Below are 72,089 nucleotides of genomic sequence, written 5' to 3'. Positions count from 1 at the left end.
GTAAACTTATCAAAGACAAAATACATGCCGATTTCACTAAGATCTGATTACGATCCTTTAGATTTAGATTTAAAATTACATAGTTGTGGTGCCGAGATTGAATGTGACAAGTGTGAAAGTATTGAATGTGTGAATGAGTTTAAGTATTTAGGGGTGATGTTTGATAGCCGGCTGAAATGGACTAGTCACATAAATCAAATTAGATGTAAACTACGTAAATTCATTTTTGTTTTTTCTAATATATCCAAAGTTTTACCTCTTGATCTTCTAAAAAACATTTACCATGCATACATACAGTCTATTCTACAATTTGGGAATCTAGCGTGGGGTGGTGGCTATAAAAGTATTCTGGCCCCTATCGAAATTATTCAAAAAGCCATTATAAAAATTGCTCTACGAAAACCTCGCCGCTACCCCTCAGAATATGTCTTTGACGAGTTCAAAGTTTTTAATCTTGCACAGCTTTATGTAAGATCATTAATCATATACATTTTCAAAAACAAAAATTCTCTTTTTAAACAAACTTCTCACAACTATCCTACAAGATTTGCTTTGAACACCGGGATAGAGTTACCTAAGATCACTAAAAGTATTAATAAAACGTCCCCCCAATACATTGCAACAGTCATTTTTTCAAAATTACCCACTCAGCTAAAAAATCCGGAGCCGTGCAGTCTGCTAAAATATAAAAAACTCGTAAATAAATGGTTGGTGGAAATCGGACGCGGGCATATCGACAGCTTGTTTGTATCCATGTATTCCTTTTAAAGCCGTCACAGTCAAATATATCGATGAATGACCGTCTGGCTGTGGTGTTTGTGTGTGGATGTGCATGCGTGTGACTGTGAGTGTGAGTGAGAGGGAGCGAGTGAATGGACATGCAGGGACAGAGCAGAGACGGCCTAACTAATGGAACTGTGGGGCCAGCAGCCGCCTGATGTCCTGGAGCAACTGAGCTGAAGTGTGTTGTCTGTTGGGTGTGTGTTGCTGTCTGTCTGTGTGTGTACGTCTGCGTATGTGTGTGTGTGTGTGTGGTTTCCGAGTCTCAGTTGATACGTACGCGGTTGTTACGTATGTGTAGTTTTGTTTTCGTCTTTACTTCCTCTTGTGGTTCCAATAGTTTTTAAAATTTCATTTGTGTTAGCTCAATGTGCAATCTTTCTCCTTATTCCAAAAGTTTGTAAAATAATAATTTTAGTTATTAATTCATTTTTCTATTTAATTGTACCATTGTATGTTTGACTACTGGTAAAGCTCATTCCCCACACACAGGCTGTGCCTATGTGGGGAATAATCCATCTGTACAACGCTATGTAACAATTGTGTTTGTGTTTTTTGATGGAATAAAGTATTTTTCATTTTCATTTCATTTCATAGATAGATTGGCATTAATTTGGCTAGTTACGTATACAGACAAATTAATATTTACGTAACAGACAATTAACAGTATTTATTTTGCTTTTTGGAAATGCCACATTGCTATTTTATTTGCATCATTTGTTGCAAAAGAAGCCACATGACCATATAAACGAGTAAGCCCCTAACATTACGTAGAGAGATTAATTGACAACTTTATGTAGCCTATGTATAAGGCTGAGACAACTAAATGACATCCCCCATGTCAATGAATTTTAGCTTTAACAGTAACCCCACAACAAATTTCTCAAAACTATGATAGAGGGTTATTCATTGGCACAGAAGTACATATGTACGATATGAAATGACGCGACAAGACGAAGGAAAAATCAAAAACGGATATACATCCCTTTGAAGTTAGAACGTGTCTTCTCAACAAACAGATATTTTTTCTTATATAAAATCATAGATTAATCTGCTTTACACTGGTAAAATAGCGGACATATAGAAATCACTACTAAAAAATTATACAAATTTAGCATTTTTTTTAAACCAGAGCAGGTAAAGTGTTAAACTGCAAAAGATCCACCAATACGATTTCAATAAACCCTGCTTTAGTAGTGTGCTGGTCCTAGTATATCGAGCTCTAAACATTTGCGTTACCAACGGAAGCGCAAACAATGGCATTGTTTCCTATTGTACAAAAAAAGCTTCGAGCGCCCGGTTGGCGGTTTTTTGCTGTGTCTACTCACTACTGCTTGATTTCATCACAGAGGCGCAGTGTGCGTGTTGTTAAGCGTCACAAAAATGCAAATACCCCATTTATATTATTGAGCGAAGCACTTATAATTTTGTGCTTATTTTTGAGCCTATATGTATTTTAATTTATAAAGGCATTATGCACATCCACAGGAAACTATCTTTCTAACAGTATGCGTAGATTTTCCCTGCGATGCACATAAGCTGAGAAAACAGGGTTTAAAGCATACTAGCTGTTACCCACGGGTTTCACCCCGTTTTAATTCATAAGTATTAATAAAATTATTGATTGGTTAAGTTAAACTTGAATAAACAAAACAGAATAGCCTACAAACAAATAATTACACCTGATTTTAATAAGGAAATACATTGAAAGAATAACATACAAATAAGGACAGCTGAGGTTTTTTAGCGAATTTCCCATATAGGGAATAAGCTATTACCGTAGGTCTCATGGTAAGACCAAGACCCGGGACCGATTTACTTTTTCGTTTTGAGGTCCCCAGAGGCCAAAAACACCATCCGTTCAAATTCATATATATATATATATATGTGTGTGTCCGTTAGCGCGATAACTCGAGCAAAATTGATCCGATTTTGATTAAATTTGGTACAAACGTGTAAACCTACGTTTATTCGAACGAGTTCGCGAACCAGATAATCGGACCATGGGATCAGGGGTTTATGGGGGGTTTTATGGGGTAAAAATGGGTTTTTCTCATTTTTGACCCTAAAAACTTAAAATTTCTAAATTTCTCTCTAGACCATTTTGAAGAGCTTAAAAAAACAAATAATTTAGTATATTGGAGTGTTTTTGAATGTTCATTGACTACGGAGAAAATTAAAAAAATTGTAAATTTAAAATTCCCATGTTATTCTTATGGAGAATAAATAAACTGTTCTAGTTTGCTTGTTTATGGATATATTTTAATCAAATTTGGCAATTTGGTTTATTTCATACTAAGCTATCAATATTTCAATTGAAAAAACACACCTCAACATCTTCCCCGTAGCAGCAAACCTAACTACTCACTAAAATTAATGTTATTTAAATAGGAAATAAATCTGAAAATTTATAGGGAATATTTTAGTAGAAATCAATCCGGGTAAATGGAAATTCGCTTAGTATGCAGGTTTGCTGCGACGGGGGTATTTTAACATTATGTATAAGGAAAGTTCCCTTTGGAAAGCAATTACGACCTTAAAGGGTGATTTATGAAATAATGGATAGTTTTGCGCAAGGTTTTTCTCGCCATGACGAACATTTTAAGTTTATGGTTTATGGGGGTGTGACTTGTAGTTTTCTCAAAAGTTCATGGGTACTTTTGGCTTTATATATAGATTTCTGCTTGCCTATTAATATATATTCACTTAGATCAAGCTCAAGCATCTGCAGTTGTTCGCATTTCACGGATTGTGGCCCATTCTGTAAGTAACAGCTGTGTTTACGTCGTATACATAAAGTTGGGCATACATTGGTTCAATGTTAGAGGGTATTAACGGTTCAATCAGATAGTAGTATGTTTTCTGTGCCGATGGTAAAAGGAGTCCGAGTACTTAAAACTAGGTGGCGTTCGCAGAGGCATCCACAAAATTGAGCGGAGTCATCAAGGGTTCATATTATATTGTTTTTGTCATACTGCAGTAAAAACAGTAGTTTTTAATGCATGCGTTGCGGGTCTAAAGTAGCATTTTTAATATTTAGGGAGTAAAGATAGTTTTTAGCCTCTATGGAGTAAAAATCAGCTGTTGTCAACTCAGTTGTAAATTTCGATTGTAAACGATTGCATGTATAGAAAATATGTATCGATTCGTGCTTCGTAATCATTTTAACATACAGTCTACAGTCTCTTCCCGTAGCATTTTAGCATTGCAGATACATTAATCCATTCCCAAACTCAACACTGCTCACCTTTACTACTTCCAAGTTCCTTCAGCACACCCGACGTCTTGGACCTGTTTTCCTCTCTTCCCATAGCATTTTAGGTTTGCGGATACATTAATGTAATTGCCAAAGACAGTTCCCACACTCTGCACTGCTAGCCTTACTAATTCCTTCACTATTTACTACGTCATAGACCTGTTTCCTTCCTTTCTCATAGCATTTTAGTATTACTTCCTACGTCGTGGACCTGTATTCATCACTTTCCATTGCATTTTAGTATTTTAGAAACGTTAATCTAATTGCCACAAACATTCCCACACTCCGTACTGCTAGCCTTTACTACTTTTTTCACCATTCCCTATGTCGTGGGCATGCTTCCATCCCTTCTCATAGCACTTCAGCATTGCAGATACATTAAAACAGCTACAAACGGTTTCCAGTTCTCACACGCCACACTGCTCACCTTACTACTTCTTTCACCTCTTCCTACGTCGCGGATCTGTTTCCCTCTCTTCCCATAGCATTTTAAGATTGTAGATACCTAAATCTAATCGTCATAAATAGATCCCACACTCCAAACAACTCGCCTTTACTACTTCCTTCACCACTTCCTACATCGCGGACCTGTTTCCCTCCCTTTCCTAACCATTTTAGGATTTCAGATACCTTAATCTAATCGCCATAAACAGTTCCCACACTCCGGACAGCTCGCCTAAACTACTTCCTTCACCACTTCCTACGTCGCAGACCTGTTTCCCTCCCTTCCCATAGCATCATAGGATTGCAAATACCTTAATATAATCGTCATAAACAGTTTCCACACTCCAGACTGCTCGCCTTTACTACTTCCTTCAAAACTTCCTATATCGCGGACCTGTTTTCCTCCCTTCTTATAGAATTTTAGGAATGCAGATACCTTAATCTAATCGTCATAAACAGTTTTTACACTCTAGACTGCTCGCCTTTACTACTTCCTTCACCACTCCTACGTCGCGGACCTGTTTCCCTCCCTTTCCTTAGCATTTTAGGATTTCAGATACCTTAATCTAATCGTCATAAACAGTTCCCACACTCAGGACAGCTCGCCTAAACTTCTCCCTTCGCCACTTCCTACGTCGCAGACCTGTTTCCCTCCCTTCCCATAGCATCATAGGATTGCAAATACCTTAATCTAATGGTCACAAACAGATCCCACACCCCAAACAGCTCGCCTTTACTACTTCCTTCACCACTTCCACGTCTCGGACCTTTTTCCTTCCCTTCCAATAGCATTTTAGGATTGCAGATACCTTAATCTAATCGTCATAAACAGTTCCCACAATCCGGATAGCTCGCCTTGACTACTTCCTTCATTACTTCCTACGTCGCGGACCTATTTTCCTCCCTTAATAGAATTTTAGGAATGCACATACCTTAATCTAATCGTCACAAACAGTCTCCACACTCCAGACTGCTCGCCTTTGCTACTTCCTTTACCACTCCTACGTCGCGGACCTGTTTTCCTCCCTTCCCATATAATTTTAGGAATGCAGATACCTTAATCTAATCGTCATAAACAGTTTCCACACTCCAGACTGCTCGCCTTTTCTACTTCCTTCACCACTTCATACGTCGCGGACCTGTTTTCCTCTCTTCCCATAGAATTTTAGGAATGCAGATACCTTAATCTAATCGTCATAAACAGTTTCCACACTCCAGACTGCTCGCCTTTCCTACTTCCTTTACCACTTCCTACGTCGCGGACCTGTTTTCCTCCCTTCTCATAGAATTTTAGGAATGCAGATACCTTAATCTAATCGTCATAAACAGTTTCCATACTCCATACTGCTCACCTTTACTACTTCCTTAACCACTTCATACGTCACGGACCCCAAGCTAGTGTCGTCATTTGATTGTATTAATGATCTATACCGTTTCTGTTCTAATATCTGTGGAATTATGCTATCAGCTATTTCTTTATCTACTGCATTCAAAAGTCAACAGCTGATCATATGTCTTTGTTTATGTGTCAAATACTGCTTCCATAAGGATTACATTGAAACTTTGAGACCCAGTGGGGCGGATTCCTGAGAGACTTTTTTAACGCCATATAGATGTTGGCACTCACCGATATGGTCTTTATCACCATGCAAAATTTGAAAACGATTGATTCAGCCGTTTAGGAGGAGTTTGCGTATTACGAAATGCATAAGAGTCGACGTATAAGAGCTTCGCTCGCTCCGCTCAATTATATAGACTAACTGAATGATGTCGATTCATTTTGACACATCGTTTTTAAAAATCCATCCATTATTAACGGAGGAGTAGTGTTTCGTAGAAATCACCTTCACGTATTATATATAAGGAGTACCATAAGATATTTTTATTAACATTTGATATTATTACACACCAAGTTTAACATGGAGGATTCGAAATGTTTAATGTCAAACTTTGTCTCAACTAATTTGAGAGAACGGCTTGATAAATAAAGGCATCCTTATATATAATACGTGAAGGCGATTTCTTGAAAACACTACTCCTCCGTTAATAATGGACGGATTTTTACAAACGACGTGTCAAAATAAAGTATTTTTTGTGTAGACGCCCCCTTTCACCAATTCATGTAATAAAAATCCTCGGGCTTTGCCCCACAGGCCATCAAAGTTGGATTTTCTCCCATAAGATTAACATGGGGGAATTTAAATATTTAATTGGAAACTTTGTCCCCACTAATTTTAGAGAACGGCTGGGCGTAGAAACTTGGTAGAGGTGTCCAAAGAAAGGTCTTGGTCTGTAGATGAGATATCAAAAGAAAAACTAAGCAAAATCCCTTAGGGCTCTGCCCCAGAAGCCTTTAAAGATCCCTCCACAGAGTTGTTTACATTTTGGCCATGTGAATAATACTTTTTAATAAAACAGCTGTTCATTTTTAAATTGTATTTCAAACCACACATATTTGTTGGGTTACTGAATTGTACCAAATAAGTATTTGCAATGTTATTTTCTGATTTTAAAATTAAATTTCCTCTTTATCATGTCATGTTTTGCAATATAACGTTCTATTACGAAATCAGTGGAAAATCCTTTGATAACAGAAATTCTTAAATTATTTCTTATTGAACTATCTTATATCTATTGCACGGGTTGGTGTCTGCCTTTTTCACCACTTCTGCCTAAATTTTATCATATTATTCTACACATATCAAATATTCATGTAGAAATATCTGCTCTTATCGTGTCTAATAAAATCCAAACATAGAAACATTGCCTAAAATGGTACCCATCTTGACAAATTATTTGCACCTGCCTATATTACGGACTTTGGCGCACTGGGTTGGTAACATTATTGAAAATAACACGACATTTTGGCTGTAAAATATGGTACAAAGAGAAAATACTATTTTAGCAGCTACTGTCATGACAGAAAGGTCATATTCCTTTTAAACTAGACCTCATAATCCTTTATAAGATACGTTGATTTACAATATGTAAACGTCAATATATACGCAACAGCCAATTTACAGTATTTTTTCTTTTTGGAAATGTCCCATTGCTATGTCATTTGCATTATTTGTTGCCAATGAAGCCGCAAGACCATATAAACTAGGAGGTCCCTAACAGTTTAAGAATAAAAGCCAACTTCACTTCAAGTATTCCACTACACCTATCATTCCGTAGAGAGATTATATTGACAACTTTATGTTATTGATAAGGCTGAGACAACTAACTGACATCCCCCATGTCAAGGAATTCCAGCTTTAACAGTAACCCCACAATAAATTTCTCATAACTATGCTAGAGGGTTTATTCATGGCACAGAAGTACGATATGAACGGACGCGACGTGACGAAGGAAAAATCAAACTTACGCTGTAACGGATATACCTCCCTTCGAAGTTAGAACATTTCTTCCCAAAAAATATTTTCTTTTCAAATAAAATCATATTACACTGATGAAATCACAGAAGTGTTTAACTACAAAAGACCCACCAATACGATTTTAATACTATTTGAAGGTTCTTCCAAAGGAAGAGATATCATATAACATATTAATAATAACTCCGATGAGTCAAATGACGTACGGTATGGGAAATATTTTGATCATTGAATGATCAACCAAATTTGGCAACTAACGCAATTAAAATCATTATTGTTTTCACACTTACTACCCTTTAAACAATGCTAAATGCTCAAAATATGTATATTTCACCCAATTTATCGCAGTTAGATGAATTAACGTAAGCCTTGAAAGTAACCGTCGATTTCGACGGGTTTCCCCTAGTGTTTATTTATTATTTGTTTTATTAATTAGTTTGAAATAAATAGAAGTAGGGACACTTCTTTTTTTAGCAGTACCAAAGCTCTGCCAAAACAATTTCATATAAAAACCGATTTTCATAGTTTGGTTTACTGATATCAATATTTAAATGAAGTATGATAGCATTACTAAGTGACAAATTATCAGTTCACTGAGAGATTATGTGAACACGAGACATCTTCTATATGAATAAAATTAGAGTTTTGTCTGTACATTATTTCTTAGTACGATCGGACTTGCCTGAAATATTTTGTTCAAATGTTACGGGCTAGAACTAGCGTAAGATGTGTTGGTGGGATAGAAAAAAGGTAGAAAAATTACAGGGTCGCGTGACTTTCTCTCAGTAACACTCTTAAATTGTATTTTACCTTTTATTATGGTTTAAAACGCAATACCATAGATCCAAAATGTTATAACACACATATTTTTACTTTGTTCAGTTGAATTAGTGATTAGGGTAGAGGCAGCGTAAAGAAAATGAGCAAAATACAGGGCAGATAGTGGCGTACACAGGGTAGTATTTAAAGGCTAAAAATAGATCGTTAAGGAGTTTTCTTATCGAATAAATTCCTACTGTGTGTATTGATGTCATTAGCATTGTTTTTCAAACGTGCTATTATCTCACGTCAAAAATGTGCTAGTATACACACTAGTATATAGTACTAGTATAGTCACTAGTAGTATAGTTAACGACTAGTGTACATGTTGCTCTAAATCGAGCAATTGCAAAGAAGTAAAGTAGTTATTTAAAAACAGTTATTAACTTATTTAAAAACAAATAAAAGTAATAATTTCCGATGAGTTTAAAAGACTAAACTCATAGATGGAACGTACCTAACATTTCCATATAATGGTCTAAACATTTCTTGTAAATATTTTACCATTTTTCAAAAGCTGATCTGGTTTTTAGTGTATTCTACAAATATTTCCCACTTATAGCCACATTAGGTAGTCCATGTTGATCTTCGTCAATGATAACGTAGTCAGCATGGTACTACCCATTGTCACCAGTACGTTTACAAATTTCAGTAATTTTTTATAGAGATACAATTTTGTTTACAATAGGTACTTAAGAACTGCCTGATTTTCTGCATAACCTCTCTGTCACAATTTTATTTGCCTCAATTGGCATTAATTTGGCTAGTTACTGTTATAACGTAAATTATATTTACCTGAAAATATGCAGAATTGTAAGGCCTAATGTTGTTCAGATGGGTTTTTGTTTCCCTTGAATGTGAATAATGCGAATCCTGCAATGCAAGTTTTATTAAGGTTTCTTGGATGTAGTCATATTATTTTAAAATCACTTGACTTTTATGAAAACATATATAATGTCCTTGCCGTACCGGATTAATTCGGCCTTAGAGGGGTTTCCTTTGCAAATCATCATAAAGTTAAGTCCGTGTTTCCTACAAAATAGTAGCACTTCCGATAACATCCTTGTTCATTGTTTGTGGGAATCTTCATATTGTAGGCGTTCTTCTTTTATATAGGATGATAACGATAATATTTTTAAAAAGTCTCGATTTCTGCTACTTGGTGGCGTTCTATGACTTTCCTATGTTTCCTTGGAAAGCAATTACGACCTTTAAGGGCAGTTTATGAAATAATGGATAGTTTTGCGCTAGTTTTCTCGTCATGACGAACATTTTAAGTATATGGTTTATGGGGGTGTGACTTGTAGCATTGACTATATATAGTCAATGCTTGTAGTTTTCACAAAAGTTCATGTGTACTTTGGGCTTTATATTGATCAACTAGTGGCTTGTAGGGACATAAGTCCCTAAAAAGCTCAAATGTAAAACAAACTATTGTAATATTTAAACAAACTCAGAATAAAATTATCTATGTGTCAGAATCGATACAGTGCTACAATACTACATGTACTCATATTAGTACCCTGGCCCAGTTATTATTTCTAATATTATAGCTCTACTCCTTTCGTAAAGGCACAACTGAATTAGTGTAAAGGCTGCCCTAGTTTCGTTTCTGATCAACATAAAATATAAACTACTCTCTGTGTCAGCTTATGTGGTGGTATTCCTCCTAAAGCTGTGATTGATTTTATACACTCTTTAAAATAGGCCAATTTAAACGTTCAGTGGGTTCATAGTTTGTTAAGACCATAGTAAAGTATTTATTTGCTAATCCGTTATAATTTTTAACATAGCGCTGTCTGCTGTTATGACGCAATGTACAGACAGCCGACAGCTAAGCCATGTCAGCTATAGTCATGTTAATAGTAGATTATTTTTCATTCAATGGATGTAAATTTTGTTTGAAAACATTTTACAGGTTATATTATTTATTTAGCCTACAGTTAAAAAAGCTAATCATCGACTGATTACTAACTCTTTTGCCACTGGTTAGGGTTCCATTATCATGTTAATGAAACCAATCAAGAAAACAAATTCATCAGCATTGATATAGGTACATATTTTTGGTTAGTGAAACATAAAGAATAGGAAACTACCTCTAGGGTTTACTGTTATAGATTCTCTCTTTACTATCTACATAGATTGTATATATATACAATGCATGTTGGGCTATATTATTTTAACCTTTTTTTCCTTGGAGCAACAGACAGTAGATACCTGGTTAAAATCTACTCCAAACAATTTTATTTTTCCGCCCATTGGAATTTATTATAGTAATTAATAAAAGGAATATATGTATTGCCTGTACAAACCTATTTCAAATTTTATTCCCAGGTTATTCTCTAGAGTAACTGTTAAGGTTGTTCCACTCGATACAAAGTATAGATTAAACACTACAATTACGTGTCAAATTAAATGTTATGAAATTTAAAACAAAAGTTTTAAATAAATTTTCAACATATGTTTTGAAATAAAAACAAAACAAAAGTTTTCTAACTAATCTTGCATCGTTGATTATTTAGTCAACGGGGCTATTTCATGTTAAACATTCCTTCAGCACAACAATAACCTACAAATGTGAAGAAATGTAATCAAAGTAAAATAATTTTGTAAACTTCGTGAACATATGTTTAAAAATACCCCCGCCGCAGCAAACCTGCAGACTAAGCGAATTTCCATTTGACTGATTGTATTTACACTGAAATGTCTACTTAAAAATATAACATTTATTCTTGATTTAAATAGAATTAGTTTAACAAGTAATTAGGTTTGCTGCATCAGGGAGGGTAAAACGGTTTTTTTTTTGTAAAATGTGAATAGTTAGTAAGAAATAAAAACATTTTCCAAATTTGATCAAAATATGTTCACAAACAAGCAAACTACAACAGTTTACTTATTATCCATAAGAATAACATGGGAATTTTAAATTTACAATTTTTTTGAATTTTCTCCGTAACCATTAGGCGCATAATAACGCTTCAATATACTAAATTATTTGTTTTTTTAAGCTCTACAAAATGGTTTGGAAAGAAATTGCTAAATTTTATGTTTTTTAGGTCAAAAATGGGAAAAACCTATTTTTACCCCATAAAACCCCCCGTAAACCCCCGTTCCCATGGTCCGATCATGCTGGATCGCGAACTCGTTCGAATAAACGTACGTTTACACGTTTGTACCAAATTTCATCAAAATCGGATCATTTTTGCTCGAGTTATCGTGCTGACGGACACATATATATATATATAAATATATATATATATATATATATATATGAATTTGAACGGATGGTGTTTTTGGCCTCTAGGGACCTCAAAACGAAAAAAAAAATCGGTCCCGCGTCCAGGTCTTACCATGAGTACTACGGTAATAGCTTATTCCCTATATGGGAAATTCGCTAAAACCAAAGCTTAATTAAATGTTTCAGCCATTCTACTTCCATTTACTTTGATTTTAACCATCTCCCACGATTCTACTAAATTTCATGCGCTTGGCTAATTTACATACAATACACAAATTGAAATGAAGTTCGAATCATGTAAAAACAGTTCTTTTAGTTCGTCATTTGCTTGTGGTTGTGGCATGTCCATTGTGGCAACATGCGTTGAAATGTCCATTTGTGGCCTCCTCTGCAAAATGAAATGCGCCACAATGCATGCAAGTGCTTTAAGAGGACCTATATTGTGAGAAACAACAATCAACTAATTTTCCAGCGTTTTTCTAAAACGGCTTCTGGATTTCTTTCACAATTAGGCCCTACATGACGTTCTCTTTTGCATTTCTTAAGTCTGTTGAATTCCTGGACACTCTTCCACGTCTTGCAGGTCTTCCCCTACCCTGTCTAGTTACTTCACTCATTATAAAAACGGAAAACAAAAAAATTAAACACAATCCTTTTTGAAACATTATTTACCAACATTGTCTTTCGGAATAAATTGCAAATAAATAAGTAACAGCTGATAGAATGCAGACGTTTTTCAGTCCCCATGCATTTCTTATGGTGGATATTTTACGTTATATCTCGTTTTCTGGTAGCTTTATGGGAATTCTGCTATTTTTCCCGAGTCCCTGGGGTCAATACCTTTAATTTAAGACCCCTCCCACTTTTCTGCGACTTACCAGACGTCCACAATTTTCTGGTAAAAATTAGGTCTTACAGAATTATATATATAGATAGATATTTAATTTCCACAAAATCAGTTAATGTAACCAATGCGTTTCGTTGAATTGAAAAACAAAGAACACAATTAAATTAAACAGCTGATGTAAACAATATTATGTTCTTCGTAAGGATAACATGGGAACTTAAAATGCCACTGTGGCAGAGGCCAAGGGACTTTTTCAAAAATTGTAGGCCAGTTTGCAAATCTACGCAACACGTTCTTTCCAATGAGACGTCAGTGGATAAAATCGGTTAAGAAATGGTGGAGGATTCAACCGACAAACTTCGTGTTCGCGTATTAATTATATAGATTTCATATGTGCATGAAATGTTGGTGTGAAACCAACTTGTATAACTTTAAGCTAAATGGTTTAAGTTACCTGGCTTCGTCAAGTGATCCTTCATCAGTATTACACTACTATAGTTTCGGACTTGAAAATAAGTCCATCTTCAGAAAACGTCAATAGGTCATCTAACCAAATTGGTTAGATGACCTATTGACGTTTTTGTTAACCTGAAGATGGTCCTCCAGAGGCTACCTCACCATGTATACCTTTGAAGTAGAGGCTATATTTATTCCCAAAAGGTATCAAACGCCAGCTCCTGATCAAATCTTTTCTATCACTTTAAAGTTTGTTTCGTGTTTTTAGTCTTCACGTACAGAGACTTAAATCTTTGTATTAAATTGTTAGCAATCATAAATCGTGGACAGAATCTTCCACAAAAGATAAATACAATATAGTTTAACACCCTAGACCTCCTTAAAAAAATATGTTTTGTTAAGGCTTCGTCATAATGTTAAAAATACTCAATACAACAAATTCATTAATTTTACATATGTAAACGTTGATAGTTGTGTGCGTATACATCTAGTCCTCTATATTTTCTATATACACAAATGCTTCTGTATACACTTTTTTTGCAACTCACAGTAACTGAGAAATATTCTAAACTGGTGAACTGTTTTTATAAATTTTTGCCATTATTTCTCAACCCGTGCTTAAAAAATTAGTGACTCGTGGATAAATCCAGATACAGAATTTAATCTAAATCGGACCACAGGTTTTGTCTGTAGCTCTGTATCTGGATCATACAAGTGTGTATTATATAACCTGATATTAGTCAAAATATGTTTTATTCTATAACGTTTAATTTAATTAAACATAAAAGTCATGCTCCCTCCATTTTTAAAGTATTCAGTCCAAAAATGTAATAAATTTACTTGTGCATACATATTTATTTCGTTTTAATAAATAATTGAGGTGATGCAATACACTTATGTAGGCAGTCGCAGCAGTCGAATCCGGGCATAGTGCCTAAAGTTTCACGAACGCAAACCGCGCAACGAGTAGCTAAATGAGCCGTAGAGTAAGTGAGCCATCTAATATTTTGAAGAGGGTTCACTTACTCTACGGATCATAGTGCCAATGAACTGTAGAGTAAGTGAGCCATCTAATATTTATCTGCAGGCTCGTATAGTATACGAGCCTATTCCTATAATTTATATTATTCATTATTTTGGCTCGTATACTATACGAGCCGATTCCTGAATTATCAAATAATTCGTAAGCTTGGCTCATAGTCACTATGATCTGTAGAGTAAGCGAACCTTCCTACTGTATTTTTAAATATAATACACGAGGCTCATAGGCACAATGATTCGTAGAGTAAGTGAACCCTCTTCATTTATTTTTTATTTTCGATAGGCTCGTATAGTATACGAGCCTGTAGTGCAAGTGAACCTTCAATATTATTTAAAAAGCTCGTATAGTCTATGATCTGTAGAGTAAGTGAGCTGTCCCCGCTCACTATACTAGCATATAGTCTAGCATCTAGCATCTCACTCAGACTCATGACTCAGACTAGACCTGACTCAGGTCAGGCAGGCCGGCAGGGTCCTGACACCGACGGGCGACGAGAACCTTTTCTGCGAAGGAGTGAGGGATTGTGGGGTATTTTTCTAGTAATCGTGGAGGGGAGATTAAATTTTTGAAATACAGTAACGTCGATTTAATTTCTAATCACCCCCTGCCATAACTTAACTTAACCAACCAAACTTGCTGATTATATAAGAAAGATATAGGATAAGATAAAAATTGAATAAATGTTTCATAATCGAAAAAAGTAGTTCTGTTCATAAAATAAAATTATGAATGCCTCAACCCTCAAATTCGAAAAAAAGATGTACAGTTAAGAAGTATTTACATTGTAAGCAAAATCTTTGACAAAAAGTTAGTGTCGCCGGTGGTATAAGATCTGGAAACCCCATATGGAAATGAATGAGCCGAGTACATGTCCATGGACACTTCACTTCGTATCATTGTGGTAATGGTGTTCCCCCACGTGTTCCCTCAAGAGAAGAGAGTGACGCCCATCATCGAAGTATATTAACACAACTACTTCAATACGATGGTGACGCGACACCCCCACTTCTTTGCAAAAGGTTCTCATCCGTTTCTCACTAGGAGCGCGAGACGCTATTTAGGTACTGGCGCACACCACTGGGAGAGCCATGTAGTTACGTTCATAGAAAAAGAATCGCTGCGTAACTACACAGCGCTCCCATCTGTGTGCGCCAGAACCAATGGTAACCGCATCACGGCTGACAGACTATATATAACAATTTTTTGTCTGTTGATATATAAGTTACATAAAATTAAAATATAGTAAAATACAATGCCGCAAACCCGAACTCAAATGGAAGACCGGTACTCGGGTAAATGAGCCGGCTGGAGTAGTATGGCTAGCGAACTTTGAGATAAATGTGTCCATAGATACTGTTCACATGCATGGTGGAAGGAAAAAACATACAACCGGCAATGTCGTCCGCCTAATGAGGTGTTTTAACTTTCGGTTATTGGTACGGTAGTGCGCAAAGTTGTGATTATGTCGAAAGTTGTAGATATTGAAATGCTTATCTATTTATTATCATTACATTACATCAATGATCTGGTGATTTGTCTTAAAACTAAAATCTATTGAAACAAACAAACAAACAAAAACCAAAATATTGAATAGCCTACTAAAATAATCATACATTTTTTTCTTATGACGCTAGGCACGAGCCCGGGGTTGTTTTTCACATATTACTTGAGGCTAGACCTAGGGGTTGCGGCATTATCACTTAGATAAAATCCATTGATGATTTGGCGGGATTTTAACCCGGGACCTCTTGGACCGAAGTCCCGTGCTCTAGCAACTAGACCAGCTCGCTCCCCCTAGAAATATATTAGGAAATCTTCCAGTCAATAAAATGCCTTCTTCAGAAACAGTAACTTAAGTGTTTTTTTTTTCGATATACAATCAATTTATTTTATCGTCGAAGGCAGCTTATAATAAATTTTGAGTCCCATATATTGTGGGGATAAATAATTCCCCCTATCTGAGTCTGTTCCAGCTCGTGTACCGTCAATGTTGAACGTGATATAGGCCTATAAAATTAAAAGCATTTATTTATTTTTTCATTAGGTAAATGGAAAGTTTACACTATAAACTGTAGGTCCCTTAGTTGCCATTAGCTGTATGGCCTATTAATTAACAGATGTGTCTAAGGAATAAGTCGGCCTTTGTCACTAACAAGACTACAAGATCGCACCACTCATTCTACACTCATCTCCATTCATACTTGGCTTAAAATACCTACGTTTTATGGTTGCCATTTCATTGAAAAGTCGTATGAAATAATGGATATTTTTGTGCAAGGTTTCTCGTCATGACGAACATTTTAGGTACTGTATATGGTTTATGGGGTGTGACTTGTTGTTTTCTCAAAAGTTCATGGGTACTTTGGGATTTATAGGTGGATGTGCTAGTATAGACAATTCGTTGCCTAGCATAATATTATGTTACTACGTAATTTGTTTACCTTCTCATTGTTATCTTGCCAGTACTTTCATTGCAACCTTGTAACCAATAAACCCGTAAGGTAAGGCCGATGTTAAAATTTACGTACAAAACAGCCCTTTCGTCTGATTTGAACCATTTTAGATCTATATCCTTTCATAGTTAGTTGATTACTATGACTGTACTAAATTTCACGCTTCAGAATTTAGGAGGAGTATTTATAAAACAAAAGCAGGAGTGTAGTATAGGAGCTCCGCTCAGCTAATACTTGAATGGAACGATAAAAAAAATCGTCCTTAAACCAGGTGTTACGATTATTAGTATGAAATTCGGGCCAGTGACGTCATTCGTTTATGTTTATCCATGTTACATAGTCATATATGCCACGATAACTACATTACTCTTTGGCTTGATTCTTTTCTTTGTACGCAATTCCTGAGGTGACTACGTCATATTCAAATGAGCAACTATGAACATCTGTTTACTAAACATATGTTTTACCAAACAATAGAATCTAGCCAAGATGGCCTCTGTCAAATTTCAAGGATAGTATGTGTCTGACGGGTTCTCTTTATTAATTAGAAGTTGATTAGTTATCATGATACCAGTCCCTTTTCACATTTTGAGAGGAAACCCGATATATCAAAAAACAAACCTCTTTTTCAAAGTAAATTTGGAATTTTGCTCGTTTTAAAGTAACAATATAAGTTATTTCACGTGGATTGAGTTTTCTAACAGTAAGTATTTGTTTTGCTAGTGCTAAGTTATGTTAATTGTTTTAGTCCATCTTCAGTATAACATCAAATTATTTTTACAAATTTGGATTTTTATTATAGTAATAGTGTCAGGTACAAATCTAACTATCAACATCAAGAATTTTCTCTAAGTGAGTTATCATCAGCTGATTACAGACAATGGCCTCCAGTGATAATGTTTTTATGTCTATCTGTAATCTAGCCTACATTAAGTTTAGACTGATAAGTAATTTCTAGCATAAATTTCTAAATATATTGCTGTAAAGATATTATAAAATGACCTATAACCAAGCCTATGTTGTTTGGAATAAATCAAAACAAAGTAAGCTCTTAATGCAAAATGAACTAAGTTAAACAGGGTTAAAGGGCCAACATTTCCTCTCTTTTATGCTAGGTAGCTTGATACATTTTTATTTCTTTCTTCCCATTATTTTGGCATTAAATTGAGCATCGAGGTTTGAGCTATCCTAACTTATTTGGATAACCAATTTGTTTGATGATTTAATTCTTTTGTTTAAATAACAGGGCTGGTTAAAGAGGTTACAAAGTTCTCTAAGCCCATTACCAAAGGCTAAGTTAGGTATTTGTAAAATCCACTCAGCATTTAACCAGCTTAAAAATATGTTAATTTTGAAATGGATTAAACTTTTGGCCAGTTATTATAAGTTATTGAGCCACATTTAGGGTAATCCAACCCTCTGGAGTGTTACAGGCATAGGGCCTAGCCTATTATGAATTTAAAACCTCTTATTTGTTACAATTTATTATATTAAGTAAAATTAGGCTACTTAAGTTATTCAATGGTTAAACTGCCTTCCCTGCACACTAATTAAACTAAGTAGTATATGGGTGCAGCAAGATCGTCTTAGTTCAGTATTCATTGGCCTCTTCAATTATTGAGAGTTGAATAACTCATAAATTATGTATTTGAATGATTAAATGTGGTTAATTTAAAAATTACAAAGGTAATGTTTGACTCAGGATAACATAAACGGTTCAGGTTAATGCTTTTGATACCTAGAACAAATTAAATCTGGGTTATTTTGGCTCTGTAAGAAGCATCATAAGGCCTATCGAGCAGCCCGCTGTCAAATGGTAAAAACTAAGACCTTACTTACTGTTCTTAAACTTACTTCTGTTCTTCTCCGGACATAAAGATTGGGGGAGGTGTCATCTTTTCACCATACATTATATTATTATGCTTGTATTTATGAAATAGTGTTTTGGAGTGTTTTATAAGGGTGTTAATTGTACAAAAACAGTCTTTATGAGACATAAACGATAACCTAAACATTATCTTACCTAATCCAACCTACAGTACCTTCAAAGGACTTAACTTAATACAGTCACTAGTTTGCATAAAGCCTGATCGACCACCCTGACATGCTATTTCTGACATCAAAGGAGTTCTAGAAGTTTTGTTCGGTTAGGTTGTGTTAGAACAGCAGCATTATACTACATATAATCGCATTTTTGCAAATTTCCTATGAGGATTAACTTGTTATATTGGAATTCCACGTGTACGGTAAATGCTTTTTGCCTTATGCCTTAGTCAAAGATAAGGCCTATCAAAATTAAAAATTCCATTGGAGGCTTCAATACTATATAATTACACACTTTTTTCATTTTCTTGTTTTTCTGGTGTATGAGCATAGGCGTGCGCAGGGTCTTGGAATTGTGGGTGCCAGACCTTCCAGGGGGTTAGGGTGGCATGGAATACCCCCCAAGCCAACGGGGGGCCCGGGGAAATGGTTTGAAAATACTGTCTCTGAAAACACCGTTTTTAAGCATGGATAACCTAAGGGTGAGTGAGCGTAGCGAACGAGCTCCAACCTAAAGGTGAGTGAGCGTAGCGAACAAACTTCAACCAGGACGTGATTGAGCCATGCGAACGAGATCATCTTGAAAATTAAGAAGTTAAACGGGGCAAAGCCCGCGGGTTACAGCTAGTACTATACAAAGTTGGATTGTTAATTTATGATTATAATACCGTAGGCACACTTATTTATTCTAATAGATATAACGGTTTAAGAGCACCTTAATGATATGTGAAATTTTTGCCAGTTTGACGTACATTAAGTAATGTGTACAGTCAGTAATTTTCTTATAAAAAAAAAATCTCGACCTATTTGTGGGTGCCACATTGTGTACGGTACGCCTATGTGTATGAGTTTCTGATTTTACCGTCTTCAGTTGTATGTGTGTTCATCCAGGAATTTGTTTAAGCTGTAGTAGGGGTAGGAGATAGTTTTCAGTTGAGTAGAGAGATAGTTGTCTTGCGCCTTGAATATTTTTAAGCTGGTTTGGTAATAGCTTAAAATTATACAAGTATAATTTTTTCCCTCTATACATTGGGGTTCTTGCAGTTCTTTCTAGGCTACGCTGTGGTAAATTTAGGTATTTTTTCCTTCTGGTATTGTAATTTTATGGGTTTCATTTCATTAGATAGGATCCAATTTGATTGCTTGGGCTACTACTTCAACTAGGTATTAATAAATGTTGATGTGAGATTTTTTTAAAGAATGGTTTACAGTTTTCTTGATAGTGAAAATTATTTAGGGTTCTTATTGCTTCTTTCTGAAGTACAGTACAAAAACTGTTTGAAAAAGATCTGTAGGCCTACTTGCTGCGCCCCAGGCGACAATTCCAAAATGGAGGTGCGATTCTGTAAGTTAAGTGCATGGTAGGCAGTTTTTGTTGTAGCAAAGTCTGTCAGACTTGTTATTCTTCTCATAGCACAAATTGATGTGGATAACTTTTGTTTAAGGAAATCAATATGGTGTTCCCATTTTAAATTATTTGGATTCCTAGAAATTTAGTATGATGCAATTTGTTTGGGTTTGATATTTCTTTTGGATTTTTGATGGAGTTTGACTTGCAGGAAAATTCTATTGTGACAGTTTTTGTGTTTTTGATTTTGATTTCTATTGTTTTGCTAAATTCTTCTATGTTTTAGAATATTTTCCATTCCTCCATTGTTTATAAAGAGGTGATTTTGAGGGATTAGTACTGTGGTGTCATCAGCAAACTTATTCAGTCCTTTCCTGAGAAGGTTTTCTGGAAAATTGTTCATCTAGCTAACATGAAAAAATGGAGGGATCTGAGGATGCTTCCTTGTGTGATTCCTTGGGTCATATCTAGAAATTTTGATTTGGGTTTAGTTCATTATTGGTTTTATGTAGTCTATTTCTTTTTGTTGTTTTCTATTTCTGAAGTAACTTTTGATCCATTTTTGTGCATTTTTGAGTGCATTTAGTTTGCTATGAGGGTTTTAAAATTTAGACTGTCAAACACATTTTCTATGTACAGGTAGATTCCTATGACATTGTTATTTTATTCCCAGTTTTTTTGTTATAAAATCAACAAAAACTGCTGTAGTAGTAAAGTAATAGATTTTTGAGGTAAAAATCCATTTATTTTTCAGTTTAGTAGGTTATTTTCATTTAAATGGTTCATTATCTGGTTAAAAATGATTTTTCTATGTATTTTGAGAAAGTAGGCAGTATAGAAATTGGCCTGTAGTTTGTTTTTGACATTTTTTCTTCTTTCTCATGGTTGGATATACTGTTAATATTTTAATTTTATCAGGTACATGTGGATTTAGAATCAAACTGTTTATGATGTCTAAAAGGGAGTCAATTAGTTCTTCTGTACAATATTTTACAACAGAGTTTGATACTTCATCAAATCCGCAGACATTTTTAGGATCAAAAGTTTTAATATGTTGTTTAATTCAGTTTTGTTAGTTACCGTTTTTTGAATTTTGATACGATTTCTGGTTAGAAAGAGAGTTTGCTTAGTCCAGTGGTTTGCTGCGGCCGGGTAACTTACCTCTCCTTACTATGTCGGCATCCACCAGAAACCAACCGGTTTGAAAACATTTGGATTTTAACTTTAACCCATTGGGGAAGGAATTAATGCGCTGCCTGCTGCACTCTCGGTCGGCACTTAATTTTGCCGAATTTGTAGACTTTTACTCTAATAGTTATAAAAAGAAAATCTTAGGTACAGGTAATAAATTGATAATTCTTTCAACATAATTTTATCACGATAAAATTGTCAAAAAAGTGGTAATTGGACAATCAAAGTGTAAAATTTATAAAAAATAAAAAAAACTTAAAAACAAGTAAACTTTATTTACAATTTCCAAGATTGATCCAGACACAAAATTGCACTTTTATCATAAATTTAAATTGATTCCCTACGTAGAAAAATCACCAGTTGTTTACTTTTATAAATAATAAAACTATTTTCTGTAGATCTACAGTATTGGAAATGTACAACAAATTGTGATTGTATTTGTTGAAACTGTCTGAGACATGAACCTTGCTACAAATTGTTTTCAAGATATGATGCTGTATTTTATTGCTGTATACCTCTTGTCCTTGGTCTACTATTTTACAACACCTTTGCCTTGATGACTCATACCAGCTGTTGTTACTTCCCTCATTCATTGGTACCAATATTTTTTATTTCTAAAAATTGTCATTTTTATTTTCAGTTGTAAGGTCACTTTTATATGCAGTTTAAAATTTAAATTATGCTAGGGTGAGAAATTTAACAACTAACTGTTGAAAATAGAACAATATTAAAAAATATTGCAAGATAAAATCCACAAATGTGCACATTTTAGCTAACCTACAGCCTTTGTCTACACAGGAATTTACGGAAATGTTTAAACTAAAAGATTACAACAATAAGAACTCTAGTTTTTTATTGAAACCTTTCAATGTTTTCAACAGTTTATAATTACAACAGAAATGTTGCTTTCCAAAAAAAGTCAAAAACAAAAACTCCTGAAGACTTAAAAAAAATAACAAGCGATACAACTCTAAAAAACCCTAAATCACTTTTTAAAAAGTTAACAAGTTTCTTGTGATAATATTTCCAACATAAAGAACATGGATCTCAGTAAAACTAAAACTTTAAGTCAATAAAAAGCATTTTAATAATATTTGACAATTGCATTTGTTATAGAACTGTGGGCTCTGCTGTTTGTTGTGCGGTCAACTGGTGATTGTTGAACCAGGAATATGCCTTCGACATGGGATCCAAACCTCCATCTGGTAGGCCTAAACTTCATTTTAATTGAACAAATAGTATGCATGTTTAAATGATTAATACTTTTTATCAATGTCACTCGTAAATCTGTGTGAAGCTTATGATGAAGTCTAGAATAGTTTTTAAATGTTACAAAACTTGAAGGATTTTGACAATTCCATAATCTTTATTGATTATATTACTAGTAACTTGCGCCATCTTTGTATTATCTTCATTGATTATATTACTAGTAACTTGCGTCACTTTGTGACTTAAAAATCCGTGATATTGGTATATAGTTGATAAAATTGGAAACGATTATTTCTTATCATTCCCTATTATTTGCATTGCGAGTCCTATTATTTTCATTATGTGCGCAATCTCTTTGAGGTATCTTAGAAAAATTACAAATACTAATAAAACATATTATGAAAACACAAAATCCCATCACAACACAATATCTAACGTAAGTCATTTTCTTCTTTACATTTACTAATAACATTACTACATTTTACTTGAATTCAATGAAACATTACCAACTACAGATAACCCCATTTTCGTATTGATGTAAACGAAATTGTATCATGGCCATATTTTTTGATGTAAACAAATGTAAACTTGAAAAAGTTCTGATGATTGACGACAGAATTCAGCACAATGAAATTTTAAAAGCCTATAGGACAATGGGCTTTCATGGGATATTACCCAAACCCGCAAAAGACACATCTAGAGGATAAGAGCTTTAAATTGATACCCAATATGCCTATAAAAAATATTTAGGGTTTGATTTGCTGCACACAAAAGTCCAACAAATTCCTTTAATAATAAGAAATTCTCGCTAAAACATATGTTAAGTATTGAATTGGTCATGAAATTGTACACATAAGATCCACAAACCCCAAAAACCTAATTCAAACTTTGGATAGAAAATAATGATTTCATTGATTTATTTTATGTTTAAAAATTACTTTTTATCAAGTTGCAATTTTGTATGAGCAAGATATAATTATTTCCAAGCGACAATGTTAAAAAATATATTTCAATTGGCAGAAAACTACTTCTTTGTTGGCCCAGTCAGAACCACAATGGGCTATGAAATTAAGGCAGTGATGTCGTTTGTTTGCATCATGGTGTTTTGTGCTGTACCAGTTGCTTTGTTTAGCACATTCCACACACAGGCCTGGGACTAGGGGTCTCAATCCCGGGATCCCGGTAGATTTTTGATAACTAGAAATCCCAGGATTGACGTATTTTATTCCCGGTTTTAATGGGATTGCAGAACCTATGTTTATATTATTTTTTTGTGAATTTGAGGAGTTTTACTTACGGAAAATAATTTAAAAAATACGTCCAATAACACTTGAAACACAGTATACTGTTTATTTTTAGGACGATAAATATATATATGAAATATGGTATAAACTGTGATCTATTTTGATTGGACACTTTTAATTACAGTAGAACCTTTTTAATCCGAACCCCTCATTGCTGTAGTCTATACACAGTACAGCAGTTCTTTATTCTATACTGTATTTAATGTACAGTACTGTTTATTCACCATGTTTACTACTGTATTAAATAAACACTGTATTTTAATTTATAAAACATTTTTTTCATTTTTCCCAAAATAATTTTGATCAATTTTAGCCATGTTTTAGCTATTGTTACGTAAAAACAACAATATGTTCTGTAATCCGAACTATTCAATAGTCCGAACTACCCCTGGTCCCAATTAGTTCGGATTAAAGAGGTTATACTGTATCATCAAACTCAATAGGCGAACGTAATGTAAACATATAATGTTTCATGTTTTTGGACGAATTGTATTTACTTTCTGTAAATGTTATTACATTAGTTAGAAGTTAATTACACTACGCCTAGTGGTTGTTTTGAGTTTTACTTTTGTCATTTAACGCAAACAACGCAATTGATGTGGCAAACATAACATGGCAACGGGTAATTAAAATATTATTTTTTTAATAACATTAAAGGCCTAAAAATTAACAACAAACGCACCATTATTATTTCATTATTAAGATGCATGACTTATTTATGGTCCAGGCCTATAACTTTATCTTTGTATTTAGTTTTTAGTGTGTTATTAAATTTTTTTTACAATGCAGTATCTTAAATTATTTTATTTCTGTCAGTGAACATAACATTAAATATTATGCTGCAACTCATGATTCTTCTCATGTTATCTTTTTATCTTTATATTTTGGTTTATTTAGTTTCCATATTAGCGTGACATGTACTACATGCGAGTCGTAATTTTTTTAATGGGTTTATTTAATTTAAGAGTGACATATAAACATTCATACATTGTAAATAAGAAAGACAGGTGATGAAAGTTCCGTGTGGTGATATTTCTTTACTTAAAAAACAGAGAAATTGCACAGTGTAACACAGTTAAGGCCAGTTTAAAACGTTAGAGAACTCAACAAGGGGACTTCACGCTCATTTAAAATGGCTAATTGGTTAAAATCATAAAATAATATAATCCCAGGATTGATGAGTCCCGAAACACCGGGATTGGATTGAACCCGGGATTTAGACCCCTGTGGATAAAGAAACTCAAGGTTAAAAGAGAGTGCCAACCTCTTTAAAAATTAATTAAAATAATTCTAAAATACACATAGAGTAGTGAAATGCATGTAACATCATCATGTGGGAAACGCCAGTTTTCTCCAACCCTTTTATAAAGTAAATCACTGGTTTTATTTATAAAAATAAATTCAACTTTGACAAGTCATTCGTGTAATTTTTTAAATTATGTTTCCAAAATGTATAAAAACTTTTAGAAAGGGTTTTGGTTTATCACAGTTTGATAGTATTTGATTGTTCAAGTATTGAATTTATTTTATCAGAATTCTGTTGGGTCTTATTGTTTTTATACAACACAGCAAAATATGTACATATGAATCACCACCTTGTAGCGTAGCTTGCTCAGTGCGTAGATGACCAACGCACTTGGTCCAAGTAGTAGGTCACTGTTTTGGCAATAGGCCTCACAGTTTCTCAGCCTTGATAAACAAATTGAATTGCGTATCTGGATATTTCAAAGTCAATGAATATCATTTTGTGACCATAAATGTAGATCTGTATATTAGGGGCAGTATGTAAGGTCAGGTGAATAAATTTACGTTCCATATTTTTAATAGTAGCCTATCTTTGTTTTCTAGAAGTTGTAATGATTCAAACTTCTACAGTTTGAAAACTATTTTTATCTATTTGGTCATTGGATATACTGTAGTAGCCATGTGTGAAATAAAAACAAAACTTACGTCTATAAGTGAAGGGTTTACATTTCTGAAAGGTTTCATACGTCTCCATTACATTATAAAATCTTCAAAATGTATTACAGTAGATAGAATAGCAAATAATAAGAGCAAAAAAGGTTTATCAATGTTTTAATAATATTGAAATAATAATAATATTTAATAGCATTTCCGTTTTAATATAAATACAAAAAAACAGTACCAAGGAAGTATTATGAGTGAAAGTGCTGACATGATTTGGAGCCATAGGTCAAGCGATTTAAAAAAATCCAAAGTGTTTGTGAAAAATTAGTTAAATTAAAATACAAGCTCTTCTTTCGGCCTCTAAACATAGAGTGTATTAACGACTCGCGCAAGTGTGTGTGTTGAACAGCTGTTGTCGAGGTGAATGACACAATTACAAATACGAATAAAGCAACTTTACCGGTGTCATACAACTAATCAAGAAAATGTTAGTACGAAATTAAACTAAAATGTAGAACAAAACATATGATTTAATTATTTATTTATTTATCTGAACAAACGTTTTAAGAACAACTATTGAACTTTATTTTTCTTGTTAGCATCAAATAATAATATTGTAGGTTTGATATTTAGTTATGGTTGGATGTATGGTTATGATAGTTATACCACTTTGAAATTCTTGTGGTTTGAATATACAATCCAACATGTTTTATTGTATTTTATCGCTGAATCAGATTTTAGAGGAGTTCTTATTGAGTAATTTTTTGTGTGCATTTGAAAAAAAATAATTTTATTTTGTATCTTATACATTTTTTTTAAATATGCTAATCAGTTGTTCTTATGATTTCTAATCTAGAAAAATTAGTATATTATTAGAGTTTCGCGGACTGTATCTGTTGAGCCATATTATATAGCAAAAAGTGTTGTGTTATGATAGAATTAAACTAGGTTCAATTACTTTTTTGTTTACCTTTAAACCAGGATTTTACCTTTCATTACCTTCATGGAAGCTAATTAATTTACTGAATTAGTTACTTCCCAGTGTAGTAAATGCTACATTCCATTAATTCTTTATTAAGTTTTCTCTAAGATATACCTATGTGTTCCCTAGATACAATTATAATAATTTAAATTTCTAAAAAGTATTCCATATTGGTATTTGTACAAGATTTTATTTCTTTTTAATCTGCTATCCTCACTATGTCATTTTATAAAACTTTGACACATCGGACTAAGTACGGTTGAAATTTTTCAGACCAGTCTCCAGGGGTGGGCCCCCAGTTGCGATCGCACGGCCCGGTGGTTCAGCAGTGCTCGGTTTGCAGGCATTCCCTCGAAGCATGTCTATGTGCCACTCCATCCACGTCCGCAGGCCCACCTGCGCGACGCACGAGACCAAGAAAGCGACCGCCGCAGTCAGAGCGGGAGGAGGCTCCCCCCACGGCGCGCAGACAGCTGTTCTCAGAGAGTAGAGCACGCCACTCCTGCCCTCACTGCCCCAAGAGCTTCGGCAGTCCCGGCAAGCTGAGTCAACACCTTTACTCTCACACAGGAGAACGACCGTTTGTGTGTCAGCATTGCAGCAAGGCCTTCTCATCTCGCTTCAAACTGGTCCGCCACGCTCTCATACACTCGGACACTCGACAGTATCGGTGTAATACCTGCGGACGGACTTTTCACCGAAAAGATCACTTGAAAAATCATTCTAAGGTTCACAGTCCTCTGAAACAGCGGTTCAAATGCGATCGAGAAGGTTGTGGAAAAGAGTACAGTTCTCCGATTAGTTTTCGAAAGCACGTAGCCGTCCACGCGGCGGAAGACGGTAATCTCGAGTGTACGATTTGTAATAAAGTATGTGCGACAAAAGAAGAAATAGTTTTGCATTTAAAAATCCACGCCGGTTCTCGGACCGTTAAAACACAAGCGGATCGAAAATACAGATGTGAGTATTGCGAGAGAAGCTTCTTCACCGGAAAGGATGTGAGGCGCCATCTGGTCGTTCATACCGGTAGGAGGGATTTTTTATGCCAGTTTTGTCCTCAACGTTTCGGAAGAAAAGACCATCTCGTCAGACATATAAAAAAGAGCCACAACCATGGAGGGAAGAAAGGAAAGAAAAAGGCAGATCAGAAAACAAAGTCCGTCACCGCTATATTGGAAGAAGCTTCTACTAGCAGACTAGAAGACGAGGAACTCCCACTGCTAGACGTTAAAAGTGAAAGTAGATCTTCTCTCGGAATGTTCGACGACGAGGAAGATGACGAAACAAATTTACCTGCCAGTAGTGAAATATTTAAAGCGGACTCTGAAACGTTGAGACAGATCGGTCAACCAGAAGAATTACTGTCGGAAACAAGCGGAAGCATGATGTCCGATACAATTTACCAAAGCCCACCTCCCCCATACCCTCATCACATGTCCAGCCTCGATCCAGGTATGAGTTATGAAGAGATTCCGAGGGGCTCGTCGTCAGAAGTGATTGATATTAAAGCCGAGGAGTTTATCACTCTTCTGCCTCATCAGTTCCCTCCCAACCTCCTGCTGACCACTGCGGACGAGTCAGACCCCCTCCCCTTGTCAATCATGTCTGGCAGTCACTTCATGGAGGTGGAGGAAGAACAGTCGTTGAGCAGACAGATCCTGCAGATGTCTGGTCCTAGTCAGGGCTCCTCCTCTGATGCTGACTTGGTCATACCAGGCTTCTTGTCTCCCAGAGATACTCCTAGTAGCTCTACTCCGCTGCCGGGCTTCAACCAAGCTTTCCAACAAAATCCGTAACATTTACATTGGTTTGATACTTATACCTATGACTATGATACAACTAGACATCCCATTCCCGGTTAAGTTACTGTCAGCATTAGAATGAATATGGACTTAACTTAATTAAGCCATCAACAAAGAAGGAGTCAAACTGATTGAATCACTTATTGTAACCCATAGTATATTTTGTGTAATTTCAACTGTCTCAGTAACAAAACTAAGGGATAAAATAAAGTTTTAGACTGTAGCGCACTGCATGACTGGCTTATCCAACCAAGTTCTTTATGAATAAAATTTGGCCACAGCTGGTTCATATAGATGGGATGTCTAATTCAGTATTTTAAGTCAACGCCTAACTACTTTTCAGTTGAGGCTGTATTCGATGAATTATTTTCTAACTCTTGAGTTCTTCATAAATTCTGTTTGTGTACGTTAGGACATTTTTTCTAAGCCCTTCTGGGCCTAGACAATAAAATCAGTACACACTTCTTCTTTTCAGTCTTCAACTACAAACTAGACGACTTGTTATTTTATGAGTTTTAAAATCTCAACCCGGTCCAATATTTTAGCTGTGATAAGTGATTAAACCACCCCATGAAAATACTACCTCCATTTCTACAACTTTACAAGTGACAATTTTATATCAATAACCTGCCAACCTGAGATCTTATACCACATAAACTATGAAACATTAAGGGTGTGCCTTACAATATATTCCCACATAGGCCTACTAGAGAATTTTAAAGCGCTGGAAATTGTTTAACTAAGGTGATTTATATTACCTGTTGAAATAAAATTGACATATTACATCACTTAAGAATTCTACATACATAGCTACTTTCAAAAATGATTAGTGTGAACAAATGTTGCAACCAGTTTTTGATAATATAAATCTAAAGTCTTTAATCTTTTAGAAATTTAAGAGTGGTTGTAGTTTTTACATAATGTAATTATTGTAAAACATTTTGTTTTCAAATACTTACTAACTTTGTGCAAGAATTTTCATTTTTTAAATTCATTTAGTAAAACTAAAGTATAAAGATATAAAAACTGTTGTTGTGTATAATTTGTGTTATGTTTTGTGTTAAGTTACCAGAAAAGTGTTATCATCATGACTTGTTAATTTTTATAGAGAAGTAGAGGTATTTGGAGCCTGATAAATACAGAACTTCATTTAAAGTAAAAAATTATCATTACATAGCTACCAATTGGTGAAGTTTAATGATAGTTTACCAAGATTTGTGTTATATCCCTCCATAGATTGATTTTAACATATAGTTTGTCTTGATTCTCGATTTAAAAAAATCCACAAATAGAATCATGAACTCTCATTTATTTCTTTTATCTGTCTTACACCAAAGTGGTAGTTTGATTGCTATATGTTATATTGAATTACACTGTGTTCTATTTGTTAGTATTATTTTACTAATTTAAATGTATTAAGTTACATTTGTTTGTAAATTAATCTTAAGTATGCAATATTATGTTTCAAACTGTTAAATTACTCCATAACTGTAATTCTAATTGAAACTCTGGATCTGGTTAACTTACCTCTAAAGTTTCTGGTTGGATGGACGTCAGTTACCGACACATTCCCGGCTTAGCCGCCATGACACCTTCTGCAGATCCGCAAATTTAGATTCCATTGTAGCGTAGGACTTTCCATTAGGTTATTTAGTTGTAAACGTATTTTACAGTACATCTACCTCATATATTTAAGACTTAAGTCGGATGCAAGGTTTTTGTTTCGAGCGTGTTATTTATTTTGGATAAGGTTGATGTTCCTACGACGTCGGCCAAGGGCCTTTGTTACTATCGGAGGAGGAGAAACGACGATCGAATCCGTACCAAATCAGTTCTCGGTTCTCTTCTCGCCTCGACTCTTGTTTGTAGCAGGAAATCAAAATTGTGCCGCTGTTGATGAAGTCGTACACGCAATCTTGTGTAGTCTTTCCTTACCGTTAATTCCATGTATTGTTATTTGTAACTGTTTGTTACCTTTACGTTTTCAAAGGTTTAACCAAGCTTTATCATGTTGTATTTATAATTAATTACTAATATTCGCTTTTATATAAATGTTATATGTATTTTTAAAATGTTACCTTTTCTATGAAATATTCGTTCTAAACTACTTAAGACAGATTTACTAGAATGTTTACAATGTTTCAATAGTATTACATTATTCACCAAGTGCCTCGTTGACGGTGCTTCTGCTCTGCCCTCATCAACAGCCTCGTTATCTTTAACGATATAAGATGGTGTATATTTATATGTTGTACGCCTAAATCATTATTTAGGTTTAATATTAGTCAGTAAGATCACGGTTTGTGGTGTTTTTGTTGGTCATTTTGTAATTTTAGTTATACTGTTTTGTGCGCATTATATTTAAGAGTTTGGTTGACCTTTTTTTGGAGGAGCAAATTAAGGATCATGATCAGATTTGTAAAAACGAGTCTCTTTAAATCCAGTTTTATATTAATTCCTTTTTAAGGATCCTGAATTGATACAGCTCTTAACCCTTATATATTTACAATTTTTATTTGATCCAGGATATTGCATTGAGTCAGCTTTAGGTGAATATTTTAGCAATCAATAAGCGATGCAATATTTTCAGAATATAATTCCAACGGTTCTCATAAATATGTTTGACAACAGATGCACCACGGCCGATTCAGATCTGTGATACAATAGGTTAAGAACAGTTAATAATTGAGTTTTTATATCTTTACAGAAAAATTGCAGATATTTTTTATGTTATTTGTTCAAAGAACCCTACCAATAGAAGAAAACATTTTGTATATAATACTAGAACGACTTAGTTACCACCTTGTAAGTTTTAACTCGTGATTATTTTGTTACAAGGGCAATGTGGATTCCACTTCAAGCCTCTAGCTACTCTTCACATAATAATATGTTACAAAAGCAACTGGTTACATTTTTTACACTTTCTTATTATCAATAAAAATATTGAAAGTAGAGACATCAATTAAATCTTTTATCATCTAATTAATGCTAGTTTTTTTTTTTTGCAAAACTAATCAATAAAAGTAAGTTTTTATTTCCGAAACCAATATAAAAAAAGCAATTCCAATTAAGTTCATAAAAATTGCAAAAGTGTTGTCAGAAGTTGGAATCCACATTACCCTTATTCGAGCAGTGCCTTACATGAAGTCTGTTTCACCATTCTGTACCTGATGACTTGTTAAATACATATTGTAAAATACAAAATATATAAATACTTAAGTGTAGCCATAAGGTAGATTAGTTAAGGTAGTGTTAAGAGGCTGAAAAGCTTTCAGGTCGTCCCACACATAACCACTGTTTCCTCTGTAAGAGAGTGTCCATTTATCCAACTGCACTATTAACTCGTTTATTATTATTTGTAAAATTTATTGGTCTTTGAATAGACAAACCTCTATAGGTTTATGGTGAATCACTGAATAACTATGGTTAAGATAGTTACCAGCCATTAACTATTTTAAGTTCAATATCCATTTTTCCCTTTTTGAATGAGTTTTGTGAAATGCTGCATTATCCTAGGTGAAAAAGTTTAATTATAATTTCAGGTTTTCTCGATAATCATTAGTTTGGGTTCTGATGTTCCTTAAATAGCCAAAGGATATTTATATTATTCATTTATTTAAATGTACACTTAAAAAATTGGAGTTGTTCTATTTTGTCATATAAAAAAGCAGATACCTTTGTTTTCTTTGTTGTAGTGTGAAATTAAGTTACTTAGGGGGCTTACACACGATGATTTTTGAAGGTGTAGAATTGACAAATAATACCAGCAGCCATCAACTTATTTTGTCCAATGCCTAAGGATAGAATTTCTTGTATCAGTACTCCTATGATAATATTTCTGTAATGGATTGTATGTAAGGCCTATAAATGAAGTTGCCTAAGACGGGAGTATGATGTCACCAGCAGAACCCTGAACAGAGCTGCTTTTATTGTAAACATCTGCCACCTGTCAGAATTTTGTTTGTTTTTGCGTAAGTTTGTGGGATGGAGTAATTAGCTTTTCTCGAGTGTAATTTTAATTTTAGGTCAACCAGAGTGATTTAAATGCCTGGTGAGCGGTTTGCTGTAATCTCTTAAAAATGTATATAACCAGAAAATACTTGTAAAGCAGGAGATATAAACTAACACGACACCATTATATCTAATATATAAAATTCTCGTGTCACAGTGTTTGTCTGCAAACTCCTCCGGAACGACTTCACCGATCGTTATGAAATTTGGTGTGTAAATTCTGTAGGTATGCGAATCGGACGTAAACTATTTCCCGTTTCGAAATTCTTAAAAGGGCTCCGCCCCAGTGGTTCTGGAGTTTCCCATGTTAACCTTTTGAGAAATGGAATTAATGAATCTTAACAGCTGTTTCAATTAAACAAGTTGGTTCTGTTCTATGATGTTCAATAGCATTAAAGTTACAAGGATTACCAACAGGGTGCAGCACTATTATTTCTTTTACATTTATGACAACAGCTAATTTGCAACCAAAAGGTGAGTGAGCGTAGCGAACGAACTTCAACGTGGAGGCGAGTTAGCGTAGCGAACGAGCTAACCTGAAGGCAAGTGAGCGCAGCGAACGAGCTCCAACCTAAAGGTGAGTGAGCGTAGCGAACGAGCACCAACCCAAAGGTGAGTGAGCGTAGCGAACGAACTTCAACCTGGAGGCGAGTTAGCGTAGCGAACGAGCTAACCTGAAGGCAAGTGAGCGCAGCGAACGAGCTCCAACCTAAAGGTGAGTGAGCGTAGCGAACGAACTTCAACCAGGACGTGATTGAGCGATGCGAACGAGATCATCTTGAAAATTAAACGTAACGGTACTTTCTTTCCATCGGTCTGTCTTAGGGGAAACCTATAACTTAGGCGATACGAAGTTCGCCGGGTCAGCTAGTTTCTTTATAAAATTACAAATAAATAAATTTTTTTATTGTCTGTAGCCGGATATAACCTCTTGAACTACCTCATGAACAGTCTAAAATACTTTTTATCATAGATTCTTTAAGAACAAAGAACTATGCATAGCTGCTGCACACGGGCTTATAAAACATTTAATCCTTGTACTGTACTTACATAATTTGTTGAATGAATACATAATACACTCTAGTTGAATAAAAGAAAAGTAAATTACTTCATCACTCAGAACTTACACAAAAGCGCACATCTGACTGGTTGCATCTGTATGCTTGAAAGCAGCACCGTCTGGGTCGGCGGATGATGTTATACTCAAGTCTTAGGCAACCATTTGTAGTAGCCATGGATTGTGTGTAGGTGTTCAAATTGAAAACAAATTTTAATAATATTTAGTGCCCATTGACCATATATTTGTGTTCACTTTCTCATCTACAAACGTCCAATCACTAAAGCACTCTGCGTTATGGAGATGTATTTAGGTTGGTGCGCAACACTGGTTGCAAGTAAAACTTGTTCACTACCAGCCAACAGCTAAATGGTTGGACATTCCGTGTATGAGCCAACACCTTTGTACAGTTTTAAAATGCATCAGAGTGTTATTCGTTGATTTCAATGAATGAAGTAAAGGTTACACTGTATTTACAATATAATAATTTGGTAATTGCTACTACAGTGTGTCGTAATTTCCAAGAAAACTCTGAGCTGCATAGAAGTATTCTTTTACTCAAGATGAAACTGATTTGTACCTTGTAAAACTGAGGGAAACAGTGGTCTGGACTGGGCAGAAGATTCAGTATAAACTAAAAGTTGTGTCACGGAATTAATTTAGTCGTAATCAGCTATCAATATCCAAAAATTAACAATTCACTGTACACATTTACCCACCCACAACTGTAACACTAAACGATTGTCATCAATGCAGACAATTATGGCCAAATAAAACATTTGAGACTAATTAAATTAAACACTGTATCTTTATTATCCTTTGTTGTTTTGCAATTTTGTACAGTCTATATGAGAAAAAAGTATTTAATTTATTGCAAATTTTATAATTTACCTTTATTGGTAATATTAAGTAAAATACCAGAGGGTTTGGATCGGTCCCTTGAAAAAAAGTAAAAAATGCCACTGGTGTATATAAAACCAGAATAATCTTGTCACCTAAATCTGAGCACAGTTATTTCACATGTGCATGTAGGCCTTCATATTATTTTTGAGTAAATACAACAATAAAAAGTTAAACAAAGATATTTATCTTAATGATCACAATTATTAGTTGAAATATTTGGTATTTAAATTAAAAAATCTATTTGTTTGAAAATATATAGGCCTATATTCATTATAAAAACAAAAAGATAGTAATATATTTTTGATAGATTACCCTGAGATTTTGTTGTAATCCACAAAAGTCAAATCTTGGGACCAGACAACATTGATTAAACATACCAAACGTCTTTGGTAAGTTGCTGCACTATCAACTTACTTGCTTAGGATTTGGCACTGGTGAACTAAAAGCCCAAATGCACTAAACGCCACGAACGATACGAGCGGCCTCTAGCATCGGGTCTAATTACATGTAAATTTGTTGAGGCTAGCCACGATACATCTTCATGAGCGGCAGTAAGCAACGTCGCTCATGGATCCAGGTCCAAACCGATTTTTGCGAAAACGCCGCTCGCCTCTTAGGTGAGTCATGTATCAGTTCAGCCAATAAAGTCAGAGGAGCAGTAGCAAACGTATGAGCCTCCAGCAAAACTCAAGAAAACAGAGGTTAAGGTGAGTGATTCTGAAATTAGATGGTAGTTTTCCCCAAACACTCCTCTCCTCGGTTGTTCGGATGTAATCCCATCGGCTCCGACGCCTCTGGCTTCTAAAAACTAAGTGTTTCTCTAAAAGAGAATTGTCAGATAACAACAATAGTTGTAATACATCTTGTGGGTCATCACAGTTTGCCATCTTTGACTAAACTGATTACGACAGAAGAAATTTGATGAGTGTTACAAAAGTTACGCTTGTATCGTAGCCACCACCGCCACTTACGCGTCGCTTGCAGGTTGCCACTCGTATAGTACCCAAGGCCCTACAGTAGTTCTAAACTTGACTGTCTTCAGCACATGCCTTATATATAACTTTCAGCTGTTTTTATTGAATATAGATAACAGCTGGTCGATGTTGTCACTAGTAAATAATAATACACGGACAAACAAAATGTGACTTGAAGGTTATGCATGCAGCACTCTCCACAATTATTTTTCATCGTGAACATAAAAGTTTTCCTGTACTCTTAGTTCATAGGCTCATTTGTGTTTGGGAATACAACATTTAATCAGATTATTATTTTTTACTTCCAGGGATTGTTCTTTCTTATTGAATTGAGATTAAAACTGAGGATTAAGAAAAAACAAGCTGTCTTCATTGTATGTATAGTTTTAATTTTAAATTTCAGTGACTACTTGAACATAAAATCTACTACAACGAAAACTGGGCATCTCTAGGGTAAAATGTAAAACTATCCTGTATAAACTAAATTAAATTTGTACTCCGTATGAATACGATACTGATGAAAATAATTATTTTGTTGATAATCTAGCCTAGATTACGAGGTAGACAATTTACCAATTGTAATACACTTAAAATAACTAGTTGAATCATAGACTGAATAACTATAATGTAACCTAATGAATAAGTACTTTAAGTAGTAAATATCTAATATATAAAGTTTACCATGTTTGTTCAAAGAATAACCTCATACAGAAGTTAATATTTGGTTCTGCTATACAAAGAAACGTGCTTAATTGAAATGCAAATAAAGTATACTCCCTCTTATCCGGACACCTTTTAACCGGACATCGGTTTAACCGGACTACACTTAACGGAAACTACATCTCTTAAACCGGACAATTTTTATCAGCACATCGTTTTAACCGGACTAGATCGGCAGGAAGTGGGCGATACTGCAACCATTGTTCTCTTGGGAAAGATTTGAGACCAGTGATCACGTGTCTAAATACAATGCTCTCCTAAATTTAAGTCAAATACTGTATACAGTATGCATTTAAACGGGTGATGTCGGTTTAACCAGAAAACCCGTTATCTAGACGGGCCTCGGTCCCGAGGAGTCCGGATAAGAGGGAGTTTACTGTAGTAAACAAACACTTTTTAAAAAATAGCTTGGTTCACTTTTACAGTTTTAAATATATAAAAAATTGTCATATCTATGTTTATTTGAAAGACCATCAAAAATGAAAGTCAGAAATAATTAAAACAAAAACTAGAAAAATTGATCATGAATAATCCCTGAATGTATTTTGTGTAGCACCAAAAATTTAACATAAAATAACTAATTTTCGTTATAGTGGTTGTCAATTTTCTATCAGAACTACTGTATCCAAAAATTCTACACCTACAACATATTACCTTTATTTAATAAAGTATTGAACATTATAGAATTTTAAAAGTTGTACTTTATTCTGACCGTTCAATCATTGAGGTGAAGGAATTATAGTAACGTGTATTAACAAATCTAAAAAAAAAACACACTAAATGTCCTTATTTTTAGTCATTTAACTCTCTGAATCTTAAATTGTTCAATGCCTGAGAAAAGTGTAGAATCAGCCGTAAAAGTGAATGTATAAAAACCCTTTACTGGGATAGATGAGCTATAAAATATCAGAGAGTTTCCAAACTTACTCCTAGGGACTAGATGTGATTAGATTGTTCCTAGCTAGAAAAACAAACTACGCAAAAATACTATAAAAATGTCAGGTCCATAAATATTTATTGGTCTTTGTAATGTATAAAGGATTTTTTTTGATTTTTCAATATTTTACATAATCTACACTTTGATTTTCCAACTATAACTATACTAGGTTTTCATCTAATTTTGACGGATAAAAAGTCGATAAAAACCTGAAGGCAATACATCAGACTTTGAACGCTTTGGTCAGCCGGAGTAATGAGCAATTTGTGAAATCACAACTAATTAAAATTACTAAAATCCTATAATAGACCTACTGAAAATCGCTAGAAAATTCCAAAAGTTATCTATTGATAGTGACTACCACTGGACCCTATGACAGATCTGCTGCAGTTCGGTGGCAGTGATGTAGCCGTACTTCTGGTCGTAGCTGGTGTACTGTGAGCTGGCCGGCTCCTTGTGAGAGACCCGTCTCATGTAGCCGCTAAATCCCGGAGTTGGTTTTGGTTTCTGCGAGATCCTCATACCCTTGTTTATTATAACCTGTAAGTTCAACAATTAGTTGTAATTTTATTCACCAAAGTTAGTAGTAATTTTGGTACCAAAACCAATGTGATTGCCATTAGAGTCGAAGATTGATGAATGTATTGGTTTTTTATGCTTAATAAATTTCCTAAATGCCAGGGGCCCATTTCATAATAAACTACAGGGTGGGGCAATGAAAGCGCCCCAATTTATAAACAGTACAAACTCAATAATATTCACCCTATGGATATAAATAGCACACCAAAACACAGCTTATCTTTTGCCATTTTATCTTAACAAAGTCATATTTCAATTTCTTGAGAACAAAACCCAAAAATTGACTTCATTGTCCTACTTGACATTCCTTTTTAGCCACTTGAAACTCCATCAAATACTCCTCCAGCACTTCTTTAGGAATCACTTTAGTTTTTGGACTATCCTTAGCTTCGGTTCTAGCAAATCTGTGGGGTGACTTTGAAAAACCTAGAACGTCAAGTAGCTTATTAGAACAACCCCCCCTCCTCCCAAAAAAATTAGCCAACGTAAAGCTTTCAACAACAAAAGCTTCCTGGCAAATCTCTTCGGACTTTGAGTTACTGGGACTCATATTCTTTTAACATTTGCTGGTGTACAAAGAGTTTTGCGGCACCCACCGATTATTTTTTTTTTTTGTTTAAGCGATTATACTAAATAATTTTACCCAGTTCAACATTGTTTTCCAATCTGGAACAGCACCATGTTGACCAAGGATGGAATACGGTCCAAACAATCTCTGGGTTTTTTCACAAGAACCACTATTTTATAAATAGGTTTCCACATCAAAATCTCTGTGTTAATAGCCTCAGACATAATATTTACTAAAATGGCATAGTTTAATTGATGTTTTAAGCACAGCTGATCATTCATTGTTGCAACAATTAACATGTGACAGGTAAAACAAATTGTAGCGTTCTCATTGCCTCACCCTGTACAAGTTACAACTTGTAACTTGTAATTTCCATTACAAGGAAGACAGCTACATTTTTCGCAATGAATCCACATTTTGTGCACCATGAATAAAGAATGCCTGGTACAGATTCGATGCCAAGATCCCAGTTTCTTTAGTCAGGACCTCTGATTGAAAACCAGGTACAGTAAAGATAGGTATAACACTCAAGTAAGATAATGTGTAAATTGCTACAATTTTTTGCTGTATGGTACCAATTACATTTCTACATTCTGTTTATTTATGGCCGTGTGTTTCCCGTACTGATGGGCAAGAACTCTTCATATGCTCAAAAGATTTAGTTCATGTTAAATTCTTTTTCAAACATCATCCTCTAGGACACCCTGTCACTCGCTATCATTATCTTTCCTTATCGATAAGAGGAAAATCTTCATTTAAAGATTAGTATTGGTTTTACAGTATTTGATTGATTCAGATTTATGGGTTTTGGCTTGATTTGACCAAGAAATCATAGTTTTCACCAATATTATGAAATTTGTTACCAACATAGAGTAAACTCTACTCACCGGCTGGGAGCGTTGCAAAGGAACAGTCTCTTTGATGGTGGTGAGTGTGACAGTGTCATGATGGGACTGATGGCTCCCCTGGTGGCTGTACTGGGAACCAGTAGAACTGCGACGAGCCAATGTTGAGCGCACTGCACATAATAATCTACATAGCCTTTACAGATGACAAACACAGCGGTATATTCCTACCATACAAATTTTACCCTAATAAAACCTCACCTTTTCTTAACAGCTTTGTTAGAACTGGGACATCAATGAAGGAATTTGATAACAACCAAAACATAATTATGCAACTGGTATGTTTGTGAAATTACTGTTTAACTCTAAAAAAACCTCATTATGAACGTAGGTATATCCATTACTTAACAAGCTACTCACACAATGTTTATGGCAACATTATTCTTCTTCAAAAGTGCTATTCTACCACACCGACCTTATCAGCTGTTTTCAAAACATCATTTGACGATCGAAAGTAGTGTTTTGCAGGCCAGGACTGAATCCAGATACTTCCAGGGCTGGGACTAAAAATGTTGTCTTTACAGCGGAAAATGTAAGCTACTGAGTAATCTAAATCGTTGGACTATTTATTGGAGGAAAGTAAACCTCAAAGTTCTAAACTATTTAAGCCAGAACTTACAACGCAAGTTTAAAAAAAAGGTGTTTACCGGGATTGGAAGAAGATGTGGAGGTACGAGGCGGCAAAGCTGCGCTGGACTTTTGTGTTACTACTTCCTGCGTAGGTCTGCGTGTGTGGCGGCTAGTCTGCGCTCGGATAACAGGCTCTGATAGCTTCCGTCCACTGTAAGTAGAATCGTCACTAATGGAATAATCACAGAAATATACCACTGGTTGGTATAAGCTTGTCAGTGTGCCATTGCATAGTGACAATCTAGTAAGTGCATGAGAGTAATTTGTAGGAGAGGTTCCAGTGGCGGAGTTAGGGGGTGGCTGAAGGGGCTGCAGCCCATAGCAGCAGATTGTAGAAGTATGTTTTTTTTTTTTTTAGTTTGAAATTCAAAAATATATTTAGCTTAAAGACAAAAATACACTTCATAGCTAGGAAGGTTGAGGATTGAAAATTAAACATGGAAGTAACTACTTAATCAGACGTACTGTAATGATCAATCCATTCCACATTTAAGGTCCACTAACATCACGCACCAACCAAGCTTCCTGGCGTGATGATTCATTTTCTCGTGAGTTACTGATGCAAGCAATATTAGGCCACAGTGGTTATTATCAACTATGATGTTGCTTGTTGGTGAGGGATTTGCCAAAGATCACGCAATAAGTAGCCCTTAGCTGAACTTCACATCAATTACCTGATAATATCACCATACTCTCGTAGTACTGACAGCGACCCAACATGCTAAACTTGTCAAGTTCATGTGGAAAGTTACTCATCAACATGTCCCAATGAATAGAATAGTTTCTTAGTGCAATCCGTATTTTTAAATTCCATAGGTAATGTAGCTGATTAAACAATGCACAACATTATCATCATGAACAGATGGTTATGATAAGTTAAAGCTGAAATTCTGTTAATCTTAGTAGCTGCACTCTCCTGGTTGTGCTGAAAACCTCCTGCATTCTTGTTTCTCTAGATAACGCTCCTCTTCTTCCAGTGTTTCTTATTTTCCTTACATCGTCTATTACAATTTCTAGCCATTTTTTGTGTTCACATCAAAACTTCCTCTTTCCCTCAATTTTCCTCTCAAGCACTTTTCCTTCATCTAACAGGGTTGCCTCCAGCCATGAAAACCTTGAAAAGCTTGAATTATGCATTAATTATTGTTACCATGAAAAAAGGCATGGATTATGCATGAATTTCTCAAATGGACCATGAATTTTCAATATCAGGAACAATTACTCAACAAGTACCATTACATTTTTCAAATAACAAATATATCATTTTTTTTACAGTTCATAGAAACAAACACCATGAAAATACTGTGTGGAGATGATTATTTAACATGTTCCATGGTCAGAAACAATTGCTTATTTCATTCCAAGTCATTCAAAGATGATGATGTCAGCTAAAACTTCCCGAAGACTGTATATGGTTCGAAAAATCATTAGTAGGCCATCCCCTGCGTATGAAAAAGGAGTATAGGGACTTAAATCACAAAAACAGAAGTTTTAGACCATACACGGAAATGAAACGGGGTGCGCAATAAAAACGGATTTCCGACTGACGCCTGATTTCTTTAGCTTTTTGGATAAAACCAACATATCGTAGTACGTTGTGGAATAAAGATAAACCAGAATGCACATTTTATGACAATTATGTAGGGGGATATAACTGGATGAAACAGGACTTTTTTGGCTGGGTGAGTGGGATTTTTGTTTTATTCCGGTGGAAAGACTGAATTAGACCTAGACTTAATATATTTTACAATTCTTCTCCAATATCTCATATAGAATATGAGCTGGACCAGTTTTGTTTTCAACTTTGTTTTGATGTTTATAAATCACTCTAAAAAAGTTGTATATTAAGTATGAAAGGTTATTAAAAAGTAACACACAAAGAAACTGCCTCTTTAACGTCAGTTTATGAAATCAGCAAAACTCAATTGTGTTGAAATTATATAAACGCATCGACCATGAATTTTTTGTAAACTACCAATGAAAACCATGAATTCTGCATGAATTTTATCATCCCACTGTGGTGGCAACCCTGTCTAACCTTTTCCGTGACCAAACTGAAACTACCATAGATTTTGATCAAGTATATCAATTTGAAACCAAGAATATACAATAGAACTTACTTTTCCCCCTTGTTGGTTGGTTTGCTCAGCTTACGCTCGGCTCTGGAGATTACTTTATACAGTTTGTTGCGGTATTCGTCCACACTCAGTTGAATATCATCTCTAAGCAGCGGAACTATCGAAGTGACAAGGGCCGGCTCAGTGTTAGCATTATGGAACCTGTAACATTCGTAACACTTTAGCTAACTTACACTTAAACAATGCACATAAAAATAAAAACTTAGCAGTTTTCGCTAGTTCATCCTGACTGATTACACACATTTTGGCTCTTAGCCATCGTCAGATCCTCGTATAAGACCTTATCTTGCTTGAAGAGGTGTGTCAAAAGTTCAAAATAAAATGTAGGCCTATCTATTATATTATTAAAGTGATACAACTAAATTTTATGTAAACGGTTAAGGCCATTTACCAAATAAAAATATAGGCATATAGCACATCAAAATGAAGCTTAGAGTGTGTAGATTTGCCGAAAAGTATTGATATGGACGAATTTCCTCAGGGCCCCACAAGCTGATTTACAAAGGGCTGCGCCTGGCATGCTTCCAATGTTTACATGATTTAATTTAATTTAGTTGATGAAACAGCTGGTCAGTACAATGAACTGGTCTTTGTTTATTTACTCGAATAAGATGTTTGTGACGCTTTATGTAGATTGAGGAGGGTTATGTTTGGTTTTAAAGTGAGGTTGTATACGTTTTGTAAAGTATTGCTCAAAGTTTCATTTTTTTATTTATATAGTAATCTACATTTGAAGAAGCTTCAATAAAATTGAAGAAAATGGTAAAACATGTCATTCATAAAGCCTCAATATGAAGCAATAATTGATACTATTGCTACACTAAGTTATGTTGTCATATTCTTAGGGATCTATAACATCAAAAGTAGGGGTTTGAAAGTAAGTAAGTTCAGGCTTTTAAATCAGTTTATATTTTCAAACTATATCATAGAGTTGCTGTATGTATTTTAAAACACACATCAGCACCACTTTAATAGCTCTCTAGGTCACATGTTCTTCCCGTTGCAAAGCACGGGTATAGCAGCTTGTACCTATATAATCATACACGTTATACTGATGTAAAATTATACCTTGAGAATAATTTTAACACCAACATATGATATCTTGTTTGGAAACAGTTATCAAGTTCGACAAAAACATATTGATGTAACTAGGACATTTTTTACAGAATCTTTATACAGCAACAAATCCTCAGTGCCGTAGGTAAACATGTAAAGTAGCTTAGATACTTAATTGCCAGCTTAGCTCAGTCCCTAGAAGCAGGTTACATTGTTGAACCAGGGACATAATGACGTATTAATACACATAAAAGTTACCTAATAACATAAGTATAATGACTTTTCATTTTATTTTATTAAATACTTTGTTAAGTAAAAAGGAATATCAAAGTAGAACAACGTTTTAGCCAACAATAAAGAAAAGCGTATTGACTCACTTGATGCACATATTGAAGTACTGTAATAGAGTAAGATGGTGTCATCTTCTATCTCATGGTGGGTGAGAGTATGGGAAATTTGAATGTCTAAGTTTCCACTTGGGGTTACCGAAATGATGTACCAGGTAATCAAATTCACCAGGCAATTTTCATATCGGTATGGACCCATGGGGATTAACTGTAGGTTTATAAAAGTGCCTTGAATAAATTTAGAATATTCTCTAATGGTAGATTTTAAAATAGAGACTCCATTACATACTTCATCAAAGCAGCAAATTTAACTTTGCTCACTAGGATGTTATCACTAACCTGGAGAGGTAGGGATGTCTTAGCGCCTGTGCGGCTGTCAAACGTCTCGTCGGGTTGAACACTAACAATCTGTGAACAAGGTCAAGTGCGTCCGACGGACATCCGCCCAGCAAAGTCTCCAACGACAGCCGTGGACCTTGCGGTGCCCTCTGCAGCAGTGAACTGCCGTAGCCAGTACATACACTCTCTACGTCTGCCAACATGACAACAATGAAAGTGGAAATGTGCCGTTCATCGGAAGACATGCAAGACAGTAAGTCAGCCAACTGAGAATTGGGGATATCTTGATTATTACAATTACCTATGGGGACACATGGCCATATTTCAACCTGAACATAAGTAAAAGTAAAATATGTCTGTAGAATAAGGTAAGATGGTATGTTTGGCTTTGTTGCTGACTAGGACTAGCTGTTCTTTAGTACATAACAATCTTGGACTGTCTCAGAATCGAACTGGCAACCTTTCAAATACAAGGCTCATACACAATTTTACACTCACCCTATATTTTTGTATTCTGCTTAAAATATACATACCTAAGTGTGAGTCATTGTTAAAAATTAATTCAATCGTCTAATTCACAAAATCCAGATTTTAATGTAATTAATCACAATACGAGTAAACTATTTTGAATATTATGATATAAACTTTCTCACTAACTAAGCCTAATTCATATATTTTGGTATGTATTTTGTTGTACCTTTAGGAGAAGGAGGTTCGATGGTAGCCATGATTTTCTCCACTTGATTAACCGTAGACGAGCCCGGAAACAATGGTTTTCCCAGAATCATCTCAGCCAAGATGCAGCCAATACTCCACATGTCAATTCCTTTGGTGTACCTGTATGATTAAAATAAAATATTCAATTTGACATATTTAAAATTGCTTTTTGAGAAAGATTTAACTTCCCTCCTCTAAAAGATGTGACTTTTTCTAGGAATTCAGGTACACATGGAGTTGTTGTCCTATTACAGAGGGTGTAATTCTCCCCAAGAGTCTAGAGGGAATAAGATACAAAGGAAGCTGCTCAACGAGGATGGTCAAACTACACCAATTAACATAGGTTCTATTAGTTGTGTCCAATGATAGCCTTTGCATTGCTAGGTAAAATTATGATTCGACCACTGGACGAGCTCTAGTTATAATTAATATATATAATTAATTAAATTATGCAGGTTTTGCGTTTGACAACAGAAAGAAGAGTTGGGTCTGTCCATTTCTACGGCTACAACAAATAATGACTAAAATGTATTTTGTCTTGTCAAACAATCCTCAACATGTTAAACGTTTAGATCATTTTCACAGATATTTTACAATAATTCAAAACTCTGTTATCGCCAGGCTCCAAAAGGATATACTGAGGTGTCATCAGAAACAGTTATAACACACAATCATGGTTTACAAGTAACACAAAGAGCCTTAGGTAGTACATCTGGTCTGACAATGACAGAACTTTTTAAACCATAAAATTATATGTTGCAAACAATCTACGATAAGTTCACATACTGAGAATCTTTTGACAAGGTATGTTTTAGCCATTGTTGGTTATACCACGTGGTCCTGGAGCTAAAAATAATTATAAAGATACAACACTTAAACAATAAGAGTAATCACCTTTTAGCAGCTACCAGTATCTCTGGTGCGCGGTACCATCTGGTAGCTACGTAGTCGGTCAGTGAAGGGTCCACGGGGATCTGTCCTGCGTGGCTGCTGAGTTGCAAAACTGACCTCGCCAAGCCAAAGTCAGCTACCTTGCAGTGGCAATGGCTATTCAGCAGGATGTTAGACGGCTAGTGAGGACAAAGCACAACATTGATGAATCCAAGGTAAGTAATTTTGTAAAGATATCCTTAGGCTTAGTTTGGAAGAATTTGAGTTACGGTAAGTATGTTGAGCAGGCTTACCTTAGTGACAAAAATAGTTTTTTTCTTATTTTGCCTCGCCTTCACATTCTAGCACCCTAGGATCCAGCCCGAAACTATTTTACACATTTCCTAAGAGACGAAAATAGGACGACCATTGGGGAGACCAAGATTACGGTGGAAAGATCCTAAGGTGCAGAAGGACATCCAGAAGAAATCAGACGTCATGCAAGATCGAGATGATGGCGAGCAGCTGTCGTCGAGGACAAAAACCTTTTAGGGTTTAGTGGCTGCATGTGTAAGGTAAGCTTCTTAAAATGTAGAGTCTTTTGGTTCTTGTTGTCTTCAGACTCTACTCAACTGAAGTAGGGGCTAATTGTTCTAAAATTCAATGTTCTTGGGTTTATTTGTTCGCAGCATGCTTTGCTACCCTATTTTTGTCACTGAGATAAACATGTTGTTTAATCTTTCCGAACAAAAAATCTTTGAATCTAAGGTCTAAGGTAACATTGTTTAAAACAATTAAATTTCTAAAACAATGTGAAGGACCTTTTACACTATTGCACTTATTTACTGATGTGGCTCTTGGTACTCAAGGTGGTACTTTGCCTTGAAAAAAACACTCCCCCCAGACTTCCCTTCTTCTCAGTTTTCTCAGATCTTTTCTAGAGTATGATCTCGCTACCTCGACTTTGCTTATCTTCTGTCCACAAAATTGTTGGAAGATATTGTTTTGACTGAGGAACTATTTCCTTGGTATGTCTAGCCTCTCTACCTCCTGCTTCTGTCCACTGGCATGAAATCCATATGCATGGTAGATTTTCGGAGTGTAGCTCTGTGTGTCACCGATGGTGTTGTTTTCCTTTGCCAAATATTATCATAAATAAATATGTAAAGTAAGAGTGTTTATTGATTTCATGTACAATTTTATTGTTATATGGTTTTAATACATTTTTGTATTGATATATGTATAAAATCTCTGTGTCACTGATCGTGTTTTAAAATCAAACACAAATATGAAGGGTTAATATACCTTGAGATCCCTGTGAATCACATTGCCAGAATGAATGTACTTGATTGCTTTGAGCAGTTGGTAGACAATGTAGCGACGGTGAATGTCTTTCAGAATGTTCCCCTTCTCAATTATGTTGTGAAGATCAGTCTCTACAAATAAAAACATGGTTGAGACAAGTAGAGTAACAACAAAAACTCTGTATACTAAACTGCAAAACTACAAAAAAATTCCTTGTGTACACACTAGAACATTGTTAGCCAAACTGACAAACGCTTGCAACTACACTTTGGTTAAGCTCAGATTCACACCGAACAGGCTGCAGCGTATTGTACAAAAACAATTTCTTCAGAAGAAAAACTTTTTAGATTAATAATTTGCCGCGATTGGGGGTGATGATAATGGTGTCCTTGTGATTGCAAGAGATGTTCATGATTTTGCTGTGATCCAACTATCGGAAAGTTCCATCCATCAGGCAGGGGCCCCTCTCTCCTAGTTAATTTGGCCTAGGTTCACAAGTGCCCTGGTTCTGGCACTGCAGATTAAGCTGGATCAGTCTCTCTACATATCACTACTTATAGAATGGATCTATATTGGTGGTTTTAAAAGAGAATATTTCAGAAATGTCTCCTTTGTATCTTAGTTGCTGACTAACACCAGTTTTGTTTAGCCACATCAATATTTATATGAGGCACAAAGTTATTAATTTACCTGCTGCTCAATTTTGACTGACTGACAAAGAACTAACCGAGGGATTCTACTGTAGTAGGCCTACCAATCAGTCAAACTTACCCATATACTCAAAGATCAGGTATATATCCTTATTGTTCAAAGCTCTATGAACGTTATGCAGCTTAATGATGTTAGGGTGACTGCTGAACTCCTGCAGGAACATAATCTCCCTGAAAGTCCGTTGAGCATCTGTCGGATTTCTGAACGCATCAAAGATTTTTTTAACAGCAACAGCTTCTTTAGATTTTTTGTCAATTGCTTTCCAAACGATTCCATAAGCCTGAAAAACAGACACTTACATTGCATTACAGTAACTTAGTTGTTAATGGCTAATGAATTTGACAGTTGAATTTTTTTCAATGACAGTATTTTAACCATCAGACAGACATACTTTTAAATGATTCAAATGATTCAAATGATTCAAATGATTTATTTGGCCATTCAGTTCATATACAGGACAATAGGCTACGTCAACAATACAATAAATAATAAATAACATGCCAAGCTTCTTCTAGCATTCTTGACTGACAAAATTAAATTAAAAGCTGAAAAAAAACACATGCAGGATCTCAAAAACATGCAAAGCAATGCATGTTAGAATTTGATGTAAGACTTACAGGTAGCCTATAATTGCTAGAGCGGTTCAGCAAAAATAGAACACCCTTGGGATGGCAAAATAAAAAATGTGCTAACAGTCACTAACTGTCAGTAGCAAGTGCAATCCAAGGCAAGGCGGAAAGTGATGCGGAAAATGGGTCTAGCTCTAACATGAAACCATGTATATTCATGGGTAGAGGTAGCGTATTTTCCTGTTACATCTTTGTTCCTTGCAGTTTGTCTCATGGGAGGAACATTTTCCAAGACTTACAGTTAAGTAATTTTACAATTAAAATTTTGACTTGTTTCAGAGTAAGTTATTTAAATTTGTTTTTTGTCGCTTTAATTCATTTTTTGGGATTAAGTTAAAGTATTTGTTTCAAAACTCTTTTTCAGAGTCTCAATATTTTTTTCAGATTTTATGTTACCTACCTATGTAGCTAAATGTATGAAAAAAAAAATACCGGTACCGTAGGCCTATTTATTTGGGAGTAAATTAGTTGTTTTTAAAATTAAGAGCCACTTGGTAGGTGAAGTAAATTAATACCGTAGTTAATTTAAGAAATGTAAAAAGAGATTTAAATTTAATTTTCATTACAAACTGAAGAGGTTGTGCTGCTTTTCTCCATGTAGGCCTATTAAACTTTAAAGTTTATTTCATTAATTCCATGTTATCGGAATTAATTTTTTTAGATGATTTTTACCTTTAATAATTGAGTACGAGTGAGGGATTTTTGTAATAAAAAAACCAATAAAATTTTTTGTGAAGTTTGTTATAAGACTTAGGAAATCAAAGAGGTTTGAAATGACAGAAACATTTTAAACATCATTCTCAAATTAGGCCTACTGTTTCTTGTCAAATAATAAATTTGAACTATTTCCATTTTTTTCACTTAGCCTATTCTTTATAATTAATATGTTGGGCCTAAATCATGGATATGTCACATTAGTTATGGACAAGGCCTAAAGGCAGCAATATTATTGAAAATGTCTAGATTCAACGAGTCCATTAAAATAGGTAGCCTAGGCTAGGTTGGTGGCCTCTTTTACCTTTCATTTGCCCATCGATGGGCCATAAGGCTTGTGCGTGGAACTTATCCAAGAGGGGTAGGCCGGTGCAGTACAAGGGTAAACTGTACTATCAAAAGTAGTGGGAGGTACCAGGATTCAAGCCCACGACTGACTTGGACCTGAAGGCCGTGGCGCTAAATCAAACTTAAATATTACTTAGGCCTAACTTAACGCACATGTAAAAATTGTAAGTAAATACTGGAATCAATTACACTCAGGAAGAAAAGGTCTATGAGGGATTCAGAATTTCAATGAGGATTTGATTTCTTAATGTAGGCCTACTCATTTCTAAATACCTATATTTACAGATGAAAACGTTAGGCAAAAAGCTCTACCTTACCCCTTTTCCGATTCTTTTCTTGAAGTCATACTTTTGAATTATATGATCGTCTATTTCTTTCAATGAACTGTGCATTATTCAAGCTGTGAAAGATAATTAATTTTAAATATATTTTTCAAAACACTAGACATTACACAACGATTTAGAAATTCTTCTTACAGTAAACACCCTAGGTTGATAATTATACAATTTTCTCAATAAATGCTGTACAAACTTTGCTATTGAGGGAATTCATGCATGGTTAGTCACTGAATTTAATTTTGAACTCCACTTAAAAAAAACACCAAGAATCGAAAGTAGTTAAAATAAAATGTATATAACTAACATAAACAATAAACTTGTTTGGTTAGTTTGTACTTCACATCTACATCTAGTTGCCATGCCAACCAGTAGACATTTAAATCATCTGTCTGTATTGACCAATCACATTGGATGGAAACAGACAATCAGCTGTTTTTTAACCAGCTGACAAAGCCAAAGCCTGAGCTGTAGCTGTAGTGAGTAACTGAGTATAGTGTAGTGAAGTGACTGAGACGAGACAGAGATAGACTGACAGGACAGACTGTATTCAAAATTATTCAATTCACGTGAGATTAAGAATGATTTGCATTGCAATTGCAATGGATTTTCTTTTTGCATTCAATTCAAAATCCTCCATAACATTCAGTTTTTGTGACAGAAAGTAAAGATGAATATTTATATGATCATAAGCCCTTTTTTCAACCCACAATGTTGTTTAAAATTAAGACAATCTAGATTCTTGGCTGTGACGTCACTATAAGCCAAGCTACTCTCACTCTGCCAAGGTAGTGCCAACTACAACTTCTACTTCTGTCTTCTTTCTTTCTTTGCGCAGAAGCGATTGCTGTGTTTCAAGGTGACGTTTAAGGGCGCCAAATTTTGGCAGATGATTGCACTTTACATTCCAAGTCTCATTTCAGCACATATCCTAACTTATCGGCTGTGGTTGTGATGTGACATGCGGTTGTGTAATAAATGTGTTTTTCTTTCAACCTTTTGTACTTGGTCGTGAGAATGGACGGAAAATGATGTTTAAACTTATTTGAACTTTTATGAGACTTTAAAACACCTTGGGAATATGTCTAGATTCGCTGGGAGTAAGTCAAGTGCATGCAATTTGATGTTTTTTGAACTTTCAACCCTACACCTGAGAAGACAGGAAAGTGGAATGTTTTGTTTGCCGATGTTTACAATGATCACATTATTGTTTGTGATGTGACTAATATAAACACAATTTAGGCCTAATCTAGTAAGTATGAATTTGATAATAAGATTTGTTTTAACTTTATGTACCTATCTAACTTAACAAAAATTGTAGCATTCTGAATACAGTCTTTGAATGAACTGTCATTTTGTAGGTTTTGGACCAACCTAAATTATTAACTTGAATAGTCTACTTAAATAATTGAGCAGATTTGATTGAAAATATGTTCAACTAGACCAAACAACAACAGTAAGTTATATGTGCCTAAGCATCATACACAAATTCCAGCTGCGGTTCTTATACAAACGGTGACTTTGTTCGACCCTAATTTTGCTTTAAATTTTTCTAAAATAGAATATTCAGTTGCGTGAAAAGGGGAGGGAGGGGCAGGAGTTTGAGTGGGCTTGGATGCTAATGGGTCCAAATACTCTTCTGGGCTCTATGGAATTTTTGAACAAAAATATGTTTATACAACCTCTGCTAAGATATGTTTAAATTTCATTCGTCATCTACTAAGGCAAAAACCACTGAATAATAGATAATCACCATCTTACAAAATATTTCACCTAGGCTATATGAATTATTTAATTTAGTACCAGGGGGCCCCTGTAAGATGAAGACGTGCAATAAGACGGGGTTTTACAAACTATTTAAATCTTTGTTCTATGTGCAAAAAGGGAATCTGGGAGCAGCATAATTTTTCCTTGATGTCGATGTCGGCGTCAGCAGTATTTTTACAGGAGAGGCAATGAACAGTGTGCTCTTGAAGCTTTTGAGTTGTGGATGTGCTGGGAATTGAACCCGTTGAATATTTTGTGGGGGGGGGGGGGGTGGATTGAAATTTTCTTTGCCACTAATAAGAAGTCGTCAGTTTATTCAGGGGTGTTAATGATGATTATTTCAGTCATATACAAAACATGAAGACATTAGAAAGCTTACACAATGACAATAGCCTATACCGTATGTATTATGAACACACTATTTTAATGTTTTGTTAGGCCTAGTGTTGTTTTCACTTTTGCTTGATGATGATGTTTTTTATGGATTTTGAACAGAATGTAAGTCATTAAGCATGTTTAGCTATACGGTTGCATATCAACTTAATTTAAGGAAATATATTTTAAAATCAAACAATAAAACTATTTTAGCCAGAAATTTTTAAGGAGCCTTCATTGTTGATTATCATTATCAATTGAGACGGGGAACCCATCTCTTTAATTTTAAGTTAGGCCTACTTTAATAAATCCTCGAAGCAGTGCTTGTAAATTTCATAATTGTTATATTATCTACCAATTGAGATGGCGACCTAGGTGTGTATTTTAACCCAAACATGAGTGAATGATGAGTGTAGAATGTAGTGAGATGCCTTTTGTACCTTTGTTAATGAATAAATCCCGCTTTAATTAGCCATAACAATTTTATTAAAAGCCCAATAATCAAGGACAGCTGGATCCAGTTTGAAACCACCAAAAAGCCACCGAACTTTATTTTTTTATGATCTAACTGTCAACCTTTTGGTTACCAGGTGAACAATATATAACCGTTTAAGTAACTTTTCCATAAAACTTTTAAAAATAAATAAATAAAAATGTCTTTATTTATCAAGCGTTTCTAAGTACAACTGCGTTTCAGAATAAATTTTGTCAATAACAATAACTAAACTAACAAATAAATAAAGAGAAAAATAACTAAACAGAAACAATACAATATAAATAACAATAAGCAACCATCAGCGTGGTAATTCTTTTAATCTCTTCTTTTAAAAGCCCCTGGGGCAGAGCCCAAGAGACTTAAAAAAAATGTAAGGTCAGTTTGCTAACGCTATGTACGTTCTTCGCTACATAGGCCTACGCTCTTTCCAATGAGACGTGAATGGTCAAAATCAGATAAGAAATGGCGGAGGAGTTCAAAGGACAAATTTCTTGTTGGCGTATTAATTATAGTACTGGGGGACCGAGCCTTGCTCGGTTGTGGTTAATTACGTTTAATAGTTAAAACAATATCTTAAACAGGCATTTGAAAATGTACAAAAATCATTTTTATTACAAACTATATACATTTGATTGCTGAAATAAAGAAATAGTAACAACTCTGTAATGTAATGTATGCAATTAAACAAAAATTAGATACACTTTTATGATCTTGCTTAAGTTTAATTACTACTTGCACAGAATCTTTCTCCCCTCAAGTCATCGTAACCCGTTGTTCGACTTTTACGCTCACAAAAGACAGCAGATAAAAAACAAAATCATATTAGTTTCAAAATGGCTTGTGACAACGATTTTTCTCTTTTTCGCTACTAACTTACGTCTTAAGAAATTGAGATTCTGTCTGTTTTTTTTATTTTTTTTATTGGGATTTAGCATAGGCCTACAGTAATAGTTTTATGCCAATTAAAACCCCCAAACGTAATTAGTTTACTTGGAATACCTCAGTACTTCAGGGTTTATGTTTTGATGGGAATGGGCCAGGTAAAATAATCAGTATTTGATCGGAACTACTTTCGAGTAATCATTAGTGTAATCTTTGCTCAATTACAACTGATGTTTTTCCCTTTGTACTGTATTTTGTAATTTGCTAGTATACTGTTGATGGCTTGTTGTAAACACATGTTACAAGTATTTTGTTTACTTTTCCTTGTTATTTGTTCAACCAACATAGTTACTTAGCATCCCATAAGGGCAATATTATTTTTTTAATTTTCAAATGAGTTTTGTAGCGAAATACGAATTTCCCTGAGGTAGTGGCTGTCACCAATCACGTTTTAGGGCAATAAGTCCCTAATTCCAGAATTCTATAAAAATCCTTCCGCTGGATTTGGAGATATATATTATAGACAGAAACAAAATTATCTCGTATTATAGTAGGTATAGGATAGGATAAATTAAGTTTCTTTACAGTCTAGCTTGGCTAAAAAGTTGGCATATTCCACAATCATAAATCAGTGATTTACAGCTCGCTCTGCCGAATGCTCGGATCGTTTATTTTTGTTCTAAAACTGGCTACAACTGTAATATGGAAATGGAATGTCTCGTTCCACACTCAAAGAAGTTTGAAGTCAACATTGAGACAAATACAACATACCAAAAATATTGTATAGGTATAATAGGCTATCCAAAAATCAGTTCTGTGTGAATAATTAGTCTTTACCTATTACTGTGTTTGTATTTATTTGTTGATATATTACGGTCTAAATAAAGTTAATCACCTAATAAGTTATTTCAGTATCTAATAATAATTGAATGATTAATAATATGGAGAACATCTTAGCATCAATGTATACATTTTATACATTTTTATTTATTTTAACCATTGTCATAATAAGTTATGTAGGCCTAAAATAAATTCTTAATACGCATCCATCTGTAACAAAATTCTATTTCAAATTTCATCCGTGGCTCATCCAGAGGTTTTCCTTGATAAATCTTTTTTTCAAAATTAACCTTTCAATTTTATATTAGTAAAAGTAATGAATTATAAACCTTTTTCTCTGCTGTTCAATAACCTCTAGTGTTTTGGCTAAGAACCTAGACATTTAAACCAACGAATAATAGTCCAAAAATATAATTAGAACTACCAAGTTCACTCTATAAATAAACAACTCGACTTTCATCATTTCTTTGTCTTGTCAACTGACCAAGAACTACAAAGTTGACGCGCACAACCAGATCACTTGTTTTAAACTCGTTCGGTTTAAGTTTGATTTACAATTAAAATATATTACTTTTCCTGTAAACTGTAACTACTGGCTACTGTAGTTGAGACTGTTTTTTAATGTTCAAAGAATTTTAAAATCTGTTATTGAGACATTCTTGTCAATCATTACAATAGCAGGACTGTTTCTATACATCTAAAGTAACCAAGGGATTGATATTGTTGATTGTTCATATATATAGTTCTGTGTTTTTCAAATGATTTTAGCTTTATTTTCTTGTTGTCTTTGTTATATTTAAGTTTAGTGAAGATTCCATGTTATAGACCATGTTATACTATCTAGAATCTATGGCCCTTTTTTTGTTAACGAGGTCTATTGTAACATATGTTATTTAATGACCAATAAAGATTTATGATTTATGATGATACCGGTATGTCTGTTGGAAGGGGTATGTTTTGCAGGAACCACAAATGTTTTTTTTTTAACCAAAGAGGGTGAATAAAAAAAATGGATATGCTACATTTATGGTAGGCCTAGATCTTTATTAATACAATATTGAGTCCAACAGATATTTTATAATTGTATTTCAGAATAATTGGTGTTTCAAAATCTTTAGATTATTAAGTAGGTAGATTTTAACAGCTTTCCAATATATTTGACTTTGGAGAGTTAATTACAAATCTGAATTAAGTTGTATTTTATTTCAATCAGAGCCTTTTCTAAAATTGAATATGCAATTCTCACTTTGTATGCTGAAACACAGTTTAAACATTTTGTATAGGCCTACGTGTAAAGTAATAAATCATCGGTGAAATATTTCTGTAGTTTGTTACAGCAATAAATTGAAAAATACAAATTGTTACGAGTCAAAGTAAATACCTAATTGAGTATTGAAAGTGTTCCTTTATGACCGTTTTAACTACTTTAAGGAAAACTCAGAGTAAAATAACAACTGTGCCCGGAGCTTTTTCAAATTTGTTCGCTATTTCGTCCTCGACAGTGACAGCTGTTTCTAATAAGTTTAGGCTAATGAAAGCACAATGTGTGGTTGGCGGACTGATTATGTATTTTGCACTCAGTTAGCATACTAGTAAAACAAGTAGGCAATTAGAGACTACAAGTAGATTTTAGATCTTCTCGCGTCAGTGGATAGTTCACACCTGCCACATGCACAACTCTGCGTTTGATTTGACAGATGAACCCCATGGTAACCTTTTGTATTATTTTATCTAAGGTTATATATATATATTTTTTAAATTTCTAAATAACCTGGCTTTGTGTTTTATAACCTTAATTACGAGCTGTTGGCCCGTCCTACGTACGGGAATCAAGCAGTCCACCCCCCAATATATCTACTCTTAATTCAAGCTTAGTTTAAGCAGTTCAAAATTTTTTGTAAAGAAAAAGCTGCCAAGATGAATTAAAACTTACTTTCCCAACCTTTCCTCAAAAAGTCGAGTAGTAAAACCATTTTCATAAGCTTTCTTTTTAAGACTCGTGAGCTTCGATTCATATACAGCAATGATTATAGAATCTTACTTAATTCATGTAATCAATGACAAAATCATAAAGTAAAAAAACTAGCCTTGTAGTTCTAAAGAATATTTTTATATTCAACCAACTGTTGGTTATAACAAATTGTATTACACTAAAACAAACTAAAGTTTTTTACACTGTTCAAAAAAATAAATTAGAACATCTAGTAATTTACAATGTATATTTAAATTATCTCTCATCCTCTTACAGAATAAATGAACGTATCAATGATTATAGCATTACACATAGTATAAATAAGTCAGACCTAAGTATGTCATTTCATTTTCATCCAAATGCTGAATTTGTGTCAAAAACGCTGAATGTTTACAGCTGTTACGTTAAGCAAATGGTATTAATAGCAAAAGCTAGTCTAGAATGTTTACGTTGGCTGCTAGACTTTAAAAAAATTAAAACTTAATTTCTAAAAAACTGGGACCCTAAACTAAAGTTATGGCTTCGACATTCCCTAGTTCTCAAAATTATCTTCCTTTCAACACAAAAATCATGAAAATCCGTCAAGTGGTTGATTCAGAATCGTGAAATAATAAAACCCTGTCACGTTTTAATATTATAGATTATCCACACCTTATCCATATTTGATCTATGAAGTCTTAATTTTAAAATTACTGTACCATAGTGATTTTTTGCCTAATCACAGATTGACAAGAGTTCCATTTTGTACTCTATCATTAAAAAATGAAGCTTTTATTTATCATGTAATACTCATTCTGAAAGTTGTAAAAATCGTTGGGCGTTGTTGATAACTCTTTATCTTAAACGTAACAACACTTCTCGTCTAATTAAGGCAAAGCAGGAAGAACAAAAGGACAAAGTCAGTTTTGTGTGTGTAACTTGAGCAAGCAGTTGAACAGGAACTTTTAATTTGACTTTTTACCAACTGTTTTAGTTTATTTTCTTGAATATGAACAACAATAATTTTTTGTTTGACACTCTGTCAGTATGTTAATTGAGAAGTTGAAATTCTGGATTTACGTACTTGAAGGTTTGTTGAGATTTAATTTAAAGTTTTTCACGAATTGTTTATTTAAACAGCCTTATGTTTAGGAACTACTTTCATATCAAGATACTGTAGGAAATCAATTGTTTCTCTTACAATAGTCACATATCTTTTGTAGTTAATTGCTTCTGTCTCTATGTTATTAATCTTTTTTTTTATTTGCTAATGAAAACACTAATTGGTTATGTTTTGTAGTGATTAAGAAACGTAATCAACAGATACGCAAAACAAATCAAAATGAAACATTAAATACCTCCTTTTAGATGGAAATTTAGATAAAATACCTACCCTCAGCTGTTTAAAGTAAACAGTTGTTTTGGGAATTAATTGCAAATGTAACTTTAAAATAAACTCCAGTAATATCACACACATAACCTAAATATTATTTAAAACATCTCTTTAAAAACAAATAATTCAACCTGCCTATTTTCAAACTCAATCAAGAGTTTGTTTTATTATTATGAACGAGTTATTATATTGACATATAAAAAAATGAACAAATAAAATAATGACTTAAATCCAGGGGACTAAGTGAAATAAATATTTTATCGTCTGGAGCTCAAGTCTTTCTCCACATTTTGATGTAAGCTTCTTCCACGTGGGAAATTTACCTTTTTGTTATTTAAAGGTATAATATACCTATATATTTTCTAAATGTTTGGTAATACTATTTGTTCAAGAATATTTTATCAAAATTTAGTACAGTATATATAATATTTCATATCAATTAATCGATCCTAATACCATCAGCATTCCTAAAAGTCAGGTGTAAAGATTTAAAAGTAAAAGCTCATCTCTCTTTAGTTCTGAATTTTTTTTTAAATAGTTTTTTCCCTACATATTATCATATATACAACAGCACCATCTATATGCATGCATGCATAGATCCTGTCTAAAATTATCTCAGACAGTAAATACTGGACAATTAATTTTACTGCCTAGTTTAACACATTGTGCTTAAGCCGTCACACTCCTCTGTATGAGGGTCCTTTGTGTCCTGGTAGTGAATGTGTTAATAACCTCCCTCACAGACATAATATGGTTATTATTACACAGAGGTAATGTTTATTTTTGTTTTCACAGAGGCCATTTCCAATGTTAGAATTTCACATAGACGAAGGACAGTCTCCTTCTCGGGGAATGTCAGTAGAAGAAATGAAGACGATGTTGAAATACTGGAGCCTGAAGCCGCCCTCCAAGAAGCATTACACGTTGCCGCCTTCCAAGCTCAGCGGCAACGGAAGAACAGTGGATATTCCTTTACCAGCGATCTACCAGACGGTGCTTTGAAAGTTAGAGCTTTGTGAGTGTTTGAATTTGTATTAATTTGAGAAATACAGGCCTTGCTTTAATGTTTGAATACTGTGTACATCTGTATACTTTTTATAAAGCTAATTATGTTCATATACTTTTGAAAAAACCGTAAGCTGCACATCTATCAAGTTCATACTTGAATGAAAGGTCTTGAAAGGAATGAGAATTTTCCCTGTAAAATCTTATTTTTTCAATAAACTCCCACGTAAGGGCACATATCTTGTTCAAAGGGTAGTAGAGTTTATACATTACAAGTGGAATTAAATCAACCTAATTAAAATATATATATATATATTTCAGCTGTCCATGCGAGTAGTCAAACCATTAAACTTCCTATACACTTGTGTAGTAAACATATAAAATAGTAGCACGGTTAATAAACGCAACAATTGCATACATAAGATGTATAATTAAATCGTTTGATTTCATGATCTTTCTAATTTGTTTGTTGGCACAGTAATGATATTATAAGGCTATGCAAAAATTAACAGACAACAAATGCATATATTGATACTCTAGATTCCAAATATTTAGGTTCTGTAGCACAACCTTCAAAATTTCCTTTGCATTGGATAAATTCAATCTGTTCATTCAAAATTCAAATTCAAATATATTTATTTAGGATGTTACAAGCATGGCCTCGCCAAGTTTACAAAACTTGTCGGCGAGGACCAATAGATAAAAAAAAAATGACAAACAAAGTTTACAGATTTTTCTCTTTTACTTTTGTTTTGTTTTCTGATTACAATGAATTAATTATGAAAAACTAGTTCTAAGGCGGTTCGTGGCAGGCACTTATTAATAACAAGAGTGTTTTGGCAGCTAAACTTAATTCTAAAAGCATTAAAAAGAAGTGCAACGAATAAACAATAAATAAAAGGTAGGAGTGAAAGCTCATATAACCAACGGCATTCACCTAGATTGCAATCATTGTTCAACCATTTTCAATAAAAGCATTATAAAATTTAATATCAGTTTTATATTTTTAAATAAAACTAAAAAAACTACAACAAAAATAAATATACAGGCTTTTACAAAATCGCTGTATTTGCATAATTATAGAGGAAGTATTTGACTTGGTTACTAACGACTAGCTCTTTAGCGAGCTAATCGCCTGTTTTATCACTAATTTATAATGATAATTACTCTATGGAATACGTGTGCTAGACAGTATTTACGCAGTATTGTTGTCGGAAGTCATGGTTGAGTTGGTTAAATATACATCTTATAAAATTTATCTCAAAGTTAACTGTAAAATAAAAACACAGTAAGTAAACACTATTAATCCATTAAATATATTGAACCAGCTGTAACCATGGCTTTTCATGGTTACTTCAAAGAACAACATTGGACTTAAATAAGCTGTCAGAAAGTATCTGTGCCCTAGGAGAGTATTAAAATAAAAATGACTATCTCCACTAAGCCTATGTTAAAACTTTGACTAGCCTTCATTCTTAAAGCATCTAATCAATATATCTCCATGCAGATATTTCAATTATTTTTTTCTGCTAGTTTGTGTCCAAGGCAATGGTCACTCTTGCAAATTCTTTCAATATGGTGAAAACTGGCGTATTATTCCAAGGGGCAGGAAAAGCATACCCCTGCAAACAATCTTCCAATATTAAAAACATTGTAAATTCACTTTCCATACTTGAATTTAGCAACCATTTTACCAATCTAAAAATATTTCAACATCAACCTAAAGTATCAATCTATTTATAAAGTATTTCTTGACCCCCGGTATTATGACCACAGGGTAAATTGCACCCTGGTAAATTTACCCTATTATGAGAGAATAGCATTTAGCCACCATCAGAGCCCACAACCACAATCAGATATAAAACATGCATCAAAACAGGCCTCTGATATTAACGATATTATTATAAGTCAACCTGTGTTGTCTAAAACCAACAGTTATTTGTACAATATGCTTTACAATACTGAAAACGTTACACTTACAGGAATGTCCTTGGCAACTTCCATCTTCTGCTCTGTGTTGTTAATGTTTATGTTTGACTCAACGGCGATTTATGTGTTTATAGTTCCATTGATCTTACTCCTACTACTTCGACGTATAAAGAATAGATTCATTCACTATTTTTTTATAAAACTTACTGTAACAAAAACACATTTTTACATTTTTCAACCACCTTCTGGAAACAGTATGCCACAGAACAAATTGCCTGAAATATCCTTACTCCCAGACAAGATTTCCCTCCTAATTTAAGAACCTCTAGATGTTCTGAAATATTTAGCTCTTTAGGGATTTTAAGATAATTTTTGTCTCACTTATTCTTCAAATCACTTGAGACTCACGTACTAGCCTACATATTGTGAACCAAATAGTTTTTAAAATATTAATTTTCTCAGGAGCATTATTGTTATACGTACTCTAAATAAAAATTAACTGTTGTTAAAAAACAATCCTTGATTCTTCGGAGTTCTGACTTATTCTTTGCTGTTTGTTTGAAAGCCCTCTAAATTTGTTTGGACAAAAATACTTGACAAATAGTCGAATCTTTATAGTAGTTTTTTTTTGCATCAGGTTTCTGAGACTCTGAGATTTTGGGGATTAGAGTAGTCAAAGGTATATTATTTTGCCTTTTAAAACTTGTATAATGAATTAGTTTTGTATGATAGGCTTAGAGTCAAGTGGTCCACATTTAATATTCTTGCAAATTGTCACTTGTTAAAGTAAAAACAAAATTATAGATTGTAAAGTAGTGGTGATTTACATTTTACTATGTTGGGAAGTGGCGAATTGTTGCATTTGGGTAATTGAAAATAAACAACTTTATTATTTTTTTTCACAAAATCGTTTTTTGCACATGATTCTATCTACTCTACAATAATTGTGTGGTAGGTTTCAGAGGTTGGGCAGAGCTGTGTGGAATCACTCAGACACTGTGTGGGCAAAAACCATCTCATGGATAATACTGGCGCTGCTGCTGTGGGCGATCCTGTACAGCATCGAGGGCGAAGGCATGGGACCCGAGGGCGACTTGTTCAGACTGCTGGTGGGTAGGTCGCAGAATGAACTCAACAGATTTATGGTGGGTAGGTTTTAAGCTCTTCGTCAAACACGTTCAATGGAGCACCAGTTGAAAATCAGAAACACTTTGCACTCCAGCTTCTGCAAGATTTAGACTTGGTAGGTCACATAGATGCACTGGGTAGCAGGAACAGCAGGTGACATAACCTAAAACTGAGAATAATCCTCACAGAGTAGTGCATAGGTTTTGTACAAGTAGTCATAATTATCGTCTTTATTACCTGAACCTATGTGTGATCAAGAACCGTGAAATTACATGCTATTTCTGTGTGCTACCATTACCATTACCAACTGGCGATCGTTGACCAGATGTCTGGATTGATCTTGTCAGATAAAATTTACTTTTAATAACTAAATAAACTAATATTTACAATATTTACACGCCATGGTGGCCGGATTCATACTCAAAAGTCCATTGCAGTAGTAAAGTATTCCTCAATGGAATAAAAACACTTCCTACTCAGCCATTGTTTTAGTCTGACTTTAAAAGGTTCAAGAAGGAGTTCTTTAATGTGAAGGGGCAGTCTATTGTAGAGCTTGTGTGCTAACACTGGAAAGCAGTCCTTGGTCTTTGATAGCCTACATCTCGGGACATTCACATTCCTTGCAGAGCGCAGGTTGTAATTGTGGAGTTGGTCTCGTGTAATATGAGGGAGCTTTCAAGAGAAGGAGGCAGTCCAGTATGTATTGGCTATGTATCGTGAGAATGCCGAGCTGCTTATTGAGCTTATGATTGTTCACTGTAAAGGGTAAGGGGCCAGGACAACACCTTTTACCCCTGTCTGTACTTAAAAAACACACTCTAGGCTTTTTGGAAGATACCTGCACTTGACTGAACAATCTGATTGTTTTAGAACACTACATACTACTTATTTTGTCGACACACTCACACATGCATATTTCTCTGCCACTTATGTAAATAGAGATATGGATAATATCTTATATCCTACAGTTACAGTAGTGGTATTTTTTTTTACTTTGTCAGCAATTTTCATGTTATTTGTGATGGTTTCATTGCATCGATGGCTTTCCCTATGAAGTAAGAGAACCAGAGGAATCAGTTTAAAAAGGGGTAATAAAAATAACTGGTTTACGACATAGGCGTAACTAGGATGACTCCGGGGGGCCTGAGGGATGTGGAATATCCTCCAGGGAAGGGGGGTCAGGGAAAATTTTTGGAATTTAGACCTATAAACTCATGTTTTAGCTTATTTAGATACATATCAAACAGTTTTTTTAATTGTAGAAAAAAATTATAAACAAATTTTGTGTAAGGTCAAGGAGGGGATTAAACCCCCCCCCCCTCCTGGATAAACCCCTGTTTCACGATAGCACCATACAGGTGGTTTTGGGTTGATGCGTTTACGGGGGGGCCTTTTTCAAACCAATTGTATAAATCAACTGAATTAACTGTTATGTGCTCTTTTAATTTACTTTTTTTGCGTTTATTTTGAAAACATACCTACCAAGTTTTGTTATCGGTAATATATGCAGTAATAAATGCAGAGGAGCAACAACTATTTGTAGAATGCCGGTAATAGAATGCTAAGTAAGTTCCCAACCAACCAGTCATGAAAATGCAATAAAAACACTATCCTCAGGAGTCAGATAAATTTGTCCGACAGAATGTACTAAGTGTGCGTAACAATATTTTAAGTATATAAAGTTCTATATACCGTACTAGATAAGATTAATTTCCTATAGCATCCTGTCCTTATTTTAAAGCAAAAATTAAGGTATCTCAATTGAGCCATTCGCATATCAGTTTACTGCTATGAATTACTCATATCTGTTGAATACGCTTACATTTTAACCAAGTCAACCTAAAAGCATGAGTTATTGAAAAATCTAGCATATTGCATAATATCTAATAAATTATCATACTAATGAACACCAACTGAGAAAATATTATTGTTACAGGAATTTAGGCTTCAGCTCGTTTGTATGTGTATGGGATTGTCTAGTCTTCCTCTATCTATGTCAGTCAAAGATATAACATGTACTTGTTTTAGGTGATGATTATCGTGGCCTACCTGATGGGCCAGGTGACGGAGTTGTGCAAGTTGCCAGGACTGCTCGGGATGTTGGTTACGGGACTTGTCCTCAGGAACATAAAGTTCTATCACCCGGCTGTTGGTAAATACGCTGACCTGACTAAAGTCATGAAGTAAGTAACTCCAGATACCTTCCGATTGATATCATCATCCACCAACACATGCATGACATATATTTTAAGCTGAATATGAATACTGACTAAGCTCTGGTCTTTCTTTAGCCAGGACTATTAACTACTAGCTGTGTACCCGTTCTACGCACGGGGATCTTATAATATTCAGTTGAAACCTTCTTATATAAAGAACAGCAGTTGGTTTGCATATTTTAAGATATGCTGGCCAAACTATTATACATAGCTTCATTTTATGTTGTTTTTTGTTGTTCCGGATCGGTATGACAATCAATAAAAGGTTAAATTACCTCTGTGTCTGCCGGTCGATCCTATAACGGTAGGCTTACTTTTATTTTTACTATCTGATCTCGTTTGCATGGCTCAATCACGTCCTGGTTGAAGTTCGTTCGCTACGCTCACTCACCTGTATGTTGGAGCTCGTTCGCTGCGCTCACTTTCCTTCAGGTTAGCTCGTTCGCTACGCTCACTTGCCTTCAGGTTAGCTCGTTCGCTACGCTCACTCGCCTCCAGGTTGCAAATTAGCTGTTGTCATAAATGTAAAAGAAATAATAGTGCTAGTGCTGCACCCTGTTGGTAATCCTTGTAACTTTAATGCTATTGAACATCACAGAACAGAACCAACTTGTTTAATTGAAACAGCTGTTAAGATTCAATAATTTCATTTCTCATAAGGTTAACATGGGCTTCCAGAAATTCCACGTCAAAAATCGACAAAAACTTGATTTTCAAGGGTTTACTGTTAAATATCTAACTGTCTCATATTCGATGAAATACGTCTAAAACCATCTCATATATGTATAGTATTTGGAAAATAAGTTTCAGGCGGGACAGTGCTATAGTTATTGAGGAGTAGTTGTAATAAAGTGCGTATTTTAGCGTTACCAAGAGAATGACAGATAGACAGACAGACAGACAGACAGAAATTGAGATAAGGTTTGATTCGGTTTCTCTGACCTATGAAATGTAAAAATAACCAAAAAGTTCATTATTCTAAGCAATGTACAGACAAAACTCTAATTTTATTTATATAGATAACTATTGACTGTTGAATACTGAATTACACATCTCATCTATACGGACCAGCTGTTAGTTTACAAAGTATCCTTAAACACAGTCACTATTTAAACAGGTGTACGACGCACAGCACAATGAGTAACCATGTGAACTATGCTTCGGTAGTGGCACAGAGAAGTAAGGTAAAGAGGAAACATTAAATGGTACACATAAGTGGTGTCCAGTACTAGTTTCTGGTGTATAGGGAAAAGTCCATCACCACCCCTTCACCCACATCTACTTTAACGCTCGAGGTGAATGAAGATCCTAATAATGATACTACTAATGGAGTGTGCTCTGTGCGATGAACATTTCTACATAGTGCTCGCCATTCTGGCTCTTCAATGTAACAAGTATATTTCTGGCACAACATACTAGAGCTGAAAGCGCACAGTCCTTCCGGAAGCAAGTTTCCTCTGTACCTTACTCTGTGGTAGATCGTAGAGGATTTACGTGACGGGAAGACCTATTGCTCCCCCATACAGTTCTACAGATTAAATACTGTTCTTTGAAGGTTCAGCTGTCTACCAGAATAACTGTCATATCCCTTTTGACACATTTAGTTTGAGATCAACTATAGGACCGTTTCTCTAACTATGCCACTACTACAGTGTTACGCTATGTACAGACAGCTGGCCACTACCTGTGGTATGATCAGAGCAGGCATGAGGCTAGTACCTGACGCTATCTACGCAGCACTCCACTGCCACCATGGACTGGTGCTGTCTGGCCTAGGGTTTCTTCCTTCCTTCCTGGAGGCCATGGTGACAGCTGTGATCTCATACTTCATCCTTGACTACTCCATCATCTGGGCCCTCTGTCTCGGGTAGGCAATTGTGTAAATCATTCAAAATCTCATCAATTAGACAAAATCTTCATACAGCTGGGCCAATACTTAAATGAGTTTAAGATGTTTATTGTACTAGAAATGTGTTATGCAATGGAAAGCCATTGTTTGCTTTCATGACTACAGTGTTTGTTCTGTGTCTAATCCCTTTTATGATTCGGGGAATATGTTTCATGTCTCTGTGGTAAAAGAATTGTTTTATAAAATCTGACAAAGTAACAATAAACCATTTAATAAGGAATAACTTTGTGAACTTTAGTAAAATAATGTCTCTTTTACAAGGACAAAGTAAATTAAGGACTTCATTGAGTTGAAATTTGACTTTCAATTTCTTAGATCATCCTCTACTGTTCTAGTCGGTTTCCATCCCTGTGGGACGTTTAGTTTTGTCATAGGTAAAAACTATGTGAGGGAAAGTAAATGCTCTTGCCAAGTAAAAGGTGATGATTGGTGTTGCCAGTTTGTCACATTGAAATGGGATTGGCTAGATGTCAGATTTGAACTCGTTGGCCTCAAGTTGGTTACCTCACTTAACAGACAACCCCCTTAACAAATTACTTAAACGAAATAATGTTTAGAATTTCTAGTTGTGAAAGGCAAAACATTTTTAAACAAGCAAAACATCCAACAAATCTGTTAGTTATTAAAAGTAAACTCCACCACAGCAGTAATTACAATAATTGTCGAATACAAATATTCTTTGTACCGCACAAAACCTTTGTGTTAGTAATATTTGTGCTGTTTCTCAGGTTCCTGTTATGCCCCAACTCTCCCTCAGCCATCACCCCACCCATGGCTCAGCTGATGGCCCAAGGCTATGGTGAAGAGGAAGGCATTGGAGTGCTCGTCCACGGGGCTGCAGGTCTTGACGTTGCCTTTTCAGTCACCATCTTTGACTTGTGCCTCGCCATACTTTTCCACGGAAGTGAGTTATCATCATATATTTTCAACATTAGTAGTTGAGTTCTAAAATGTTATATTGAGAATCACACTTATTTTACATTTACAATTGATTACTTGTGAATTGTAAACAATAATCTGAAGGGGGTCAGTTTTGTGAATGTAGGGCTGAGACTTTGAGCCGTAGTAAATCTTTTACGTTTAAGCTGTATCAAGTGGGTTAGCTCATCTGTGTAACCCAGTTATACTGTACCAACTTGAACTGGAGGGCCAAGTCAGACTTTGTAGAGGAAAGGGGCATTTTTTTCTGTAAATTTTTTCTGTTTTGTGTTACTTTTTTCAGAAATTTACACAGGTCCCTTAGCATGAAATATGTTAGATTAAATTTGGTTGTTTACTGAACGATTAACTTATTTTTGACTTATTCTATCAATTATGAGGATAATTTGTACAGCCTCATCAAACAACCTATTTTCTCCACAGGGCATCTTGAACCTTGGCTCATGATCGGGAAGGGCAGTTTGGACGTTCTTGCGGATATTGTGGGAGGTTTTGTGCTTGGTGTCATCGCAGGTTTACTACCTGTTCAAGATAATGTAAGTTATTTGAAGCACTTAATAAGTAACTTAAATAGACACTTCTGGCATGTCATAAAGCAGCAGTATATTTGACTAAATTTTCAAAATTTAATCTAAAAAATACAAATGAGGTGTTCTTTTGGCTGGAAAAATGATCAACTTTCCTCATTCTGCGATCATATTTTGAAGTCATCAACTGTTATGCCATCTGACACTAATACGGATGGTACTGCAGAAAAGGAATGAACAGACGCCTACAAGATCAATGATACCACCAGTTCTTGGCTCCAAAGTTTCGTAGAATACCCCTAGCACCTCCAACTCTAGTTCCTCAATAAAATTGATCAGCTGAGGGGGTTCCTTGTGGGGTTCCCAACTCTTAACTGGTACCTGCAAAAGCACTAGTGGATAAGTCAGTGTTTTCTCTTGCTGCTGACAGAATATGCAATCTCCTAATTTCCCTTTTAACAGTTACCAGGCCATAGTCCTGTCACAATTCTGAGGAAATTTGGTTCTGTCAACTCGTAAGAGTAAACACTTTTCGGATCCACTCAAAGTTATGCTTCCACAGTCAAAGTAGACTTAACCCTTAAGAGATACAGATGAAATCATGTAACTGGTGAAAAGACTGACGTTCTGAATGAATTTCAACAATCCATGTCAGGGCAAGTTTCCATCCAACTGCAGCTTTGTACAACTGCAGCTTTTCCTGCAGATCAATTACAAGGCCATCTCCTGAAGAGCAAGATAACAAGCGTGTTGAAATAAAGTCAAGCAGTCAGCAGTGTACTGTTTTGATTAATTTATATATCTGCAGGCCCTTGCACTGTGGAAACGCACATTCGCCACGATGACGGGTGGCATGTTGGCGATCGTGCTGGGTCCCCGGGTTGGCCTCCCTGGCACAGGTCCGCTCTCCTCCATAGTGACGGGGTTTGTGGCGTCCATGCTGTGGAAACTGCAGGCCCCTCTCAGCACCAAGGTAGGTGTTGAGTATATTGTTCAATATTATATCATTTGGAAAAGTATGTTTAACATAAATATAATTGTTTTGTTTTGCTTTGTGAAAGGTTAGATTTAGTTGAAAGAGGTCTGATATGATCTAATAGTAAAAAAATTACGGGTTTGTTTCTACTTATCAAATATAACTAAAAAGTTAATTTTTGTTTATGGTGGGTTTTATGGTGTTTGAGGAATTATTGCTAAAGTTTTCCATCAATATTACTTGAAAAGTAAAAAAAAAAGGGTTTTTACAACGTTTCGGGATCAGGAATCTGAGGGAGTTCTCTTGTGAGGAAGTACCTAAAACACTAGGAAACCTGTGCAGCTCAATGAGCTGCGTAGTAAGAAACACAAACTTGGAGCTTGGATTCCATTAATTTTATGATTCTTAGAGTTGTTTGAAAACTTTATGGGAATTAATGTTAATCTCAGCTTGCTACTATTGGTGTGATGATTGTTTTGTCCAGAAAACAGTGAACGACATCATCCAAGCCATGTGGATCGTCTTGTGTCCGATGCTGTTTGCCTTCACAGGGTCTGACGTGGACATATCCTACTTGGACTGGTACACCGTCTGCTGGATGGTGGGCATTGTGCTCGTCACTGTTGTTGTAAGTAACTTAACCAACAGTAGTGTAGTCGTAAATGTTCTAGTAGAGAAATGCTCAACATCGTCTTGTGTCCGATGCTGTTTGCCTTCACAGGATCTGACATGGACATATCCTACTTGGACTGTACACAGTCTGCTGGGTGGTGGGCATTGTGCTCGTCACTGTTGTTGTAGGTAACGTAACCAACAGTAGTGTAGTCGTAAATGTTCAACATCGTCTTGGGAAAAACCATAGGTCGCCTAATAATTAGGAATTTTCGAAAAAGCATACCGTAGTGGGAACTACATTCCTACGAGATCACGCCGCCCATCACTGGTAATCAACCAGGTATAGCCTCTGAATCTTGTATCAAACTATCAATAAGGTTGGAATATTTGCAGTGCAGTCAAGGGATCTAGCTTAATAAAACCTCTTTGTAGGTATAGTGCTCGTTATGTAATCAGAAGATCGCTGGTTCGATTCTGAGAAATAGGCGTTTTCATGGTTTTAAATTGGACCCAGCTGTTCTTGATTATTATAATTTTGATAAATGATCACCTAAAGAGCTAAAGAACCAGAAGCTGAAATGTTATTCACTAAACACTCATTCTTCACTCATCTTCGCCTTAAAATATACACCCTAGTATCGTGCAAATCTAATCTGATTGATTATCTACAGATTTATCTTGCACATCTTGATCTTTTACCAAGAGCGATCTGCTATAATGGTAGAGCACGGGGCTTTAATCCCTGAGGTCCTGGGTTCAAATCCTTCCAATCACCAATCGATTTTATTATTTCTTGTAAGTGATGATGCTGGGCTAGTACCTAGTTTAAAAAAAATCTTGAACTGTTCCCACAGCTTGAACTTGATTTTCTACAATGAGTGAAAGTACAGGGTTATTACAAATGATGTTCCTTATTTTGATTATAAATATTACTGGGTTAATTTGTTTCAAGACTATTTTAGTTGGTACCATTGGAAAGAAAAACTCATAAAGTTTCATTTACATTGGTTTGGGTGCATATCAGCTGTTTGTCAAGTCAATTGTTGTAAGTGTTGTGTAATGGCTGAATTTGAAGGCAGGGAAGCTTATTGCCAGTTGGAATATTACATTAACCATTAACCAATCTGTTATTAGTGTGCAACGACACTTTGGAACCAGGTTTAACGATTATCCTCCTAGTAACCACTATATTGGCAAGTGACACTTGAAATTTAAGAGAAATGGCTGCATTTGAATGTTACTTGTAGTAGGACTGAACTTAACAATGTGCTGCCTGAGATATGGAACGAGCTCGGTGGTCCGAATAATGACACACCCCTGAACTGGCCTACAAGATCTCCGGACATCACCCCCTGATTTTTTTCTTGTGGGGATACATAAAAAATAAGGCGTACACAACACCATTATCAGATAGCATACTTGAGATCCAGCAACGGATTACCAATGCTATCGAAACAATAGACCTAGACACACTTTTCAAAGTCTAGCAAGAGCTTGACTACATTATTGACATCTGTCGTACCACAAGGGGTTCTCGTATCGAGCATTTACAGTTCTGTGTATCTGTGTCGAAACTTTTTGAGTTTTTCAAAAGTTGTAACCATTTTATTTCTTTGTATAACAAATAAAACTATATTTTATGTATGTATGAAATCATGAACATCATTTGTAATAACCCTGTACTTAGTTTAATAATACTATAGAACCACAAACAAACAGTACCCAGCGTATCAGATTTTAAGCTAGCAGTATACCTACATTAAAAGGCATTTGTAAAGAATGATAATTACACTCTGAGTTGTGATGTTGTAGGTCCGTCTGTTGGGTTGTATTCTTGTCTTATGTGGAGGAGGATTCAGCTTCAAGGAGATGCTGTTTGTTGGTCTCATATTCCAGGGGAAAGCAACTAATCAGGTTTGTAGCTGGTTAGATTTTTAGTTTCAGATTGACTTTGATCATCTGAGTCCCAGTTATTATTTTATTCATAGTGATTTTCATCACATTGTGAACATTATCACAAAATTTTCGCAAATTATGAACAGAAATCAAAGGTATTATATTACACACATAGTGAGAGGGTAGGTAAAAAGTAGCAAAATGTCTGATTGGAGATGCAACTCATAAAGAATTCGCACACCTCATCAAATTCCGCACCTGTCCCACTTGGTTATAAAAAATACCAATGGGACTTTTGGAAAAACAATTCCAGTAATTCCTTGTCCTAAATCAGTGGTTCTTAAGTGTAGTATGTCAGTTTAGTTTTTAGAAGTGTTTTTTTAAAGCTGGCTACTCTTGGATGGATATTTTGTAAGTGAATGTTTTGTTACGTTTCCCATGATGATTGAATATCCTAAAGGAGCTTATCTCGACAGTCAGCATCAACTAAGTTGAATAACTGAATAACCAAGTTGAAGAGCTATTTTATAGCTTTAAATCTGTTTGGTGTAGTCTGAAAATGTCATGGTTGACTATAATTTGGCTCATTTCCCTATAGATTACTTTTCTATATAAAATCTTCTGACAGTTACACCCATAATACCCCATTCTAAAAACATCTAGACAATTTTTCTCTCTGTTGAAATCATTTTTCTACCCAGTCTCAGATAAAATTGAGGCATGATCCTGACTGGAGGATAGAACAGGAGAGTGGCTGGGCTAATATTGTCACTTTAGTCAAGCCTCATTTAATTTACAACTTTTAAATGGTTTGAAATGTAATGAATAATTTAAATAAATATAAATTCATTATTTGAAATGCTTTGTTGAAACTGAATTCTGAATATTTTTAAAATTCCAACACTTCAATTTCCCTGATTTACGTGGAACAAAACTGGATAACTAAGAATAATGGGAAATTTGCTAAAAGTCTATTATTTGCTTTTTCCATTATAAAAACTAACAGAATTTTCAATTCATGTTTTACATTTCCATTAGTTCGTTGGTGTTGCGTTCAGTGAGGTAACTTAACCTGAGGGAGGGTACAGAGTCGTCAAGGAATTCACAAACTGTTGTAATTCTGTAGGCGGCGCTGGCACCTCAGATATTGTACGCAGCCTGGGCGACCCACGACGACAATGAAGTACGCAAAGCCAACGAGGCTGTGACGATGGGCGTTCTATCCATCCTGATCTGCACCCCGCTGGCCCACCTCGGCGCGCTCTGGGGCGGACCTTGCTTGTTGAAGAAGAAAACAGAGTCATCCACTGCGAGTCGGACGAAAACGAAAACCGACAGCAACCACACGTTCAAAAGTGCTGATGAAGAAACGAACAATGTACAAAATAATGTGATGAATGTATGAGCCATGTATGTAAAAATTGTAAATATATTGTAATGTTTTTGTACTTGGTTTTATTGAAAATTTTCTTTAGTATCCTTGGTTGAAAAATTAAATCACATTCAAGTTTTTATACAATTTAAATAAGTTTTTATAGCTTAATGTTGTGACTGGTTTCTCATAAGCCTTGGTAATAGGCTTAACGTATGTGGAAAATAGTTATTTGTGTAACTAGTGGTGAAAGTGGCACTTTGCTGCACACGAGAGCAATGTTTACGCACGAGCCGCAGGCGAGTGTGGAATGATCTCGAGTGCAGCAAAGGCCTTTTTCACTCGTGTTACACATTATATTTTTCCTACAGTCACTATAAAGCATATAAATCATTCAAACACTATGCAACACGTTTTTAGGTTCAGCTGGCAACACAAATGGTGCCCTAGAGAAAGTAGTACCCGCGGTCCATATCACTCCGCTATTTTTCATCGGCAAGAAATGTGCTCCGCGTTTTGAGAATATAGTTCCGTATGTTTTTGTAATTTGAAGTGGTTTCCGCGCCTAAAAAAAATGCTTTAAA

At 34.9% G+C, this 72,089-nt stretch overlaps 3 protein-coding genes and 1 long non-coding RNA gene across 6 annotated transcripts; 2 read left to right on the top strand and 2 right to left on the bottom strand.

Annotated features, from left to right (window-relative positions):
- The first annotated feature begins 17,391 nt into the window (after positions 1-17,391).
- Positions 17,392-32,694, top strand: LOC128995274 (zinc finger protein PLAGL1-like). The gene is made up of 3 exons (XM_054420235.1): positions 17,392-17,412; positions 22,408-22,496; positions 26,968-32,694. Exons 2-3 carry the CDS (start codon positions 22,475-22,477, stop codon positions 28,488-28,490), a joined length of 1,545 nt encoding a protein of 514 aa, XP_054276210.1. The 5' UTR covers positions 17,392-17,412; positions 22,408-22,474; the 3' UTR covers positions 28,491-32,694.
- A 4,465-nt stretch (positions 32,695-37,159) lies between these two features.
- LOC128995040 (uncharacterized) lies at positions 37,160-39,252 on the bottom strand. Its single transcript, XR_008490947.1, has 2 exons — positions 39,133-39,252; positions 37,160-37,638 (listed from the first exon to the last, which is right to left on the bottom strand). It is a non-coding gene; the product is annotated as an uncharacterized LOC128995040 (long non-coding RNA).
- A 513-nt stretch (positions 39,253-39,765) lies between these two features.
- LOC128995569 (mitogen-activated protein kinase 15) lies at positions 39,766-49,611 on the bottom strand. The gene is made up of 8 exons (XM_054420586.1): positions 49,272-49,611; positions 47,324-47,543; positions 46,553-46,683; positions 45,272-45,447; positions 44,358-44,497; positions 43,661-43,853; positions 41,901-42,059; positions 39,766-39,931 (listed from the first exon to the last, which is right to left on the bottom strand). Exons 1-8 carry the CDS (start codon positions 49,344-49,346, stop codon positions 39,766-39,768), a joined length of 1,260 nt encoding a protein of 419 aa, XP_054276561.1. The 5' UTR covers positions 49,347-49,611.
- Positions 49,612-50,171: 560 nt separating this feature from the next.
- Positions 50,172-71,561, top strand: LOC128994540 (sodium/hydrogen exchanger 9B1-like). 3 transcript variants are annotated; one of them, XM_054419159.1, is made up of 11 exons: positions 50,172-50,389; positions 57,789-58,008; positions 60,883-61,036; positions 63,084-63,238; positions 64,941-65,138; positions 65,909-66,084; positions 66,543-66,655; positions 67,455-67,619; positions 68,107-68,250; positions 70,050-70,151; positions 71,260-71,561. In XM_054419159.1, exons 1-11 carry the CDS (start codon positions 50,371-50,373, stop codon positions 71,536-71,538), a joined length of 1,725 nt encoding a protein of 574 aa, XP_054275134.1. In that variant the 5' UTR covers positions 50,172-50,370; the 3' UTR covers positions 71,539-71,561. The 3 variants fall into 3 exon arrangements, with proteins under 3 accessions (XP_054275134.1, XP_054275133.1, XP_054275132.1); XM_054419158.1 differs by lacking the exon at positions 50,172-50,389 and adding an exon at positions 55,285-55,358; XM_054419157.1 differs by lacking the exon at positions 50,172-50,389 and adding an exon at positions 56,641-56,690.
- The last annotated feature ends 528 nt before the right edge of the window (positions 71,562-72,089 follow it).

The sequence above is a fragment of the Macrosteles quadrilineatus genome, unplaced genomic scaffold, assembly GCF_028750875.1.
Source record: "Macrosteles quadrilineatus isolate MER2022 unplaced genomic scaffold, UCM_ALF_1.0 Scaffold_5__1_contigs__length_97177068, whole genome shotgun sequence".
NCBI classification, from domain to species: Eukaryota; Metazoa; Arthropoda; class Insecta; order Hemiptera; family Cicadellidae; genus Macrosteles; species Macrosteles quadrilineatus.
The sequence above is the reverse complement of the archived record's forward strand: the minus strand, read 5'-3'. Positions and strand labels throughout refer to the sequence as shown.

What these genes read in the sequence shown, in the direction of transcription:
- LOC128995274 (XM_054420235.1), top strand. Translation starts at nt 22,475, where the DNA reads ATGGGATCCAAACCTCCATCTG. An exon ending in GGGATCCAAACCTCCATCTG is followed by an intron (nt 22,497 to 26,967) that starts GTAGGCCTAAAC and finishes GAAATTTTTCAG; the next exon opens with ACCAGTCTCCAGGGGTGGGC.
- LOC128995569 (XM_054420586.1), bottom strand. Translation starts at nt 49,346, where the DNA reads ATGCACAGTTCATTGAAAGAAATAGACGATCATATAATTCAAAAGTAT. An exon ending in AGAAAAGAATCGGAAAAGGG is followed by an intron (nt 47,544 to 49,271) that starts GTAAGGTAGAGC and finishes TCTGTTTTTCAG; the next exon opens with GCTTATGGAATCGTTTGGAA. An exon ending in AGACATCCCTACCTCTCCAG is followed by an intron (nt 42,060 to 43,660) that starts GTTAGTGATAAC and finishes CGAATGTTACAG; the next exon opens with GTTCCATAATGCTAACACTG.
- LOC128994540 (XM_054419157.1), top strand. Translation starts at nt 56,648, where the DNA reads ATGTTAATTGAGAAGTTGAAATTCTGGATTTACGTACTTGAAG. An exon ending in CTGGATTTACGTACTTGAAG is followed by an intron (nt 56,691 to 57,788) that starts GTTTGTTGAGAT and finishes TTGTTTTCACAG; the next exon opens with AGGCCATTTCCAATGTTAGA. An exon ending in TTGTGCTCGTCACTGTTGTT is followed by an intron (nt 68,251 to 70,049) that starts GTAAGTAACTTA and finishes GTGATGTTGTAG; the next exon opens with GTCCGTCTGTTGGGTTGTAT.